Source organism: Hydra viridissima, unplaced genomic scaffold (assembly GCF_058129835.1).
Source record: "Hydra viridissima isolate aposymbiotic clone 2 unplaced genomic scaffold, HvirCarnegie_v1 scaffold_15, whole genome shotgun sequence".
Classification (NCBI taxonomy): domain Eukaryota; kingdom Metazoa; phylum Cnidaria; class Hydrozoa; order Anthoathecata; family Hydridae; genus Hydra; species Hydra viridissima.
Window position 1 is genome coordinate 4,905,743 of NW_028324314.1, and position 65,452 is coordinate 4,971,194.

A 65,452-nucleotide genomic window follows, 5' to 3' on the forward strand; every position below is an offset into this window, starting at 1 on the left:
TGCCAACTTAGTGAAATATTATATGGAGTTGGAAGAAAAGACTTGGCAATTGAGTGTGAGAGAAGTAGGTTCTAGTTAAATTATAGGGGAGAAGTTTGTAAGTTGCCAGAGCAAGTGAATTGCCTCAACCATGTCTTCTGCTAATAGTGAGGTGGCGATACTAAAATTTTGTTAGTGAACGCCATAAAATTTTTTTTTTTCACTTTTCATGCTTTGTTGCGAATAGACGCATAACTCACAGCTGTTACAAACACAATGTCAATAAAGAAAATAAATAATACCAAATGGATTTTTAAAAAAAAAAGGGATATTTTGCCAAAGTCCCAAATATTTCAAAAGTTCCCGACGATAAATGATTAAAAGTCGTACGTCGCGTATTGTAAAGAAAAAATGAATCGCTTCTTTGCTCATGCGGAGAAACATAATTGTTTTCAGAAGAACCATTCTAACTCGACTGGGTAAGATTTTCTCATTAAAAGGGATAAGCACGTCGGTAAAATAACGTTAGGGGAGCGCAGAAGCATGGTTGCACTAAGATTTATGGTCAGCGCTGCCCTCCTACCGTTTTACCTGTTTCCTCAAAAGTAGATGCCCTCGAATTTAAAGAAAATAGATGAGTAGGCAAACGAAAACGGTTGGATACAACAGGTCAAAATCATTAGATTCATGTGCGACTACATCCATCACAGTTACTTGTCATTAATATTCCTACTGTACAATAGCAACGCGTCCCAATTATCAGTAAAGGCAGCTGCAAGTGGTGTCACTACACTATTGTTTGCGTCGCATTGTTGACGATGGCTGTAACCACTCAATAATTTGGCGTACATTCCACTTAAAGTGGCCTACAACAAACAGCATAATTTGTGGATGTATGAAAATGTTGGCCATAGAATTGACATTCTTTACATGCTTTTGCTCATAAAAGCTAAATAAAGATTGTAACCGGCTTTAAAGCCAACTATACTATTGTAACACAAATACAAATTCTAAAGGCGTAGATCAAGAAAATGAAGAAGCTGTTGCTTCTGAGAAGCAGTATGGAGAGGAAGACTTGATTTGAGCCATCAACATCTAGCATGTCTGGTGTTAGCAGTTACACCAAAATATTTTCATTGATTATCCCTTTGCAAACAGTGACACTGCAAAAAAACTTTGAATTGCGAATCAAAAGTGAGAGTCTGTAAAAGCGAAGAAAGAATCCACTGCTGAAAAGCGCAGACAAAGTGGGTCATAGAAAAAAGCCGGCAGAAGAAAGCCCCACCATCAATTAATAACAGCGGAGATTTTTACGTTGTTTGCAGCGACAAAATGCTAAACAAACTTATTGTCAAAAATTTATTATGTTAATTTTTTGAGTGCAACATCTTACATGCCAAAGTTTGAAATAGCCGATTTAAAAACTCTCAGGAAATTTACTAAATTGCTTTTATTTTATATTAAATCTACCTGTGTTCTTGAATAAGTTTTTAGCTATGAGGTGTTTTTTCTAACGGCAACTTAAAATTTTAACAATGTCTTAGATTTTTGACGAATTCTTAGCGAAAAAGCTGGCCCCCTAGAAATTTATAAACTTCACCCCTATTTATTATTATTACTACTTTTTAAGATTTGAAAGAGAACAAAAAATAAACGTTAACATTTGAAAGAAAACAAAAAGTTAACTAGGGTTTCTGAATTCTCTGGTTATTTAAAAAACCGGGAACCGGGAAAAATTCACCAAAAAGCGGGATTCTGGGGAAAAAACCCGAAAGTCTTTTAAAAAGATTTATGAATTTATTTATTTTTTTTTAATATAGTATAATAATAATAATATAGTTTTAATATAGTTTTTTTAATATAGTAACTGAGAAAATATGAAACGAAAAATAGCAACAGCAGAAACCAGTGTTGAATCTTGCCGACACAATGCTTCAACACCTAATTTCAGTGGTGCTAAAGAAAACTCGACTTTTTAAGAAGAAAAAAATTATCCTCTGTTAACTTTTGTCTCAACTGACAGGTCTACAAAAGCTTTGCTAACTGCTTTTTGCAAGAAAAGGAAGGTATCAATCATGGCTAACATTGAATTCCATCTTGTAATCTCTTATAAATGTTCTTTTTCATGTTTTAGTTTTACATATTTCTGCAGGACTTCATTTTTAATAGGACTCTTTCTAAATACTTTGACAAGTGAACGCACTTTTTTATAACACGTTCAAGCTCACGCACTTGGTTTTTAAATTTAAACTGAATAATATCAAAGTCATTATTGTATATATTTTCATCGCCATTATCAGTAATATTTGTGTTTTCTTCTTCCATATTATGAACATTTATGGGAGAATAAAGTACATCACACACTGCATGCTGAAGGGCATGAGCATAGTAAAGCTGATGTTCCAATTAAGATAATCGGCCCACGAAAAACAATTAAGTTTATACATCCAGACCAAACTCAGCCAAATGGTTTTTAAGAATGTAAAGACTTTTTACAATCTTGGCATAATCAGGCTGTCAGGACAACTTTCAGCAGAAAATTTACCTAACATCCTAATCGTACCAAGATTGTATTGGCTGTTTTGCTCATGAACATTAATGTTCATGAAGATTCGTAGATTCCGTGAAAAAGTAAACTCATCCAGTGAAATACTGAAACGCTCATTTTCTTCCCAAATCAAGTCAAGTTGATGATCGTCATGTTGCAAATTGAATGAATAGATATTCCATCTTTAGCAGCAAGTTTTTAAAACTTACTTCTGAAACTTTTAAATTTCTTCTAATATGTATGATTCTTTCTTGAAGAATAATGAAATATTTTGTTCAAATTTTCATTTTTTTTTTTTTTTTTTTTAGTTTTTTTTAGAGGTGGTTCTTCGCTTTCGCACTTATTTTCAAAAATTTCATGTTTTGCTTAGGGATGACAAGATGACCCACAAGTAGACCATCCTTTGTAAGCTAAAATCTTACTGCACTTAATTCACTTTGCAATACTGTCTGTCAATCGAATGTAGTATTGCTAAACATAAAAATGATTTTGTCCAAAAGATATTTTAATTCAATCTTCGAAGTGTTTTTTTTTTTACTTACACATTCAGTTGAATACTAATTACACACTAATTATTAAAATGGTTAATTAAAAAATCAACACAAAAATTAAAAACATTGCTTAAAAACAAAACACAACAATTAAAAGGCTAATAAACTTTTTTATCATTTAATTATCGCATAAGGTCACATTTTTGGATCAATTTCCCATTGATTTTTACAAATAAAAAACCATCACCGGAATGGGGTTTTATGACCAATTTTCCGGTTTGTCCCGGTTCCATAATGCCGGTTCCGAAACCCTAGATTAAGCATTAACAATTTTTAACATTTGAAAGAGAACTAAGTTGTTAATAAATTTAATTATTTTATTTATGACCTAATCCACGCTATTCAACATTTAATTCTAGACCTAATACCACGCTATTCAACATTTGGAGTTCAAGGACCATCAGCTACTTTTTTTGCACGAGAAGACGAACTTCTTAAAATCCATAGATGCTTAAGCGAATTTGAATCAATAAAATCGAAAAAGGCATTTTTGGTAGTTACTGGCATGACAGGGATTGGAAAGACCCAGCTCGTTCGCAAGTATACAGAGAATTATCGCAAGCACTATCATAATTTTGTATGGCTAGACGCAGCTCACGGCAAATTAAATACTTCTTTGATAACTCTATGTCATAAATTGGGCATAAATACTAAAGAATCTTACGACGTTTGCCTTTCTACCGAGATTATAATTTCAAAAGTTCATAACTATTTTAAAAAAGATAAGACGTTATACATTTACGATAATGTTGATGATGAAAGTGTTAAGAACTTTGAGAAATATCTATCAAATCTACCGAATTCATTTACATTAGTGACTTCACAATGGAAATGTTGGTCTCCTGAAGCAATAATAATTCAAATTGAACCCTTTTCACCCCAAGATGCATTTTTGTTTTTGAAAAAGTATATAAACACAGAAGACGATGAGAAACTAAGGGAAATAACGGAAATCAAAAGTTATCACCCGCTCGCGCTTTATCAAGCAATACTTTACATAAACAACACACGCGTCTCCCTGCAAGAGTATTTAGACCTATATAAATCTTATCCAGTAGATGTGCTTGAGGAATTTATACACACTGAAACAGAAGCTAAATCAGCAATAGCATCAATCAACATGATTTTAATGAAATTAGAAACAAACAAAGAACTGCTTTCCTTAGAAATTTTATATTGCTTATCTTACTGTGATGGTAAACACATAACAAAAGCATTTGTTAAGCAATTTTCACTTTATTTAAAACAAAATGATCCTTTTAAGATAAATCATGCAATTACTGTATTGACAAACTTTTCGCTCTTGAACAGCTCCACCCCTGAAAATTTTCATTTGGAGAATCTTTCTATGCATGATATAACTCAATTAGCGTGTCAGTATTTTCAAAAACAAAAAGAAATATCACTGGACTATATTAAGAAACTTATTAGTTTCATGAAAGAAAAATTAAATTCCGTAAAAGATCATTATGAATATGGTCTTGATTGGTACAAACATTTCTTACATATGTTTTGGAACAACAAAAAGGAAGTTGCAAGTGAATTTGCCGATTACACTGAAGAAATATTTTGTTTGTTACAGAATAAAGGTCTTTTTGAAGAAATTCTTGCTATTTTGGAAGAAGTTACAAACTTCCAAAAAAGTGAAAACGGAAAAAATCACCCTTCCACTATCGATACAATACATCTTAAAGCAAAATGCATTTATAGTATGGGTAAATATAAAGAAGCTTTTCTAGTATACATTAAAGTAGAAAAGTTACGATTAAAAAGTTTGGGAAAAAATCACCCGTTAACTTTAGATGTAAAACATGACAAGGCTCTTTGTATGGATAGCATGGGTAAATATGAAGGGGCTTTTCAAGTGTACAGTAAAGTTGAAAAGCACTACATTGAAATGTTTGGTATTGACCATCCAACAACATTACAAACAAAACACAACAAAGCAAATTGCTTGATTAATATGGGTAAATACACCAAAGCATATCAAGTATATACTGAAGTTGAAAAACTTAAAGTTGCACTTTTAGGTTGCAACCACCGATCGACATTGGATACAAAACAAAACATGGCTCTTTGCATGGATAAGATGGGTAAATACGAAAAAGCGTTTCAAACATACTGTGAAGTTGAAAAGCTACAAAGTAATTTTTTTGGAAACAGTCATCCATCGACACTACTTACAAAACACAACAAAGCAAATTGCATGATAAACATGGGTAAATATGAAGAAGCATTTCAAGCATACTGTGAAATTGAAAAGTTAAAGGTCGTAGTTTTAGGTAAGAACCACCCATCAACATTGGATACAAAACACAATATAGCACTTTGCATGGAAAAACTTAACAAATTCAAAGAAGCCTTTCATATATTCACTGAAGTAGAAAAACTAAGGGTTAAAATTTTAGGGAACAATCACCCATCCACATTAGATACAAAATATAGAGTAGCATTTTGCATGGATAGCATGGGTAAGCACGAAGAAGCTAATGAAGCATACTCTGAAGTTAAACAATTACGAGCTGCAATGTTACAAACTAATCACTATTCGGGATTAAAAAGAATTCTATGCTGTTATAGATGTTGTATACCAGAAAAAAATGGGCTAGAAGTTAATTCTGCTTAAGCATTTTCTTTCATGGAAATTATTTTCAATGTTATCAGGGAGGTTCAAGTTAAACCGAAGTGTTAACTTTTTATTACTATCAGTTGTTGTTGTTGCTGTTTTCTTTTTTTTTTTTTTTTCTTTTGTATTTTTTAGTTTTAAACTTTTTTTCCAAATATTTCCAATATTTAACTTAAAACAAAACTACTTCCAGGCCTTTTTTTAGAATGTAAATTTAAAACACACTTTTGCACCTAAATTAACCCGCGTCCACATTAAACCTAGATGTAATTTAGTCTCGGCCAGAGTTCACACCAAGCTATATATTATCCTAGGCCATGGAATAAATTGATATGTGAGTTGCCATCGCGAATAAAAAGAAGCAACAAACATTGTTACAATATTCGAAAAGTTCAACCCAATAAATCTTCCTCCTGCTAACATTGTTTCCTTCTGCAAATGGAGCTGATTTTTGGAGTGAAAAATCAATTGTTTTTTATGTGTATAATTTTTCAAAGAAAAGACTAGTTATTCAAAAGCAATTATGACGTGTCTTCCTAAAACTAATATGATTTTTTATAAAGATCTATTTTGATCCTATGCAAAAAAGTTGTATAAGTGTTCATTTTTTGGAATCCTCATCATAACCCAGGCTAACAGTTAACATTGTAATTTTAACAGCAGACTAGTTACTGACTGAGTTATTTGTGGTCTCCTTTTGTCCATTCATAATTTCCACGATGTTCGATTGCTAGTTACATTGGATTTTGGTGTGAGAGATCGACCATTTTAAGTACAATCTTTAAAATTCTTTCCTGTGTAATATTAGTAAACATGGTCAAAAGGTAGAAGAATGAAAGTGTGGCAGAAAAAGCTCTTAAATATTAGCAAAGTATGCGCAAGCCTAGTTGAGCCAACAGTTACAAAATTTTCTTTCGGGCAGCAGCTAAAAGAAAAGCCATTGAAAGATTAATGATCACTTTAAGATCATCAATTTGGCACTGAATAAAAGAGGTTTAAAAATTTTCCATGAAATTTTCCTTGTTTAAGTTGTCTTTTCTGAGTTTTGCTGAACTTCTAATATTCAGCAATTTGGAAAAAGTCACTAATCACCTACCATACTTTGTTCCCAAACTCCTAATAGTGCTTTTATATCAACCTTAAGTGTTAGTACAATCTCTTAGCAGTTCGCATTGAACAAAGCATTTCTAACTTTGCCCAGAGTTTTTAAGAAAATGTCTAAGTAGGAATGCAGTAAGTGAATTTTTAATCGTGCCATGTTTCTGATATTCATCAAGTAAACACCATTAGAATATGCAGAAGAGTTGTGGTTACACAGAAAGTTCTCATAGATTGAACGCCCTTCGAGTTAGAGACAAATATAGATAATATCAATTTGATTATTTACCCACAGTATTATGTAGTGTATAAAGTACATTCAGTAAAGTATAAAGTAAGGTTAAAGTATATTCAGCTCAGTATATAAACGAACCTTCAGTAAAGTATATTCAGTTCAGTAAATGAACCTGTAACAGTGAAAACATGAGTAAGCAAACAAAGTTCTACAAAAATCTGGTCAGCTTTTTATCTCAAAAATTAGATGCGCTGAAAAAAAATGTTTGAAATTAGTGTTCAAAATGTTACTATCATCATAAATGTTACATTGTCATACTTTTCTAATTTGAAAAGGATTTTTTACAGTAAGTTTGTGAATAAATCGAAGAGCAACCATTTTGATTAATATTGTCAAATGTATTCACTTGATATTCGAAACTCGAGTTAGGGCCTGTTTATATGGACAAGTGCTAGCCCGTTTGCTGAGCTAGCCCGTTTGCTGAGCTAGTCCGGAAAACAACCCAGTTTTAAAATTGCGTTTATATGAGTTTTTGCCAAAAAAAAAAAAAAAAAAATGATATCGAGGTCAGCCTGGCTTTTTCTAGCAGGGCTTGCCTCTTTATCGGTAAAATAATAACTTTAAAGATGGCGGCTGGCGACAAAAAAACATTTTAACAGTATGTTTAACTGGTATTATAACACAAATAATGCTTCTTAAAAGCCTAGTTGTGTTATATAAGCTTTACAAACTTAAATTTGATAATTTTTTCAATATTTTTTTTTTACGAAAGCTATCACAACCACTTCAAAAGATGAAACAAGCAAGAGAGAGGTGCCTTAAAAGAAAAAATCGTAGTTGCTAGTTTAAATTTATAACTTTACGCGGAAGCTTTCAAATTTAAAAAATGTAAGAGTTTATACGCATGCGTACAAATTTATATAAGAAATTAACCAGCCCGTTTGCCACTGATCTCTATAATAACTGGATAGCGCATCTCTAATATCAAAATTGACGCCAAAATCGCCATATTGGAAAGCCCCAGAACGCTGAAATCTGATACTGTGTATTTAAAGCCATTAGTCGAAAAACAGAACTTAAAGCTTGCGGGATTTAAACTTTTGGGGCTTTCCAATATGGCGATTTTGGTGTCAAAAAATTAGAAGTTTTGCTCGGAGTTGCGCTATCCAGTTATTATAGAGATCACTGCCGTTTGCCGAGATTTCGGCAGAAAACAATGAGATCTCGCTATCCGGACTAGCTCGTTTAGTCATATAAACGCAAAATAAAATTAAAATATTGATGACGTCGATATCTCGGTAAACGGGCTGGCTCGGCAAACAAGCCCGCCCGCTTTCCATATAAACTGGCCCTTAGAGATAAGTTCAAGCAGTAATCGAGTAAAAACTCGAATGAGTAAGTTAGTAAAACCTCGAGTGAGCAATTGAATTTATTAGACTCAAAATAATTTTTAAGACAAAAATAAACCTTTTTTAATAAACTGCTCGGAGATTTGATTGCATGGACTTTTTCGTGTGAATTCATAAATTACTAGTAAAAATTATTATATCAACTAAATCATAATAATAATTATTAATATAATGGTGTACCAACACATATTCAATAAATAATTTTAATCCACGTTATAAATACTCGAACGGAATTTTGGCGCTTGTAAGCAACACTAAAAAAACTTGAGGCTAAAAAAGACTTGAGACTACGTACTTGACGACACAAAAGCTAATAGCTTTTCTTAAGTAAAAAACAAAGCTAAAGTTTCACACAAATACCGGTACTCGAACATTGGTTAACTCGAACTTTTATTATCTCAAACTGTGTTTCTTCGGTCCCTTGAAAACTCAAATGTGGAAAAAACCGTTTAAATAGAGCATTCGTTAAGTCGAATCATTTCCTTTGCCCCTTAAAGGTTCGATTACCGGGATTTAACTGAAATTTTTGTACGATATATTTCCGGCAACCGTCACATATTCCCTATATTTTCTCACTTCAAAGCTTCGTAAGTGCACATGTATGATGGCCGGTTACTCTAGAAATGAACTAAAACAAATAGAGGTAAGTTTTTGCAACTTATCTTTTAAAGTAATTTATGTGTATTTATGTAAGTTTGGAGAAGCATATTTTTTTAAATTATCAAGCTATATAAAATCTTTCGTAGCACTTTAATACTGACATTATAAGAAAAATAACTAAATATTTTATTTGAGTTATTTTTTGTACATTTTAAAGAATTTTTAATGCTTCTGGTGTTATCTAATTTTATATAAAAAAATTTTCAGGAATCTTTTTTTAAATTTTTTACAAATATTTTTTAGAACATTGGCGACGAAGATATTGAAGATGAAACATTATATGAGAGGTTGTGGGGTCTAACAGAAATGTTTCCTGAAACTGTACGTAACTGCACAAACAAGATCACACAGTTGTCATACAAAGGTGTAGTCAAAGCTTATAAGTTTTCACGGTCAGCAATGTGGGTTTGTGGCACTTCTTTTGTTGTTTTAGCTCTTCCTGTATTGTTCGAAATAGAACGAGTACAAACTGAAGAAGCAGCATTGATGCAACAACGCCAGGTTAGTTTTAACAATTATACATTAACTAATTCATAAATGCATATATTTGTCAAAGTTTCCCTTAAAAGTGGTCACAATTCAGATTTTTTGGCTGCCTTATTTTATGTTATGTTCTGTTTAGACTGGTTTCTAAAATATGCAGTGTTTTCAGCTTTTGCATTAATAATGAAAATTTTTTTTAGCAATAATAGCCATATTATTTTTATAATCTTTAAGAAATAAGAATTTGATAATTCATTTTTTTAAGCAAAATACTGTAGCAAAGTCGTACTGTTTTAGAATATATTTTATTTCATTTAAAGAACAGTCTAATTCATTTTTTCTTTCTGATCTCTTTTCTCTTTTACTCTATTGCCATCAAATTAATTTCAGTTTGTAATTTGAGGGTAAGAGTGTCAGATTTTTCCCAGAGATGGTTTAAAATACTTCTAAAGTTTTACTTTAAAATTTCTGGCTTACCCAGTATAACCATCCCTGAAAGTGAAAGTTGTTTTTCAGAATTTTTCTTAAGAATTGTAACAATTTTTTTAACATGCTTTTTTAGTAATGCATTATTTTTGTATTAAAATTTGACTAAATTTAACTCATTGATCAGTTAGTTTTCTTGTCGTCTTTCAATCCAAGTAAAGAATTGAGCAATGTATAAGCATTATTTCTTTTAGTGGATTAGTTCTCTGATTTTTTCTCATTCCTGTATTAACTGCATTGGTATCAATATAAATTCTCTGATTTTATGCATCGTTGATTTGGAGAGCCCTTCTTAGAAAATGTCTACATTTTCTGAAAATAGTTTTTGAAAATTATTTTTAGAGTTTTTTATGAATTTACTTTTCAACTTATAGAGCAAAACTCTACCTTTACTAGAAAATCTGTCTGTATAAGATCTGATATAAATCTGTATTGATTCATTATATTCAGGTGATCTATTGATTGATTGATTAAAAATCTTCAGAAGGAGAAAAAGTTATTGATTCAGTAAAAATCTCAGGCTCATTTTGTGTTTTCCTCAATCTTGTCTTTTAAAAGTTTTTTATATCTTTATCTGATTTTCCAAACCTTTTGGCATCCTATTAAATAAGTTAGAAAGGTTTGTTTTGAATAAATCCCAGTTTTTTTGTTCATCTAAAGTCTTCAAATTGTTTCACTAGCTCAAAAGAATGTTGTTGTTTTTTTTAATTTTATGAACCTGGATCATTAATTGGCTATTTATTGATCTCATAAGCTTATTAGCAATTATTTTTTTCTCTTTGGTTTTGTATCTCACATGTATCTCACAATATCTCGTTATATTTGTTGTGCTCCTGTTCATCAAATGTCTTTCAATTTGACAGATCCCTAGAGTAATGAAAACAGCTCATTTCGATCGAAAAACTGGCTTGTGTTTTGATTTGAATGATTTTTTTGCCCGAATTTTAACGAGTATTGTTTTTTATCTAGAAAAAGGTGGCGTGCGCTTTTAACACAACTTTGTAAAATGTAAGTAGGTTGAAACGTTTTTCTGTTTTTAGATACTCTTGGGCCCTGGAGGTGGTGCCGGTCAGCAAGGAATGCAAACCAGACGATAACAAAATTAAAACTAACTTAATGTTTTTTTAATGCAAGTTATCTAGTGTAAAAGCACTTTGATGTATACTTATGAATTCCCACAAATCTAGTCTTAAAGGAATTTTCCAGGTTTTGTGGGAAATAAAATTAAATATTTTTATTTCACAGTTGTTTGGCTTATAATCTCCAATAACTTTCATCTTCAATTAAAAGGGCGACCAACAATTTAATGTAAAGATAGTTTAGATTCGTAATATTTTACCGGCAACGTTCAGAACCGCCTTAAACCTGTCCAGAACTTTTTCCCAGAGAGGGTCAAAGGTTACAGCGAAAACTCCAATCGCTAAAATGTTAATCGCATCGTTTTAGGTTGGTATATATAATCGGGTGCAGAGTCGTGGAGTCCGAGTTGGAGCTCATTAAAATATTATATGTCCTGTCAAGTCCAAAGCACAAGTGTCAAACTCAAGCTCTCCAGTTGTTACAAAACTGCAAGTCCTAGGATGCGCTGATAGCTGTAGGATACCCAGACATAATTGGAGTTGTAGTCTGCAACAACTGGAGGGCAAGGAGTTTGACATGTTAGTTTAAGACCTTTAAAACAGTGATAAACAATAGGGTATTTGTTGCTTATCACTGAGAATCATAAATCACCTCCCTTGTGCTCTCCTCTACTATCCCTTAAATTAGTAACTTCATGATGCCCCAACCCCCGACTTAAACTGTATGATACTGTGCTACATATTCTTTGTAAAAGCTAGGTGTGCCACCACCAAGCACAAAAGAGCTACTTGATAAAACAGAAAGACTAAGTATTCAATTAACTTTGCATTACAAAAACTCTAAGTATTCAATTTTGTTTCTCTAGAGAGAGAGTATTAGATAATTAACGATTGAAGAAGCTGTTAACCAAAAAGAAGAACTCAATCTCTCGAGGGACGCTTTGTGTTTCTTAACAGGGTGAACTATTTTGCAATCAATGTCCGATTTGTTTTTGAAACATATGAAGCAGTTACCAAGACATAGGCAGTAAAGGACATCAAAGCTAATCACACAAGCGAATTTCTCCAGGCCTTGGCGGAAAAGATTCTTCAAGAATATGAACTTAAAGAAGAACAAGTTCTTTCTGTCCAACTGAAAATATTTCAAACGTGATTTTGACAAATTCATAATTTCATTAGTGACTGCATTTGAGTTTATTACATAACAAGAGTTCAGAAAAGTTGTTTGTTCAGATATTGTTTTTAATAAATATTGTTTAAGGCACTAAGTTGTTGGTTTATTTATATCTTGGTGATGAAATAGCCAATGTTAACAATTTACTACAGTAAATTTGTTGTTACAAATTGGTTACTTATGAAGGAGTCGGAGTCACCCCGTGATAAAATCAAGGAGTTGGAGTCGGAACAGCGGCTTACCGACTCCACAACCCTTGTTACAATCAATTCGTTATAAGTTTTGGTGTTGTTTTTTAAAATTTGCTTTCGCTTTTCTAATGAACTACATGAAAACAACTAAAAAATATCGTCACCAGTCTTTTTAATTAGGACTATTTTCTAAGGTAAGTTTTTTTTATTAATTTGACGTCTTATTGAACTTAGTGCGTTTTGTGGTTATGGCGAAGAAGCTTTAATTGATTTAATGTCACGAATCTGCCATTCCACTTAATTAGTAAGAAAAATAGTTTGACCTTAAATTCTGTCAATGTTATTCTGTCAATTCTAACCGTGTTACACTAAAAACTTAACGTAATAATCTCATGATTCTCTGAAATTAAATACTCTTAACCTAACACCTAGAGCAGTGTTGCGTAAGCAATTTACATTTCCTTCTATTTTGTGTAAAATTTTGTCGCAATCCCTAAGATAAACATTATCGTTTTTTTAATTGTCAAAGTAGTTAAGCTGGTTTTTTTTAAAAGGACGTACCGTGGTGTGACCAAACAAAGTCCTATGCTTTCAGAAAGTCCTAAATTAAAAATTGACAAATTTCGTATATGTAAAAGAAACATTTGCGGAAAATAACTCTGTTGTTTTAACTAGATATCTAGTTAGATAAAATAACTAAATTTTTTTCTCTAAATGTTTATTTTATGTATACGAAATTTGTCATTTCTTAAATTAGGACTTTCTTAAAGCATAGGACTTTGTTAGGTCACACCACTGTATGTAAGCAAAATTTTTCAGGAATCAATAAAAATTTTTTCAAATAATGAATTTGTTTAAAATGTTCGTTTTATATTCACCAATTGACCAAATGGTAGCTTTATTATTATTTCTAAAAATTTCAAGTGAAATGCGTGATAAATGACGTTTTTTAGGCTAAATTTTGTACATATCCCCCAAAAAATAAAATTAGCATGTTAAAAAGTAAGAAAACTCTCTTAAGATTGGTAAAAAGATGATCGTTTACACGCACCAATATCTTCTTCCTCAAAAGGAATTAATCATTATCTTATCATTAACTTATCATCAATCAATGTCAATTCGGTTCCAATTGTTTTTGCTTGAAAAATGAAATTGGCTAACATCCTTTGTGAGTTTCAAGCTGACTTACTCTCGCAGCCTTGCAGTTGGTGTGATATGGATGCAATAAATTTGATAAGCCTTTGAACTATTGGGTCAATCAAAAGCAGCTTCAAAATTTACAGATATTCTGGCAGCATTGGCTTAAAAGTAAAATTGTTTGGTAAAAAGTAAAGTTGTTTGGTGCTGCTGTTCATGAGCTAATCATCATGGTATCAGATAGCTCTCTTGTTCTAGAAATGCTTTCTCCCATGGAACTTCACCTCATGCTTGGGTTGTTAACCATTTGTTCAAAATTCTAAAATAAGTTTGGTCAGAAGCAAACAAAAGCATCCCTTCGCATTCAGCAAACTCATTACCATAGCAGTCAGTTTGAAGAAAATGACTCTCGGAAACTGCTGAAAAATGAGGATTGTTTTCAGCAGCTTGCTGAAAGTCATTCTGCCTTTCAGGTTTTTGGAATCATTCACATACTCAGGTCCCAGCAAGCACACAACGTTGAAACAACGTTGAAATAACGTTGATCGACGTTAATCAATGTTATTTCAACGTTGTTTCAACGTTGTGTGCTTGCTGGGGTACTTCAATGCTTTTGTAAAATCATTTTTTGGATGAAATTTATTCTCAAAATATTGAACGCTTCAGAACCTTTTATTATCAATATTATATACAGTTTTTTATCACAGAAAAAATTGATCGTAAAAAACTCCTCTTGGTATTTACTGCGAGCAACTCATAGAGGCATCAACCACTGGCAACAAATCAAGGGTGATTTTTTTTTATTGAAATATTCATTTAAGTTTATTTCCCATTCACTTGTTAATACAATCACAAGATATATATATATATATATATATATATATATATATATATATATATATATATATATATATATATATATATATAAATAAAATAAAATAATATTTTTTTTGCAATAACTTTTTTCTCGCCTTTGCCATCATAGCTGTTAATTAAAATAAGTCATTTTAAAACAATTTTTTAAAAGTCGATTTTTTTTCTTGAATGAAATAATTTGATTTATAAAATAATATTTTTAGTGTCTGGGCTGGATTAAGTTTCATCCCATGTAGATGGTTTTCTTGGAATAAGCCGAGTAAGCTACTTTGCATTTTTTTAATCTGCGCCGTTCAATTTGCATCATTTTTTTTTTTTTTTTCTGGCCATATTTGGATTGAAAAAACAAGTTTGGATGGTGGAAGAGCTGGAGTTTTAGTTTTACACTTAGATAACTAAAAAACTTGTTGTTTTAGAAAACTTTTATTAAAAATATGTGGAAAAGTAAAGTGATTGGTATAAATATTTGAAAAAGAAACTTGAAGAAGAAATCATAAGAATTCAATGTGAAGTAAGTCATTCTCTGAACCCAATTGAAATCGATATTTTTCTTTGATGGTAATAATTTTGAAAAGTCAGATTCACTTAAGAAGGTGCAAACTCCATCAAAAAAAACTGCCATTTTTTTTTTCAAATCAGCTTTTAAATAAAATGGGAACATCGAGAAAAACTTTCTTTTAAAAAAAACATTTTCTTTATTTTTACTTTTGTTTAATCTCAACTTTTTCCATAAAACTATATTAATATTTATATTTATATATTTATTAATAGTATTTTTTACATTAAAATTCCTTATTAGTTGAATAACTACGATGTTTTCAACCCCAAAGTTGAAAATAATTTTGCACATCAAGAATTAAGTCGACATTTTAATGGTTGTCAGATGAAAACGGAGCGGTTAAAATTAAATAAAATCTAACCATTTAAAATGGAATTTAAAGAAGTAGTGATATGTAAGAAAACAGCCACGTTCCGCTTAATACATGCATAGCAGCCGAGAGAAATTTCGGGCCCCGAGGAAGTTTTCTTAAGAGGCCCACATTATGATCAATTATATACCCAGGACCAAAAGAAGCGTGCTCTGGTCATTGAAAATTAAAAATAAAAGTTAATCAAACCTTTTAAAAGTCAAAACTACTTAAATCTTTTAAAAATTACTTTAAAAAATTATTTGTAGACACACGGGGCCCCCCCCTCTCGGCGGCCATGAATACATGGCATTAAGATAAATTTACTAGTCACTAAATAACTGCAAAATAACGATGATGGATTCATAGTTATTGTAGCATAGTTGCTCAAGACTTTCAAATCTCGTGATTAAGTCATACGTTTTGTTCATTAAACGATTTATAAGCGTGAACTTATGAAGCGCAACATTTACATTTATTAACAACAGAGAAATATTTGCAGGGTGAGAAAAAAACCAAGAATTTTTGTGTTTAATAAGCTAACCTTAATTGCAGCAATAATTATGCATCATCATTATATTGGAGCTTCAACTGCTCAAGGTTATTGAAAACTCCATTTACTCTATAACTTTGGTTTCGCTCGTAAGGTATAAATGCTAAATTATCGTTATTTTAACATTGTGTTAGATTTATAAGTCATTTCAAATACAAAAAAAAACAACCGATAATCACTTTCGTAAAGATAAACTAGTATCTTCGCAATTTGTTTATCGTTACGAATTTTTCGATAAAGATAAACACACTTATTATTTTGTTATTGTGTTTCTGAAAATAAATAATTAAAATGACATGTTTTGAATTCACTTTCCAGTTTTAAACCACTTAGGCGCTGCTTTCGGTATAGTTGCGGAAGATGTAGTTGAGACAAATGTAGCTGACGCAGATGAAATACGAGGTGTGTTTACTAGGTCAAGTTCAGGCTCCGCATTTGATTGCTCAGCATGCCTAAAAATAAAAAGAATAATGTAAACAGACACGTTTGAGATAAATTCCAAAGTTTATGAAATACCTTCTGAATGCGAACAAAGAAAACAAATAATCACTACCTTCGAATAGAAGACACCAGATCATCGGCATCTGCCAACGAACGCATGTTTTCCAAGCATACCGTCCTCAAATAAGAATCTAAAGAAAAAAGAAGCCCTAGCCTCTTCTTATTAAGCGCGGCATTTTTTTTTTTTTTTTTGTCATTAATATATTTATCATGTTAAATTACTTTTCACGAAAAAAGCTTACGATGTTCACTTGTTGTAGATATGTGAATAATAGCGGATGGAAGGAGTTTAGCCTAAAATTAACACAATGAATCTCTATTTAAACAAAGTACAGAAATTTTTTTTTTAGCAGAGCGGACAAGATTTTTCACAAAAATCTTGATAGAAATTAAAAAACTAAAAACCTGGTGAAGGGTTGCGTTCATATCATTAAGGAAAACACGAGGAGGTGTAGTGACTAAAACACATGCATAGAATCTTTTTTAAAATAGACGCAAAGAATCTTGTTTATGAAAACTATTCCAACTACATAAAAAACCAATTTCAGCAGAACTCATAAAAACAGCTTACAGATTTCAGCAGATTTCATAAAAACAGCTTTGAAATTAGAGGGACTTACACATTTCGTATTTTGAGATATCTTCAGAAACGTAGAAATCAAGAAATTCTTTTAAGCTTTTAACTACAAACAAATTTAACATTTAATTTTCTTAAAAGATTATATTGCTTTCAATCATATCTTTATTTCTTTTTGAAATGATAGTGTATAATTTTCTATATAAATATATAGGCAATAAATATATACATGGCGTCCACTAGATGTTCATTTCATATTCCAGTTTTGTTTTCTAAAGTCTGTTCAAATTAGATTTTTAAGAAAAGCAAAACATTCTAGTCTCGATAAGAAATATAAAAAATCCAAACTTTACCAATATAGGTACAGTTTAATCTATGCTCACTATTACGCTAAGAATCTTTGTTTAGCATAATTAGAAATGCAGAAACTATTCATTTATTACAAAATAATTAAATTCTGATCAAAGTCGTGCCACACGCTCTTTTTATAACATTTGCAATGTTTAGGGTATTTACAATAGAATTCTGAACAAAGCAAATGTCAGTAATATCTTAAGTTAAGATAAATCGGTAGCGTAATAGTTATTTTTCTATTTTTCCAGGGCATGTGTACACCATGTGTATAGACAATAGATAAAACTTTAAAATGCACTATGTATGTAGTGTTTTCCAGAATCATAAATCGCTCACCTGTTTCTAATGGTCGGAAAAATGCTTGAACAACTGTCTTGTCGGGAAATTGGAATCTAATCGGAACCTTAAAAAAGGATCAGAAATTTTGATTTAGATACACTGAACCCTCTGAACTCACTGAACTCACTGCATTGAATTGTACGGATTGCACTCGTTAATCTATTAAATTTTATTAAATTTTATTACTACTTTCAGAATAGAATATCAAAAAACTATCTTTAAATGTCTTGAATGTGATTGGTTATCTTTGTAAAACTCCAATACCTTCTAACAAGTCTGATTTTCTTTTCATTTATTTTATTGAGCCTCTCTCAAGCTACTTAATGATTTCATGCTTAGTACTCATTTTAACCATCATTTATAAATAAATTTGCAAAACTTAAAATTCTGACTTTTCTAATTGAAGATATCTTTTCCATTTCTTTCTTGTCACGCATGGCTTTTGTCATCAATCTACCCTCATCTTTTCCAGCCCTGTTAGACAAACCATGTAAATAATTATAAGAATATTTTAATCAAAAAATTGAGCATTACAGATGATATTTACATTAAAAAAATACAAAATTATGACATTTTCATTAAATTTATTGATGAAAATGCAGACAGACAAAACAGAAAGCAGCTAAATACTGATTAATGTGCTTACTAATTTTAAAGTTCAATTGAAAAAATAAAAATACAGATTGAAAAGCATTTAAATTGTGTTTTTCAATAACCAAAGAAAAAAAACCTTCAACCTACAGTTCTGCTTTGAGATCTTTGAGTCTGGAGCGTAAATCGTCTACAGTTAGTTTGAAAAAGTTCTCATCGCATTCTAAAAAAATTTTCTCGTTATAAAGAAAATGAAAATTCATTTTGAAAAGATAAGCAAAATAATTGTAAGTAATATCAACCTTTAAAATTTTGTAAATAAAAAAAATCTTACCAGCCTGCTCATTTCCTCTGCTTTCACATTCTGCAGTGTTAGCAAATGGCAATGTTGAAAAAACAATTGCCTCGCGATCACAAGGCATGGACATTTGTACTTCCCATCGCCTATAAAAAAAAAAGCAGTAAGAAATTTAGTTAATTTCATTTTTGATTCCAAATCAAAACACTTAGATAACTAAAAAATTTGTTATTTTAGAAAAATTTCATTTCAAAAACTGTATAAAAATATCAATAGCCAGCAATAATAATGAAAGCATTAACAATAAAGATATTCTGAAGTTTTATGGAAACAACAAGTCATTTCATTATTCTTTGTTGATCCTTTAAAATCCAATTTTCTTGAATCTGTATTATCTTAACATTTCATCTTATGTTTAAGATTATGTTAATCTTGAATTTATCAAATGTTTTTCAAATACTTTATTCTTCGAAATTATGTTTATTGCTTTTCTTTTTATCTCATGAAATTAAGAACAATAGAGATTTACTTGAAAGTAATGGTTATTAAAGTCTTATGTTCTCCTTTACCTCTCCACAATAGACACCCAGTTAAACATGGATATCCCCACTTTACTCTCACCCCTTTAGTGTCTGTCTACACATAGCCAATAGTAAGAAAAATATAAAAAGCACATTTTGAAGAATGAATTTTTGATCTTATTGTATTAAGATTATGATTAACTTTAGGCTCCACTCGGCTCCATCATTGAACACTGTAAAGTTTCTAAGGATTTTGATGAAATCTTGGAATTGAGTGCTAGTAGACTTCATCACCCAACTTTCATTGTTTTTCTCACAAGCATCAAAATCTTTGAAAATCTAATAACTGTTCTCATCAACTTGTTCATTCTGTGCTTTTAGAAGTAAACACAGCTTCTGATTTTGAGCAACCAAAATCCTCAGCAACATCAAAAGCTCAAATAGTTGGTTCAAAATATTTTTTACTCCCTAATGACATCACTACTAAGTGAGTTGTTAAATACCAGTTATAACTTTCAAAGTGCTGAGGTAAAGCTTGCCCCATTTACCATCCTTACAGCATAGGAAGTTTTAATAGCATTTACACCAACAAAGCTTTTCAGGAACCAAGTCATATAGCAGATAGCAATAAAAGTGGTGGCTTCTTCATTTTAAGCTTTTCTTGTTTAGCCATTATGTTAAGGATATTTAGGGTCATGTAAAGGGTTAGCATATAAATTACATCTTTAAAAAATCTTGCTTCATGACAACATGCTGGTTGGTGAAATCTAAAGTCAGGAAAATATCTGCTCTTAGAAAGAATGCAGTAAGTTCACAAACTATTCCACAGTCATTCCTTGGAAAGTTCTTGAGTTTGGAGGCTCTCAAGCAAAAATCCAAGGATTCTTTGGCAATATCATGGAGAATTGAACCAACCTGAAGCCTTTGAGATATCCAATCAAATTTGGTGATATGTTCTCCCTTATTTATCTCCTTACAGATAATACATCATTTTTCCTTCATTTTGACATAGACCTTTCTCTTCTCTGTTCAATCAATTCTTTTTCCAGTTTTAAAAGTTTCTCAAAACAGTTGCTTTTTAAAAGGTATTTTCATAAAATGTTTGTATTGATTGTGAAGTTTTAACAAACTTCCTTGACTTAAAGCAACATTAGAGCAATCTATGGCTATGGTTGTTATGCTTTAGTTTGCACCTAATGTTGTCCAAAGAAGCATTAAATTTGTTGCTGCTCCTACTTATAATGAAGGGATAGTACCATAATACATCACCATTTATAGGAAGTTGTCTATTAAGTAACTCTTTCAGTGGATACTTTAACAAATGAAAGAAATGTCTGCACTTTTAATTTTAGGTTGAATTTTTTTCTGCTTACTGTCATTTTTTTTCTTTGTTCTCCCTATTTACTCTGAAATGATTTAAAATATATATTTTTAACTGTTGTAGTTTCTAAATAATAAATTGAAATTAAGTACTTAGACCAAATGCTTTACTACAGGTGGTAAACAAACTAAATTAGAAAATAATATTATAATCATAGATTCACAATTCAACATGTGAAGACATATAATTGAATACTGAAGTGCAGTGTACATAACAGTGTACAGTAGCAACGAAGATAGAAAAGAAAGAACTGGTTCTACAATTCTGGTCCTGCAAGTAAATGAGTTTACTCTATAGTTTAACACTCAAAAAATTAAAATTGACATCAATCATTTCTAATCAAACATTAATATGCCTACCTATTGCTATCTGGTTTGGTGTGAAAAATTGTTAAATTTAGGACCTACCCTACAGGTGTGCTACTAAAGGTGTGATATTGTGAATACTTTGTAATTAATAATTTTCAAAAATAGTTTTTTGCTTTGATGTCAAGTTTATCTTAAACAAATCTGCTCACTGTGCAAAGTTCCTGCTGTTGTAACTAATTGTTAGTTCAAGCTACTACTTATAGAACTATATTTGCTGAAAGCAATAAAACATATACTGTATTACATTTTGGTTTGTTGGAATCAACATGGCAGAATCAATTAAATCTTCAAATTGAAGTATAGACAAGTTTTGGCTAATTGCAACCAAAAACTTATCTATATTTCAAAAATTGTCACTCAACATCAAACTGTTGGGGTACTAAAGCTAACTTCAAGATCAGGTCAAAGGCCAGCTGATGCAGTGCTAACACTTGCTTAAATCAGTTGCTTAAATCTTAGAAGACTCTTTAATCATCAGCATGTGCTTTGACATAATGATATCCAGACCTTTGAGATTTACATGGGTTGTAATCTTTTGGGTAACCTGCCATCATGATAATCATTATAAGTTTGAAATACTTTTATCTAATTTTTTAGTATCCATTTTAAAAATTTGGTATTGTTGTGATATTAGCAGTATGAATATTATACCCACTGTAATGATATATCCACTGTAATGATATGACTTGGGGAACCTTTAAATGTTATCCAAATGAGCTGAAATTTTTTTTAAAAAGTTTTTTTCAAATAATTTCTTTGTATAAAATGATAAAGATGGTTCAAAAGATTTCTACAAAAATAAAATCGTAAAAATTGAAAACAAAGTAACATTGTTTAAATTAACTTTTTTTTTTTTTTGAAGGTTGCCACAAAAAGTTCCTAATGGAAGTGCAGCAATCATTTCATTATAAAAAATTTCCAAACAAGTACAAAATTCCTGTCATTCAGCCTGTCTCCCAAGTGTATGTTACACATCACTTCATGGGATGAATATAATTAAACAAGTATGTTCTTGTCACCTCCACATTTAGGTTTCTCTTCAAATTTATGATTTTAAAAATTTTTGATTTACCCTTTTTCCATCAGTAATAATTTATAACAGTTTTGCATTGTGATATTTGTTAATTGTTTCAATAATTGGTTTGTATTTTTTAATAAGAAATTTAAAATCTAAAGAACTGATTGGAATTATTTTTACTAGAAACTCTGGTCCACCAAATAAACATTTTACCATTATAGCCAACATGGTTCTGGTAAAGACACCAGTGCCCAAACAATGTACCTTTATGATAAGTTAATCTAGATTTGATATAAACTTTATTAACCAGCATGCATCATTACAGCAATCCATAAACAAAGTTTGACGTTCTAACAAAATTGCTTTCAGCTTGAATATTAAATGCGTCCAATCTTGATTTTCTATAATGTATGGGTTATTTTGCTTTACTGCATTAATGAGCTTTTGGTTGTGATGATTTCTTTAGCTACCCATTATCGAATTTCTTGGAAAATAAAAATTTAGTAATTTCTTGGAAAAGTAATAAAACTTTAATAATTTCAAGTTTTTAATTACAGGAAAGATGCAAAACAAAATTTCCAGAGAATTATGACTATCATCTTTTTCATTTCAAGGAAAGACTTTTAAAGACCAACTTCAATAAAAAATCATTGAGATTTTTATCAATTTTTTGTTTATTATGGATAATGTTATTTAATAAGAATATGAACAATAGTGCTATTTGTCATATTTATTTAGTTAACACATCCTACCCAATGGTTTTGAAAACAGTTAGCAATTCACTGGTTCACATTTTGCACAATTACAACTTATCCTCTAATACCATACTTGATTCACCATCAAGTACAATAGTGGATAATCTTTCCTAAATACTCACATCTGGTTTGAATCAATTGCTATACAATCACACATTAAATACTCACATCTGGTTTGGATCAATTGTTGTATATTCTTCAGTTGTAGGTTCAGGAAACTGCAAAAAAGATATCAAGATGAAATCATGACAAAAAGAAAAATATTTTCTTGATTCAGTTAAAATTTTTTGGGTTTTTAATGCTACTTAAAATTTACTAAGCTCAAGAAATAATCTTACTTTAAAATTTGAGAATTCAGAAAAACTTGTTATTGTTTCTTCAGCATTGCAATCCTCCTCCTTTTTATCCTCTATACTTTCAGGAAAAATATGGCTTGATTTTGGTTCAACAGCATCTGGAAATATTTGAAAGGGAGGTGGACCAGATAAAACCAAATTTGGAGATTCCAGATTAGAATTATGCTCATCACTAACTACTGTAGACAAAGATGCCGAAACAGATGAATCAGATCGTTTCACTTTCTTTGGATTGGGTTCTTATAAAAAAAAAAAAAACTTTTCAGAATCTATAAAAAAAAAAAAAAAAAAAAAAAATAGAAAAAAATTAAAAAATAATTTTACTAAGATTAACAACATTTTACCTACAATTTGATGATTAATTTGATGATCAATTTGAGATGCAACTTCAGAAACTGTATCATCACGAAAAAGTAATCTAAAAAATAGCAAATGTTTCAAGAAACAAAAAAAACAATTAACTTATGGAACATTAAAAAAAAAATTTCTTTGGAAAAAGGAGAAATAATGTGATCTCATGGACCAACAGATACAATTTATTGTACAAGACAAAAAAAAAATTAAAACCTACCTGATAATCGCTCTTCCACTAACAATTCCCATTGATTTTAATGTGGTTCTGGCTAAATGATTCAACCCTTTGTACTAAGACAATACAGATAAAAAAAAAAAATTTTGAACATAATCATAAATCAAAATAAGATTTACTGATTATATCTTTTAATTAAATTTTAAAGATTGTTTTTTTGCTTCAGTTGCTTATTATGCTCATAACATTTTCTTGAATATACACTTAACTGATATCAAATGCATAATTACTGATTTAATTGTTATGACAACTGTGATGAACCAAACTTAATGCAAAAAAAGTATTCAGCCAATTGTAAATTTATGAATATTTTATTTTCATTAACGTCGCATTCTTAATAACCATAAAAAATTATTCAGCTAATTGTAAATTTATGAATATTTTATTTTTATTAACATCACATTTTTAACAATTATAAAAAATTCACAAGAAATAAAAAATGGTTATAGAAGCAGTAAACATTTAACATTTTGTTGGATTTTCTTTCATTTCTCAAATAACCTGCAATTGTGAATTGAAAAACTTTTGAACTTAATCTAGATATTTATTCAATCATTTTCAAGAGCCAACTTGGCACCAATTTCAATGGCCAACTTAAAATCACTTTCATTAGCCAACTTGATGACACTTTAAAATAACATTTTAACTGTGAATTACAATTCATTTTTCATTAATATAAAATCAAATGGGCCAAATAAAAAATAATAGGAAAATAGAATTTAGTGATAGCCAACAGTATACTTTTTTGGGATCAATTGGATGCATTTCTGATGTTATAATATGTTATGATGTTATGATGATGTTATGATGATGTCATAATGATGTCACAACATCATTATAGCATCAGCTATGAATGAAGAACAAACAAAATTAAAAGCTTTTAACTTTAATTATCATCCTTTTCAAGCAAATTTATTTGTGAGAATAAAAAGTTAAAAAGCAAAATGAAATATTCAAAAAACAGAAATATTTTTTAGTAGTTAAGTAAACAAAAGAGAAAGCAATTTATACATTTTTTTATCACTAAAATAATTTTTATCAAATGTTTGTATTTGAGAACTAAGTAATAAAGTATACACATGGTATAATAAATTGACTTAAAAAACTATCAAAATATTTGTAGATTTATAAAAGTTTTTTTTTTTGAGAATAAAAACATTCCTCACATTGCATGTAGATTTACAAAAATCGTTTTTTTTTTTGTTTTTTTTTGAGGATAACAACATACCTCACATTGCATATAGATGCACACTGCTTCTGGTTTAACCAATTCTAATCCACTAAAGTGAGAAAAGAATTTGTAAGCATTGTTAGCTGGACATATTTATGTTTATAATAAAAAATTGAATATCATTTTTAGTTTTTAGACAAAAAGAAACATCAAAAAATGAAAACTAAAAACAATTTGGCATCTTAGTTATGATCAAAATATTTGTACTTTTTATGAGGAAATAATGACTTAAATGCCACATCTATTAATAATGATTTGAAGAAGATTTACATTTTTTATGTAACAAAATTCTAATTTAATAACATATAGTGCATGTGTTTTTCTGAATTTCAAGGTTTTACTTGACTCAACCAAACTTTCATAATTTAACTGTTAAATGTGTGTTAAAGTAAGTATAGCTCACACACCTCTGAGCTTTTGTAATTAACAAAAAGCATTTGATTTATGATTTTCTTTCTTAAAAAATAACAGCTTCAACTATCAAAGCTCACTAAATATGGTTCTTAGAATCGGTTAGTGTTAATTAGCTTTATATAAACTACTCATTTTCTACAATTCCTTGCATGATCACACATGAATCCATCATGATACCACAAATATGTGCTTTTTATCTTTGTTCTAAATAAAATCTAAAAGTAGTATTAGTAAATTTTTCAACTATCTAATATTGCTTCTAAACACCTAGCTTGTTCAGTATGCTTGAGAACATCCATTAATGTTTGACTAACAGTGAAATTATGATGGTATCTGGTCCCATCTTCCATCTGCAATGCAATAACAATTTCTTCAAGAGATCCTAAAAAGAAATAGTATATATTCTTACAGTTATAGCAGCAGCACAGTACATAACATGCTACAGATGTTTAAGGGAGACATTGAAAAAACAACCTTGTCTTGGATTTAAACATTTCACCATTTCAATCTTTGCATTGTTTGCAAAGTTTAGAAAGCGCACCATCGATGATACAGGAATAACTTTATTTTGATGTCTATGATAAAAAAATGAATTCAAATTAAACCATAGATATTTTCTATTAACAAAAAACATTTTCTATTGTTAGAAATAGTTTCTGTTAAAAAACATTTTCTTCTTATGAAAATATTGAATTTGCAAAAACGTAGAGTAAAAATATTAACAAATAAGACTTACTTTAACTCATATTCTTCCTCTTTGTATTCTTTTTCTTTTTCGCAAACAGTTTGTAGAATCTATAAATTTTTAGTATAAATACAGCAAGGTTTTTTTAAATTTTGCTATATTTTTTTTATTATTTAAACTTTTGATTGTCAATATTCATAGTTCAGTAAATTTTAACAACTTTAAAGAAAGTTTTAAAAAAACTCCATCAATATATCAAAGAATATCTAATGATTATAAAATTGATAAAAGGCTCCTTAGAAAATAGTTACCTGCAATGCAGTCATTTGAGGTTGTGTCTTAACTTTAACTCTTCTCCCATTTGGACACAATACTTCAACAGATTTATTGCTCATTTTGTGTTCTTATTTAAACTATTCAGCTGAAAACAAAACAAATCTTATGAAGCAATATTAAGTTATGTATTAAGTTAAAACTAGGGATTCTGAAATACAAGTAACAAATATTTACGAATAAAAGTCATAGCATCCTTAAAAAATGTTTTTAAAACTAATTAAGAAAAAAAAGTATGATTCCAGGGTATTAAAACATACATAGTAAATAAAGAATATTTTAAGATTATGATTTTAAGCTTGATAAATTTTTCAAATTTTCATGAAAATCAATTTTTTTTTAACTCCCATGAAAACAAATTTGTTAAATATTCATAAGCTTTGTAAATACTCATGAGTTTTATAAATATTTGGGGGAAAAAAATAAGAAAACACAATTCAAAAAATTCTGTTAAGTCCAATAAGTAATTTCTGAAACAGTTAATTCACAAACTGTGATATTAAACTCGGGGTAGTAAACCCAGAGTAGTAAACCGAGATTTGAAAAGGTAGCTTTAATTGTGGTTAATCAAAACTTAAAAAAAGTTTAAATCTTTTTTTGCCATATGTAACAAAAAATTTGCAGCTGAGATGGAGAAGATTTTGTAGTGGAAGATTATAATATAAAAAACAACTCACTTGAGCATGCTTTACTTTTTTTTTTTTGTATACTTAAAAGTATACAAAAACGTTTATACAAATCTATTAAGTAAAAAAATGATGATAAAATTATTTCAACACTAAGATTAAAAACAATTAAAAAGATTATTCTTATTTTTATAATATCATTTTCAAAAACCACTTGAAGGCTCATAGACATTTTTTGCACTAAATAATATCAGACTTTTTTTCTCTCTCTTTTTTTAATATTAAAACTAAAGAATATTGAAAATGTCACAACCCTCAAATTCTACATTCATTTTACATTCATTTTTCAAATTCTACATTTATTCTACATTCTACATTTTCATCAATAAACATACCAGATAAAATAAATTTCAAACTTTCTTAATTTAACTTTCTCCCTGGACCTGTGAAATTGGCTGTTTTTGATGGTTTTTAAGATTTTTTTTTCTAATCACAAATTAGGTAACTAAACTAAATGTTAATAAGAAAAAGATTTTAAAAATTATATATGATAAGTATTTCTTATCAACAAACTCCAAAATTTTGCATTACTTAATAATCTATGTTAGCACATATGGATTGGAAATTCATTGGATATATTAGGATGATAGCTTATCACTTGTGGAGTTAATTTTGTGGAGTTAACGTAGTGAACTCAATAATTTGTTTGTATAACTTAATAATCTATGTTAGCTCATATGAATTGGAAACTGGATGAAAGTCTATCACTTTGTGGAGTTAAACCAACTTAGTGAACTCAATAGTTTGTTTGCTCTATAAATATTTTGTTTTGCTGTCCTTATGAATTCAAATTTAAAATCTTCATACTTTTTTTGGAATTTGGCACAGATGTTCATACCAACCTTTCAATTTTTTTTCTGTAACTCTCTTTTTTGAAGTTAAGGATCCTTAATGTAACTTGCTGAATAGTTTTTTGATATTCAGAGGCTACTCAATAGGGGTAAAACTTAGCAGTTCAGATGTGTTGTTTTGCAATTATATGCATATGCTAAATGTACACAAATCAGTAAATATATCAAAGGAAACAAATTTAAATGTATTAGACTAAATATCAAATTACAATTTCATATCTTATTATGAACACAATACATTCCATGTTGGGGCTATTCGTGTTCAATTAAATACCATCAAAGAAAACTACAGCAATTTATAACATAATTATTATAAATTACTGTTATTGTCTTTGATAGAATGTTAAATATTCAAAATAAATATTTTAAAATTAATTTTTTGAGCTTGTGATTTTACCAACCATCAAGGTATCAAAAGTGTCATACACTTCAAGGCGACTTTTGCAATAAACAGGTATGCTCTTCCTAAAAAACCTTGACACCTTGGAAAAGTTTTTGCATTTCAGGCTTGGATAAAAGCAATAATTTTTTTTTGTTTGTTTTTTCAAAATGAAGCAACTTTACACCATGTCAAGGATTCATGTCCAGACAAGATGACTACAACAAGTTCAAATGACTATAAGACACCCCTTGATGATGATGAAACCAGGTCATGGGTTTTTTTTTTCAATTTATTACATGCAGTCATCCATCTAAACATCTCCACTAAAAGCCATGGTTTTCACAACTGACTATTCTTCATCAGATACCTTTCCTAGAAAATAATGAAAGTGGAGCAACTTCTGAGCTACCACATGTTATTGTGCAATTTTTCGAACTTTTTTGAGAGTTAACTAAATATTGAAAAATCCTAAACTATTACGTAAACCAATCAGAAGTGTTATGCCCAGGAAAACAATGCTATTTTTTCTGTTATTAGTATTAATTGGAAGCATTCATAAAAAGATGTGTTTGCTGAATATAAAACTTCAAAAATGGTGATGCATTAGCAATAATTTTATATAACAAAAGTATTTTTACTACTTTTAAAAGTTATGCAGGAGAAATTGCAATGCAAGAGTAAATTGCTCTGTTGTTGTTTTTAATGAGTAGTTATTGGCAACCTGAGAAATGTTTATAGCTGCTATTTTCAAATGATTTATTGCATAGATTTTATATTATTTTATATATAATGAACTTGCACACTTTGCTTTTGAAAGTTAGCAGTAACAATTTTACTGCTAACTGTTAAAAAGTTTTAAACCAAAATTTGAAACTTTTTTAAAACAACCAGCCAAGGTGTAAGCTGAAACAAAATCTAGAATAACCTCAAGAGCCTGCTGAAACTGTAAGATCAACATTGCAGCAACAAATCAGTGTTTTTACAATTTCCACCAATGATAATAAAAATTGAAACATCAACAAGTCCTGGTTGTAAAAAAAACATTCAGTTCCACTGGTCAAATATACCGAAAAGGTTCAAATTAAAGAGCATTATGTGATAAGTGTACAATATATTTCAACAGAGGTCAAGAAGATGAAGAAACAGCTGTTTCTAGATGTAGTAAACATAAAGAAAAAAGCCTACATTGTCTATACTGAGTGGTTTGCAAAAGCCACTTGAGAGAGAACTTGAACTTGAGAGAGAACTATAACCAAGGTAAAAAAAAAATAAGAGCAAAGTTGTTGACAAATCTTAAGATAAAAAAAAGGACACATACTCAGTTCATAAGAAGTACAATCTGAATAGCAGTACTACTGGTGAATGAAAAACAGAGGTATTAGAAAAATACTATAAACATCTACAAAAATTCAAAACTAAAGTACAAGATCATAGATGGAAAAGACTGTGAATCAGAAGACAGATACAAAAAATTTTTTAATTGTAAAAGAGATGTCTGGTAATATTACACATATTTAAGTAAAATAATATTATGCCATATGAAAAAAAACATATATATCACATCATGATATTTCACAAGTAGTGGATGTTTGAAAACTGCAATTGCTATAACTCTTAAACTACACTGTGAAACTCAATCAAATAATAAATAAAACACTTAGTATACATAGCTGGTTTTAGACAAAATATCCAATTAATATGTTAATAGGGTATGCTTTGTATCATCTTTAAAAAATCATTCAAATGCTGTTGGTAAACAAAATGTTCTTAATTTTATTGGTAATAATTTGATTGGTACTAAATAATTGAGCTATAACTGAGTAAATTTTAGTCAATCCAATTGATAAAAACAATAAAGGACCAGTAAAAAAATAAATATTTAAATTTTATTTAAACTTTGCCTACTGCTTTGAGGAACTACTTCTTGGTAAAAAAAACTGGCCAGCTCAAACTTCTGAAATTAATTCAATCAAATTTTTTTGGGAACTGGGATAGGTGAGATTAATTACAAGGAAAAATATGTGAAAATGTCTTGAGCAACTTTCTAAAACATTACAAAAAATTTGTAAAGTAGTTATTAAATCACAAGGTGAACATCAAAAAAAAAAATGTCCAAATTAACACTGGCAACTAACAACTTGTAATGAGTGTGTTTTGAGATCAATTTTTATTAAATAATTCATAAAATTTGCTGACAAAAACCTGCTACTATTGAATATACAGAATTAAGCAAAAAAAAAAAAGTTGTTTTGAAGTGATTTTGATGGCAATTTTATCACTGGAAAGTTTTTTCATTAATCAAATTTTTTATAAAATTTTTCTAAAAAGAAAACATTTTTATTACTTTTTTTTGATAAAAACTTTTTGAATCTAATTTATAAAATACCAATCGATCCTCATCCTAGATCATTTCAAATCAAATTGTTTCAGATAATAGGAGATCATACTTTTTAAGTTTTCAAGTTTTTTTCAAGGAACTAAAAAAAATAAAAGATCACTTGTTTCATAATTATTATAATTAATGTGTAAGTCCTGGTAAAGTTTAATTTGAATAAGTAAAAGTTCCCATTTATATACTAATATATATATATATATATATATATATATATATATATATATATATATATATATATATATATATATATATATATATATATATATATTATATTAAATGACGACATCTTGTATGAGAGTTGAATAAATTTAATATATGAACTTCAATAAATACGAATTCTCTCAATACTAATTTTTTGTTTTATCTAAGAAATTTTCGCTAGATTATTGATACTAGCATCTTCAGCTTTAATTACAAATATTATTAAATTAAATTACAAACAAACATTAACGGTAATGTCACTTTTTAATGGCTTCTTTAAACTTCGCTTTAGTTTGGCTTCTTTAATATTTCGTAGGTATAAAAAGTATGGCGTCCAGAATTGCGTTTTTACATATTGACCGTCATCTAAATTCATACCTCCATTTTTAGGCCCGCATTTGTTGAACTGAATTTCGATTGCCTCTCGAACTTTTCTTTCAAATTTTTTGGGTTCTACTTTTAGCGTCTTTACTTGATCCCATTTTATATTACCTGAACATTTAATTTTATGATGGCCAATTGCATATTGTTCTAATTTTTCTTCAAAAACATTTTTTTGGTGTTGTTTTGTTCTTGTTGCTATTTTCATTTTTGTTTCACCGATGTATTTTTGTTTACACTCGCATTCTATTAGGTATACTCCGGGATGGCTATTTGATGGTAGTTTTGTTTTGTTGCGCGAAGTTAGTAAAGATTTAAGATTTGCACTGGATTTAAAGACTGCCCTGTAACCTGCTTTCCTAAAGATTTTTCGAAGTTTTGGTGATAATACTGGGATCCACGGTAGTGATATAGTTGGCATAGTTGCTTTGTTGTTAGATAAAACTATTTCATTATTTGAGTGTCGTTTTTTTATAACAATATTTGCAAGGTCTTGTAATTTCTTCTTTTCGTATCCATTTTCAGCAAACACATTTATTAGGAAATCGATTTCTTTATTTAAAAATTTTTCAGAGCAAATTGATAAAGCTCTATGAATAAATCCTTTAAATATTCCTTCCAAGATTTTTGGATCGTGGTTTGAATTGGGCTTAACCTGAATATTTGTTATTGCTTTTTTTCGATGTATGTTAAAATCATATTTACCTTTTTGATTATTCGTTATTTGGATGTCTAAAAAATTTAATCTTTTATTTTCATCTTCCAATTCAATTGTGTATTTGATGGCATGATGTTGACTGTTTAATATTTGTTGAAAACGGATGGCATTATCTTTATTTGTAAATCTTGCGTGGCTATCATCTACGTACCTGAAAAACGATTTTATTTCTAACGGTGGATTAGAATGAAGCGCAATATTGATTGCTTTATTTTCAAAAAATCCCAGTACCGCCACGTATGTATGGTGTAATTAAAGCGCACAAACCGGAAAAATCATACCCTATGCGATTAGTAGTTTCAACCATCGGGACACCAAGTTATGGAATATCACAATATCTAGTAAATATATTTTTATCAATCTTAGATAAAAACATAACAAAGTTAAAAAATTCGTCAACTTTTGTAAAAACAGCTAAACTTTGGAATATATCAAATGATGAAATACAAGTATCTTATGACGTTGTCAATTTATATCCATCAATTCCTCTGGGAGAGGCTACAAAAATTCTTCTTGATATGTTAGAGCACTTCTCAAATTTAAATAAACTAACAAAACTAAGCGTTTCAGAAATAAAATCACTAATAGAACTGTGTTTATATAAATGTTATTTTTTATGGAATGAAGAAATTCATGAACTTGTAGATTCAGGTCCAATAGGACTTTCACTCATGGTAGTACTTGCGGAAGGTTTCCTGCATTTTTTTGAAAATAAAGCAATCAATATTGCGCTTCATTCTAATCCACCGTTAGAAATAAAATCGTTTTTCAGGTACGTAGATGATAGCCACGCAAGATTTACAAATAAAGATAATGCCATCCGTTTTCAACAAATATTAAACAGTCAACATCATGCCATCAAATACACAATTGAATTGGAAGATGAAAATAAAAGATTAAATTTTTTAGACATCCAAATAACGAATAATCAAAAAGGTAAATATGATTTTAACATACATCGAAAAAAAGCAATAACAAATATTCAGGTTAAGCCCAATTCAAACCACGATCCAAAAATCTTGGAAGGAATATTTAAAGGATTTATTCATAGAGCTTTATCAATTTGCTCTGAAAAATTTTTAAATAAAGAAATCGATTTCCTAATAAATGTGTTTGCTGAAAATGGATACGAAAAGAAGAAATTACAAGACCTTGCAAATATTGTTATAAAAAAACGACACTCAAATAATGAAATAGTTTTATCTAACAACAAAGCAACTATGCCAACTATATCACTACCGTGGATCCCAGTATTATCACCAAAACTTCGAAAAATCTTTAGGAAAGCAGGTTACAGGGCAGTCTTTAAATCCAGTGCAAATCTTAAATCTTTACTAACTTCGCGCAACAAAACAAAACTACCATCAAATAGCCATCCCGGAGTATACCTAATAGAATGCGAGTGTAAACAAAAATACATCGGTGAAACAAAAATGAAAATAGCAACAAGAACAAAACAACACCAAAAAAATGTTTTTGAAGAAAAATTAGAACAATATGCAATTGGCCATCATAAAATTAAATGTTCAGGTAATATAAAATGGGATCAAGTAAAGACGCTAAAAGTAGAACCCAAAAAATTTGAAAGAAAAGTTCGAGAGGCAATCGAAATTCAGTTCAACAAATGCGGGCCTAAAAATGGAGGTATGAATTTAGATGACGGTCAATATGTAAAAACGCAATTCTGGACGCCATACTTTTTATACCTACGAAATATTAAAGAAGCCAAACTAAAGCGAAGTTTAAAGAAGCCATTAAAAAGTGACATTACCGTTAATGTTTGTTTGTAATTTAATTTAATAATATTTGTAATTAAAGCTGAAGATGCTAGTATCAATAATCTAGCGAAAATTTCTTAGATAAAACAAAAAATTAGTATTGAGAGAATTCGTATTTATTGAAGTTCATATATTAAATATATATATATATATATATATATATATATATATATATATATATATATATATATATATATATATATATATATATATATATATATATATATATTAGGGCTGTTCATGTGAACACAGGAAAAAAAATTTTTTCTCGGATTTGAATGCATAGTTGTTTATTTTGTGCCATTTGACATAGTAATTGACTGTGCAAAAAATCTTTCCAATCAGATAATGTTTATGGGGTGCTCAATGACCATAAAGTTTTACGAAAAACGTCAAAAACGTGTAAAAAGTTCCAAAGTTCCAAAAATTTCTAGAACCTGGTTAGTTAGATTTTTTCCACTGAAATATTGTCTGATTGCGTGCTATATAGATTAATTAAAGTGCAGCAGATTAACTGTCATCAGGGCACCAGACTAAAAAATGTCTGCTAGTGTTTAAAACAACTGTGTTTATATCATTTTGTTAAAATTTGTATTCATAATTTTAATACTATTATTTAACTCAATTTAGAATTTGTTCAAACAGAATAAAAAGGTTTACAAGTATAAGTATTATTTTTATTTGGAATTTCAGTTTGACAACAAATGTATTAATATTTTGATAGTACCTAACCTTAGTAACCTATTACAGAAAACTAGCATGGTAGTCTGGTAGTGTATTGTTTGTTATTAAGTGCAGATAATAATAATTTCTAATTTGAAAATATTTATTTAATTTCTTTAGTAATAATTATTATAATATATTGCTGCAGCTGCATAAACCAACAACTGAATGATAAGTTTGTATAATATGGTATTGAGTTTTGATTTTCTCATAATATTTCAGTTATCATTGAAATGGCAGCATCATCTCGTGTTGCTATCTCTACACGACTTCAAACCAAAATCTTTTTAATTGGACAACCAGAGCCAAATCTTCCAGATAAAGTTCTTCCCTTAACATCTGATGTTTTAAAAACATTTTTTTATCATCTTTATTCAACCAAAAAGTCAGTGCCTGAAAGTCTTAAAACAACTGTTGATGAACTGATTTTTATTTGGAATAAAGCCCGTATTCCGACAGCATTTCATCCGAATGTAGTCTTAAAGTTGAAAACTTTAGTCCAGGAATTTAAATTAATAAAAAAAAAAAAATCCAGATAATGTCAGATTCTCAGAAATCGAGAGAGAAATCATTTACAGACACCATTGGCCTACTTTTTGACATTGCCCACAAAGATGCTGAAACCATGATCAGAATTGAAGAAGATAAAGAATTTTTATTGGATCAGAGATGTCAGAGAAAAATGGTGATGTTTGGAGAGGACAAAGAACTTTCAAAATTAGAAGAAAGAAATGAAGCAAGGAAACAAGTAGAGAGAGAACGAAAGCTAAAAGAAGAGCAAAGACAATCTGGTGCGAGTGCAATAGTTCCTGTTATTGAACCTTTAACATGACGAAAGTTATAGTGATGACAACGATAACGATGCTGTTGATAATGACAAAATGGTTGATAGAGATTTTGAGATAGAAATCCCTGTTTATTACAGACAACAAGTCAGTAAAGCAAGTTCTTCAGGGTCAGCTGAATCAAGTTTAGCAAGTACTCCAAAACGACAATGTATCTTAGATACAATTCTTGACTCGCCTGATGTTTCATCAACATTAGACAGAATTAATCTATCTGACACAAAATTTACTATACTAGCAGCAGCAATTGCAAGGGCTGGTGGACAGAACCTTGATGATGGATCATTGTCACGTTCTACAGTCCGTAGAAAACGAACCTATCATCGATCAAATATTGAAGCCACTGTTCGAACTGAATTCTGCGATTTGGACAAACCACCATTAATCGTCCACTGGGATGGCAAACTGATGATAGATTGTACAAATTCTGCAGCCCCTAAAGCAAATGTTGACCGGCTATCTGTAGGTGTGACAGGTCACAATGTTGACAAAATACTTGGAATAGCAAAACTGTCAGCTGGAACTGGAGAAGCCCAAGCAAAAGCAGTTATTCATCTGCTTAATTTCTGGGACATAATTGGTGATGTTATTGGAATGAGTTTTGATACTACAGCCTCTAACACTGGCTCCAAAAATGGTGCATGTGTAGTTCTAGAGAAACATATAGGCAGAAATTTGTTATATTTCGCTTGCAGACACCATGTTCATGAGATCATTGTAGCAGGAGTGTTTGGATCACTATTTGGACCATCATCTGGTCCCAACATACCTCTTTTCCAGAGATTTCAGCAATATTGGCCCAAAGTTAATCAAGGAAATTTTAAACCTCTGGATGACATTCGAATGAAAATACCCCTGGTGCAAGAACTACAAAATGAAGTGATTGCATTCCTCAAAGAAAACCTGCATGTTAAAATGCCAAGGGATGACTACAAAGAAATCATGGATCTCTGTCTGTTAATACTTGGAAAACTGCCTGATCAAGAAGAGAAAAATTATCATTTCAAGATCCCTGGTGCTTATCACATGGCTCGCTGGATGGCCAAGGTTATTTATTGTTTTAAGATTTATTTATTTCGTGAAGAGTTCAAGTTGACCACAAAAGAGGAAAAAAATCTCTGTGAATTTTGCTTATTTGCTAGTCTGGTTTATGTAAAATCTTGGATATCATGCACAAATGCCAGCGATGCTCCAGTTAATGACTTGTTTCTGTTTCAGCAACTTAAACAGTTTGCAGTTGTGAATAAAACGATTTCCGAAGCAGCAGTCAAGAACTTTCAAAACCATTTGTGGTACCTTTCACCAGAATTGGTCCCACTAGCTTTGTTTTCAAACAAACTTCAAACGGAAGAGAAGCGAAAAATGATTTCCAACATGAAATTTCACGGTGAGAACTGGTCTGAAAGGTTGATCAAATTAAAGAACATTGAAAGTCTAGAGAAGAAATCTCTGGACATGCTGGTGACATCAGTTTCAGCAAGTGCGTTGCGGTCAATGAAGGTTGATATTGATTTTCTGTTCAACAACGATCCCGCTACCTGGAATGATTCCCCAGAATACCAAGAAGGAAAAAATTTAGTATATTCATTGAAAGTAGTAAATGATGCTGCCGAACGATCTGTGGCTTTAATGTCGATGTTTAATGAATCGATTACAAGGAATGAATCTGAAATGCAGAGGTTAATTCAGGTGGTTGAGGATCACAGAAAGCGAGTGCCAGATGCCAGAAAGTGTACTCTGAAGAGTTATAGTCCTCGCTAGCATTAACATTGCACGAACTATAACATTACGATAATTAAATGTTAATTGCTCATATGTTTTTTTGTTTATAATTCGTATTTTAATCAATGACAAAGAGTCAAAAATCCTAGTGTTTTATTTTGGAAAAATTCTGATATAACAAAAACCGCAGAACTTTAGTCGTATTGCAGTATTTTATTTCATTAATTTCTCTGCTAATAAACCAGTCTAAAGTGGATGTGGATTGTAATTTGTATTCAGAATTTAATATTTAGAGATAATTAAAACTGATCAAATCTGAAAAATCTAATTAACCGGGTTTTAGAAATTTTTGGAACTTTGTTACTTTTTCCATGTTTTTCACATTTTTCGTAAAACTTTATGGTCATTGAGCACCCCCTAAACATTATCTGATTGGAAAGATTTTTTGCACAGTCAATTACTATGTCAAATGGCACAAAATAAACAACTATGCAATCAAATCTGAAAAAAAAATTTTTTTTGGACAGCCCTAATATATATATATATATATATATATATATATATATATATATATATATATATATATATATATATATATATATATATATATATATATATATATATATTATTGACCTATTGATGATATTATGTTTCAGTGGTTTTTGTAAAAGAACACAAATAAAAAGTATTTAAATCTCCAAACTAATTTAAAAACAAATTTTTAAAAATTTTTAAAAATTTTCTTTTAACAAAAAAGAACAACTTGTTTTGCTTTTACATTTATGCAGTTTATGCAATAAACAATTCTGATAATAAAAATCAAAAAGTTCTGTAAATTAGCAAATAAACCAGAATAGTGATAATATCTGAAACTATCATTTTTAAAAGACTATAAACAATATTCTGCTTTCGTGAGTATTTTAAGAATCTTACACCACCTCACAATAAAATCTATGAAAATCTTCCCGCCAATTAAAAGTCCTCTAGCATTACTTTTGACTGCTTTTAATTGAGCATCGATCAACAACTTCTAAAAGAAAAGTAAAAAGATTTTTTTAATCCAATTTTTTTGTAATATTTCTTTAACTTAATTATATAAACATAAAAAAATTAAAAATCATGTACCAACACTTGAAAATAAATCTTTACTAAATATAATCACCACAAAAGTATAGATCTTATGCTTTTAAAAACATTAGACACTTAAAGAAATTAAACAAATCTATTTTACACAAAATTTTTTTTTTACACATTTTATTTCTAAAATATTGATATAATTAAGAAAATAGTTAAAATAATTTTTCTGTGTTTCATAAGAAATTATTAAAAAATAGATTTACTTTTGATTATCTGATGGTAAGCTCGAGCAGCAGGACTGTGAGGAAATTGAGTTAAAAAAGATTTTCCTTCATCGCAACTTTGACCTATATTAAAAAGTTATGCAAAATAAAGTAATAGAAAACTTGTTTTCACCAAAACCATGTAAATATATTTCAATGACAAAATTTCAATGTTGTTTGCATAGTCTTATAGCAGTCTTAATATATTAATTTCAATTTTTGATTTGATTTTTTCAAATGACTGATGTAAAAGTAAATCATTATTAAAATCCAAAAAACCAAATCCTGATGCTAAGTTAAATTTCAAAAAGGCAACAATGTGCAAACTTAAATTGCACAAAACTCTTTTCTTCCCTTTCATTGGCAAATTCAGGTGCCTCTATTGAACTTTACAATGAAAATTGATAATGACAGATAATGACAATGATAACTGTATAATAATAATAGTAATAATAATAATAATAATAGTAATAATAACAATAATAATAATAATAATAATAATAATAATAACAATAATAATAATAACAATAATAATAATAATAATAATGATGATGATGATGATGATGATGATGATGATGATGATGATGATGATGATGATGATGATGATGATGATGATGATGATGATGATGATGATAACTGGACAACAACAACCATTACTAGACATAAACATGAATAAACAACTATTATAATTCAAAATAGAGATGAAAGTACTAGAACAATCATCAGAATGTAAATGGTCTTTTTTAAACTACTTTGATATAATTAGAGCTGGCTTTTAAAAAGTTTTTTTTTAGTAAACTCTTAAGTTTCAAATCTCAGAAATCACAAAAATGAATATTAATTAAACAAACCTATTCTTGGGTCAAGTGGCAGACGGCCAAGAAATTCAAGATCTAATTCATTTGCTAGAGCTTCTCCACCACCTGTTGTTGGCGGAAAAATTTGTGACTCAGTCTAAGGTAAACAAACCAAATTAAATGAAACCAAAATAATATAAAATTCATAAAATATTTAAAATATAATCTTTGTTCAATAACAATTATAATTTACCTGACATTTTGGACAAACAAAGCCACTCATATTTTCTACAACCCCAAGAATTGGTAATTTAACTTTATTGCAAAAATTAATTTCCTTTCTCACATCAAGTATTGCAACATCCTACAAAGTTTGTTAGCTTTTTCAGTATTAATGGTTTGATTTAAGTTAAATTCAATTAACAATAATTACATAACTAGTACAAATAAAAAAATATATAAATAAATATATATATACACACATACCTGTGGAGTAGTAATGATAACAGCTCCATCTATGTTTGCTTGACTAAGATATTGAACCAGTGATAAATGCTCATCTGATGTTCCAGGGGGTGTATCAATAATTAAATAGTCAACATCACCCCAATCAACATCTTTTAGAAACTGCTTAATAATACCTAAAAAATAAAGAAAATAAAAAAATAACTTTCTAACAAAACTGTGTAGAGCACAGTTGTTATTATAAATCCACCATTTTAAAGGAAGCTATGAAATAGAAGAGAGGAGCTTCTTCTTATACTTGATGTCACTTAAGAAACAATGGACAGTGGACAGTGCAAACTTTTACCATTTTTTCTTGGTCCTCTCCATATTACAGCTTCATCAACAGATTGAAGTAGAAAACCAATCGACATGACTGACAAATTATCTTCAACAAACTAAATGAAGCTATTATCTCAAAAACTATTTCATCTTCAATTAACAAAGTAACAAAAGTCATTTTGTTATTACCAAAAAAAAACACACACAAAAAATTTTTGGCAGATGTTTACATTTTTTCTCTGATTTTAAACAGTTTTGTGTGTTCATTATCAATTAAATCAATACCAAAGACATTATTCTGTACAATAAAAAGCTCCTTTTAGAAAAAAAGCTCCTTAGTTATTCCAGCGTTCAAACTTATTTATTTTAGCATTTAAACTTCTATCTATAACAGCATTCAAACTAACTTAAATAAAGATAAAGTAAACTATTTATGATATTCTTTAAACATGGCTTTAAAAAACCTTATAAAGCTAAATACTATAAAAAAATATATAAACAGGCAACTTTCTGTATAAAATTTATGCCTCTTAGAAATATCTTGTAATAAAAACATAGTTGATATACCGTTTATAGCCTACTTTATAATCTACTTGTATGTATGTATGCATGTGCCTATGAATGTATGTGTGTGTGTGTGTGTTTATACACACACACACACACACACACACACACACACACACACACACACACACACACACACACACACACACACACACACATACATACATATACTGGGTGCTTCAGTCAAATTTATACCAGCTAGTATGCTAACCATAAGATATTGACAAGGAGTAACAAACATTAGTTGAAAATACAAGAAAAACATAATACATGGATAAATTATAGCAAGCATTCAATCAAACCACCCTTCTCTTTAATGAATAGATTCAGTCTTTTTGTCTCCAAACATTGCTTTTGCACATGGCAGGACTGTATCACAAAGAGCTGCTACCCAGTTGTAATATTGATTGATTTTTTACATCTGAATCCACAAATTCAAATCACAGACTCCTCAATTAGATGTGGCTGCAAAAACCATTTCTGATGCTGGCTTCTGAGAGTGAGAAATGTAAAGATGGTCTGTGTTGATATTCTTAGTTACAGCGGTTTTAGGAGTTAAATTTCTCCTAAACAAGCTGGATTTCAAAAATTTTTCTCCTTAATCAGCTTGAGTGCCTTTTTTTCTAGTTTCTGATGCACAAGAAGTTCCCTTTTTTTTTCTTTCAATAGATCCATTCTTGAGGATTCTGTGGTAAGTGTTAAACACAGCTTTGCATTGGTTTGTTGTAAGCCCCAGCTTCTATATGATAGCTAAAGGTTGATCAATTGGTAACAATCCAACAATCATAATATAATGGTCTCTCATTTATTGCTGCAGTCTGAGGAAGAGAGAATAAAGAAAATAAGACTGAAATTAATCTCTTTAGCCTTGGCAGACATTTAAATCATTAAATGAATACGATTGGTACATATGCAGCACCTGTAAATAGCATATTATGCTGGTGTAAATTTAACTGAATAACCCTGTACATATACATACATATATATTGTTTAGATGTTCATTGGTTTGTGTTTTTTAACAGAAAATATTTTTATTAGAGTTAAATTGAATGCTGCTATGATATCAAATTAAAAGTAGCAACAAAGCATAGTATTTAAGTTTATAAACTGGATTTCAACATTTTGAAAAGTAACAATCACATTTTAAGAACTTACTACTGGTGACCAACCAGATCCACTCTGATGAACCTAATTTTACAAAAAGATTATAAAAATTTATTTACAATTAATCAAGTATTATATACATTTATCTAATACATAACTTAAGATTTAAAACTCATTAAAAAAATTTAACAACAAAAAGAATTAAATCTGAATTTTAGAAGAACTATAAAAGAGGAAGTGACAAGCACAAAGTTATTCTATATTACAACCCCATAACTATTACCAAACAAATCTATAAGCAGATGAAATCAGTTTAACAAAAGAAAAAATTAAACCTGCTCATCATGAACTCCAAATATTCCTGGAATGGATGGTCCACAAATATCCACATCTAATACTGCAACCTAACAACAAAAAAGTTTATTTATGGAATGAGAAAAATTTTCTTGAGTAACCTAATGATATTTTGAGAAAGGAATGCATATACATAGATTGCTTAAATTTCTGCCACAGTTACAATTGATATAAAAGATTTTTGTATTTTGAATAAAATTGCATTTGTTTCCTGTGTTTTTAAACAGGGTTTCAATTGAAAGCCAGATAGTCACAATGAATCAAATGAAAAAAATAGATGACTTATTTCAAACTGTTTATAATTCATATATTTTTTATTTTATTAAAAAAGCCAAGTCATTTACTATTAGTATTAACAATAATATAGATATTTATTGTTGATATTAATAGTAAACACTTTTACTACTTTAATAAAAAAAAAATTTTATTGTTACTGCAATAACAAAAACTGCTGGCTGCACAAACCTCACGCTCTTATAGATGGTATAATCTATAAACAGTTTTTTTACCACAAATAGTTACACAAAGAAGTCACATTTTCAAAATGAGTCAGTAAACTTTTCAAATATCTCTTAAATACATTAAATATTATAGAGATTTTTGAATAACTGCTATAATTTTCAACAGTAACTGAAACCAGGCTGTTGCCAATAAACAAACTCTGCCTTAAGATTTCATTTAGTTGTACCAAATAATAAACAGAAAATCTTTCCAACATATTCTAACCCCTTATGTTGTGAGACCATTTATGTTGCTGCAGTAAATCAGAGTATCCCACCAAAAAATTTCTCAACATAGTTTATAGATTAAAGTCCCAGAAAAAAGTAAATAAAGCATCATAATTTATCATGAGTGTCCTAAACCAAAGTATCCTAAACTTAATCAGGTAAACAAATTTAAGTCATTAGTATAATTAGCATAAACTATCAGGTAAACAAAGTTAAGTCATTAGCATGAATAGCATAAGAAATTATGCTTTTTGTAACAACTGAATACCACTAATTGGAATGCGTCAAAATGATGCTTACAATAATTAAATACCATTAAACAGTTACAAAACTTTTTTTTTAAATACCTGCCTTTTAAATACCATCACTTCTTTAAACATCTGCTTAAGCAATTAAATGTAAAGATGAAAAGTCAAGAATAATACTAAACCTAAACATACTTGCTTTTCTTCATCTAGTGCCAAACCTCTTGCTAAAGTAGATGAAAAAGTGCTTTTACCAACACCACCTTTTCCAGAGAGTACAACAATTATATGTTTTACTGATGCTAGTCGCCATTTCACCTCCTGTATACCTATAAAAGGCAGTAGTTTTTTAGAATACTTTATTAGTAAACTTTATCTTTATAAGATGAAATAATGAAAGAATCATCATAAACTATCAATGCCATAAATTAACTAAGAGAACAAAAACTAAATAACTTAAGCTTTATCTTGTTAAATCAAAAAAAACAAATTATTTTATTACTAGTCAAATTAAAATAAAGGGAAAAATCAAAGTAACAGAAAAGTAAAAATTTTCTCTTACAACTTTTAACTCTTTCATTACAAATGGAACAAGGAATAATTACTCTAATATTAAGTTAAAGTTTGTTAGTAAGACACTGAACTTGTTTATACGTAGATCATTTTCAAAAAGTTTTGCAAAATAAATGTTCTGTTTTTAAACTGCCTCATTTTTATGTCAGTGTATACTAGGGTACGTCACTTAAAAAAAAAGTGAGCAAAGAAACTTCTAGCATCAATATTATAGTGCCAATATGTATAATAAATAAAAATTTGAAAAAAAATTTGAAAAAAATTTTTTTTCCTACCGGGGAACTGGTTCTTTTGTCACCGTAAAATCGTAAATTATCCTTATATCAGAACGCAAAGTTTTCGAATTAAAAAAAATTATATCTCAGTGAACATCTGTGAACTTTTCATTTTATTTGTGTATAACACATGAAAAAAACTAGGGAAATGATTGGCATCGAAAAACCAAGTTTAAACTAGGGCCGACAAGCTGGGAGCCCGGGGAGTTACCAGGTCTTTTTTTTATTTTTTAGAAATTTCAAGTAATATTAAGTAATAAAAAAATTAGAAAGAAAAAAAAATTCTCTACCTACCAGGGAATTTGTTTATTTTTAAGATGTTAGATATGAAAAAGAAAAAAATAAAGTTAAAAAACATTAATATTAACCATTTGTTTGGCATAGTGACATATTCATATTAAAACATATTTACTGTATATATAATCAAATTCAAGTGTCTGTTAAAAAAATGTTTCTTAGATCTTTTTTAGAGTGCAGCTTAGGCATTAAAAGTCTATGAGCCAACCTAGCCCTGACAAATCCATCTCTTCTCTCAAATCCACAAACGGATGCAGATGCATCTGTCACCTCTTTTATCGCTCTTTCGCAAGATTGTGTGTGTAGGGGAAAGTAGGGTGCTTCAAAAGGTATCTCTAAGAAAGTGTCAAGATCTTTTGTAGGTATTTGACATGTAAATACAGGTTCTGATTTATCTTCTTTGTCCCAGTTGATCAGTTGTTGTATGGATATAGCTCCCAGATTGAGTTGGACCTTCTTCCTCATCCTGAATCGAGTGTCTCCATACTCCGAACTTTTCCGTATCTCTTTGATGGTTTTAGTGGCAAACCTCCTAGATTCTTTATCTGAGCTTGCTATAAGGGAAAGAATCAAAGATTCAGAATGAGCAAATTAAGCTCCATTTGTTATGTAGGGAGTAACAATTTCTTTTATCTCATCCTCCTGTTTTCTTAGCAGCCTTAACAGTGTAACTATGTGTTCCGGGGCCTCAACAATACTGTGTTTCACTTTGATTTTATACCACATGTGAAAATACACATGAACTACCCATTTTAAAATTAAGTGAAATCTTCTTAGCACATCATCAGTAAAGCCATGGTTACTCATATGGAGAAAAATAATCGTTTCGCCAATAGTAAGCCATCTGCTATGAGAAAAATTGCCACACTTAGCCATTTTAAGATTTGGTTCCATCTTGCCTGTAGTCAAACATGTAATCAGTTTATAGTAGAGAGCTGAATCTGTTGACATTGAACTTAGAATTTTTTCAGGGATCTGGATTAATGGTTCCAACTGCGCAATAGGTTTAAATGTATCAAATCTTTCCATACTGTTTACTTTTAAAAGAGCTTTTCGAATTGGTCCAGTGAAACCAACATTTGAATTGGTGCGTCCATCCAGAGTGACAATAATGTGCCTCAAAGGAAGCTCATTGCAATGTAGCATACAAATAGACCAGAAACACTTTCTACTTAACAATTGTTCAAGATTTGTCAACAAACCTCCATCTTTCCCTGAACCAGTTACAGCGTTTGTTGAATCTCCTCCTATTACTTCTAGAGATTTATGTACTCCCCGAGGAACCATCCAGTTAAATAGTCCAATAGCTGCTTGTTTAGCAGGCTTATTAGGAGGTATTGCCTTCATGGGTGTAAAATGTGTAATATAGTGACCGTCAGGCTCAGAAGTAACAGTAATGTGTTCTTCTTTTACAACCCTTTGATGAAATCGTTTTGTTACAGGGTTGTGCTTTAAAACTCTGGTAAAATCTTTTCTGCTATCAGCAAATATACCTTTGATAGATTGTAATTGAAACTTCATTTCTTCAGATGTCTTTGCTTTAGTCATTACTGCTTTCCTAGCCCTAATAACTTTCTTAGGATCTACAGCCAAATAGGACATTTCAGGTGTTAAAAAGTTATCAAGAATAAGGTCTTGAAGAAAAGCTGAAACTACTGCTGATGTTGCGCTGGTGAAATATCAAATCTCAAAGAAGCTTCAGCAGTATTACTAATGGACATAAAATTTAGTTTCCATTTATCTGTTGAAGCAGGTTCATCTTCCATTTCTATTCTATTTGAATTATCATCACGTATGAAAGAATCAACATAATCTTTACTTTTTGAAGTTTCTTCCTCTTCTTTTTTTCTGATTTGTTTTTCTAGACTTGACTTTCTTTTCAGCTTCCTCTTTTCTAAAGAAACCTGTCTAGCTTTTTCCTTAGTATCTTTACAAGTCATTTAATATTTTGATAGTGACCCCGTTTTTTCTCTTTCAGCTTTTAACCAAATAAGTTCACTTTTTGGAATCTTATTTTCCCTCAGACAAGTACACTGAATATGTGCAAATCTAGACAACTATTTAATTTTGAGCACTTTTCATTACATAAAGTGATTTCACATTTACAAGATTTAATGTCAAGCAATTGATCTAATTTAATTTCCCATGTAGCAACAGTTTTTTGGGCTGCTTTTCCTGTAGAAATTTGACTAAACTTATTCTAGGCTAATTCTATTTTTTGTACCAAAGATATCTTGTTTATTACCACAGGAAACTTGAAAAGAGCATTCGATCTTGTCCACTGTTGAAGAACCAAGTCTGCTAATTGTACACTAAGTTCTCTTACAGACACAAGCCTCCTTAAAAATAAAACAAAGTGAATACAAGTAAATACAAACAATATTTCTGCAATCTTTAAATTTAACTTTTCATTACATACTTTTCAATATCTTTTTCAATGAGCATACTTTCTTGTATTAAAAGACCCTTTCTCAGGATATCTCTAAAAGTAGGCACTTCTGAAGGATTAAGATCATTACTTCCACCAAGGACGTATTAATAGATGGACGTTCAACGCATTGTTATAGATCAAAGGTGCCGCCAATTAGCCAAAAACTATGCATGTTACCGTCAATTTTCTAAATTCATGATACAGATACTCCGACTTCTACCCGTCAAATTTCCGTCAAAAAACCTCCCTCAGTAAACCCATTATAATTATGCATTTACTGAAGCTTATGGTTATAAAAGACAAAAAGATTAATCAAGAATAGTTCACAAATCTGAAAAAAGTTGATTTGAGCTATGAACTTTGCTTAATAAAAATTTAGCTGTGTTTAAACTTTGACGTCTAAAACTAGGCTTTTGCAAAAAGGCTATGTTTGGTTTACTAGAATGGATAGAGTAAAGTGAAACAAATTTTCCTTATTAAATTGAAGCTGCTATGATATAGTTTAAAGGTCGAAAAAGATATTTTTAGTGTTCTTTTCACCCCACTCTCAGAATATGCTTCTCACTTTAAGGTTCAAATCAGAGAGTATTTCTTATTTTTGTCGGAAATGTCGAACTTATTTGCCTTGCTTTTTTTTTTCTCTTGAATTTGTGATTTTTTTTTTCGTGAACAACCTAGTTAAAAAATTTCTTAATTTCGATACCTAAACTGCATTTTGTCTAAATGATATAAATAGTATATATTATAACTAAAAGCATCTTAAATTTCATAAAATACTATTCGTTTCAGGAGTTGGAAAGATGTATTTTTAATGAGCATTTTTGTTTAAGCATTTTTAAACTGCCATGTAGAGCTACTTTAAGTTATAATAATCTTATTTTTTTAATTATTACTGTTGTTACTAATAGTAACAACAGAAATAATAAAAATGATAAGACCATACTTTTAGTTGCATATTCTTGAGCCTTCTACAAGTGATGCATAGCCTTATTTTTAACCTTTTCTAGATATTATATCAAAAGAAGTAATTTTGTATTCATATTTATTATCTCATTACAGGATAAATAATGAGTCTTCATGAGGAATATTTAAAACATTTATGTAGAAAGTGTGGCTGCATAATAAAGCAGGATAGTCACTATCAAATAAAACCTGTTGTTATCTATAAACAAGCAATTCTTAGCTTTTACAAGCTGGATACCTTAGACTATCAAAAAGTTCATCCTGAATATTTATGCAAATCATGTTATATGGTCTTATACAGGTTAGATTTAAAATCAAAAAAAGGCTTTGAAGTTGAGAGGAATGATAAATTCTTTACTTTTTCTGAACACACAAAAACCTGTTATGTACGTAACTCACAAGAGTTGGAAGAAAAAAAAAGCACATGTGATAAGTATTCATCAACAGTTAAAAGCATTTGCATCAAAACATGGTTTTGACTGTTACAATGAAAATAACAAAAATTATTTTGTAATAGTTAAAATCAATAGTTATCGCCAATCAAATGGCATGTATTGACTAATTGTTTTAAATCGTGAAGTGCCATTATCCATTAATATTAACAAATCTCTTCCAGATCAACTAAATCTTCAATCTGCTAATATTATATTCTCCAACATTTCATGCATGAACATCTGTAAATGTAATAATGACTTCCACTATCATTTTTTCTAATCAGAAATAAATTTTCTGATTTTAAAAACTTCCGAAGCACATCAAACGAGGATGTTGGAATAATTGAAACGAAAGAAGGCAATACATTTGAAAACTTATTAGACATAAAGGTTGTTCATTAATATGTTTAGAAGTCTGTTGTGGTTTTAGTACCATCTACCATACTAACTTGGATGTAATGGAACCCAGGTTAAAGAGAAATGTCAATCATCTATTACCTTTAACTAGCCATTTTTTAACTGTGTACATTTTCTTACACCAGTATATGTAAAAAATGTAATAAAGACAACTTGCATTCTTCTATATGGAAGTTCAATAGTACATTACAACAATTTACAGTTTTGAATAATTTCTAAAATCAAAATTAAGAGTTATTACAATATTTTCATAATCTGGGAGTATTTGCAAATATAAATTAGCACCCGTTTAGGCGTTAAGCTCCACAACATGTGAGTATAAGCACACCTTTAGTGGCAATGTAACATTTCTTTTCATGCTTTTTAAAATTCGATTCTCTAAGATACTTATTGTAACATTTCAGACAGGTAAATTTAGTTATTAAGCGTTCTTCTGTTTTTTTCAGCATTTTGGTTTCTTCTGCAATCAGCTTCTCTGTAGGAATTGCTGGTGGTGTGAGCTCCAATTCAAAATCCTCTGATAACAATTCCGCTAACTCTTCAAGATCTATCTCAATAAAATCATCCACAACTAATTCAATTTGGTTATCAATACTTTCAAGCAAAAAAGAATAATCTTGATTAATAGCAAAGTTTTCTGTCATACTCATTTTATGTATCGATGCTCAGTAAAATACTTTTAAAAATATTTTTATTGGATAGTCGAGACCATCTTTTCCCGACGTCGAAAAAAATAAAAATACTCCCCGGTTTTGCAATTATTACCTATTGTTTCGCTTTTGTTATCTAAACAATAGCGTAACACGCATATCTTTTTTAAAAAACAATGCGTTGAACGTCCATCTATTAATACGTCCTTGCTTCCACCCAAATACAGTGAAAATTTTGACTCTTTTTTATCCAAATTGAATCTAGTAATTTTAGGAGCACTCATTCTTCCTATTAATATTAAATAAATACTAGCAATTAACAAAACTGGAAATCAACCAAACCGGAAGTAAAGTACTTTTGTACTATTGTACCGCATTTTCTTGTATGAGGTACATAAATGCACTAATGGAAGTAATTTATTTCCAGTTTTATTGATTGCTAGTATGAATAAACAAAAACATATGGTTAAAAAAAAATATTTCAGAATGTGATGTATTGTATTTTTTCCAGAGCACATACAGAATAGTACATTAGTACAGAAGTGTGTATTATGTACATTGTGCGCAAACTACACTTTTGTTTTAATGTAATAAACGTAGAAAATAATGTGCACTTCTGTACAATGCAATAAATGTAGAGATAACTGGTGAATACAAGTAAATACAAACAATATTTCTGTACAATGTAATAAATGTAGAAATAAATATTTAAAAATAACCTACAACTTTTCCGAACTTTGCATTTCTAAATATACAGGGCAGACGACACAGTTCTCAAAGTTGGGGGAGTTGTGGGGAGCACAATCATCAACTACTAAAAAAGGTCCTCCATATCTAAAAACTTCAAAACCTTTGTTAAAAAAAAATTTTTTATAGAAAAAGTGAGGGGGCTTTATAGAAAAAGTGAGGGGAGGGGGCAGTGACCCCTTGATCCTCTGGCGTCATCAGCCCTGGTATAATCTCAATTTTTCAACGCCAATCATGTTACCTTTTTTTAATTATTTGTTAGACACAAAGAACATCAAAATCGAACTAAACTCACTGAGATATGACTTTTTTGAATTTGTGATTTTTTACAATCTGACATCTTCCTAAAAGAATGAGTTCCCCGGTAGGTAAAAAAAAATTTTTTCAAATTTTTTTTTTCAAATTTTTATTTATTATACATATTGGCACTATAATATTGATGCTAGAAGTTTCTTTGCTCACTTTTTTTTTAAGTGACGTACCCTAGTGTATACCCTTAAAATTACACCAAACTCTGGGTTAATTATGCTCCATTGTTTTGTCATTTTTTAAGACTGACTGGTTGCAGTTAGTAATAAACAAATGTATTAACACTTGGAGGAAGCAAATTCATCAAAGGTTTATTAATTTCATCACAACCTACTCCTTTTGGCAATATTAAACAAACTTATTGATCAAGTTTAGAGACAAAGTATATGTTTTTAAAAAACTGTAATTAGTGATGAACAAAGACAAGAATTTTGATGATGAACTGCTATTGATGATGAACAAAGACAAAAACTAAAAATATGGTAATACCTGGGTCAGGAGCCTTTGGCTGGCCAGATGAACAAACTTTTTGATTAGGACAACCTTGACAGGCTGATGCTTTTCCAGCTGAAGTGCTATCTGTGCCTGGACAACCTACAAAAAAATTAATCTAGATAGCTTTACAAGAAGGTAATGGCTTTTAGCAGTGACTTGGTGTGTTTTAGCAGTGCATAAAATTGAGTACTTCATGTTGTTCTGCATTTTTAAATAAAACTTTTAACAATATATATAAAACAAAATATATAAATTAAGGATTTTTAACAATATATATAAAACAGAATATTTAAATTAAGGGTGTGAAACCTTGACAGCATCTACTTTTAAAAAATCATACTTTCAGGAGCATTTTCTGGTATATCTGACATGACTGGCCAATATTTAGTTTCTGCTTGCTTTTTATTTATCTAAAGTATAAAAACTATTTTTTTTTTTTTTTTTTTTTTTTTTTTTTTTTTTTTTAGTAAGGACTGCTTTTATTGTTTTTACAACAGGAAAAGTAGTGTTAAGGTAATAATCTTTGTTATCTCAGCATACTACTTTTCCTGTTGGGCAGTCTATAAAGATGAGTAGGATATAGCTGATTTATTTACATAGATGACTTTATTTACAAAGGCTATAATGTAGCAACCTTTGTTTTGAATGTAACTTATTTGCAACTCATAAAATTAATATTATTAACAACAATTAATGTTAAAAAATATCCTTCTACTTGAATTATACTACCCCTTCAAATACAGTAATTGCAAGTAATTTTTGTACACTCAAAAAAACAACTTTTAAAATAAAGAGGAATTATGTAAAAAGGCATCTTGCTAAATATTTTTAAAATGAACTATAACTTAAGAAATTCCTCGCTATGTAAAACTTAAGATAAATATCCAACCCAATCTGCTTTTTGTAATACATGTTTAGAATTTTAATTTGTTGGCATATAGAAAGCAGCATTATTTTATTTTTTTTTTTTTTTTAGATGTACATGTGCAGTATAATTTGAAGTTACTTGATCATGTTTATCAAATCCAAATTGAGCTGTTTCGGACCTTACATTTGGAGCAGTAATTTTAGTTGTGTGGTAATTGAATGCCGCCTATTTGAGAGCGGAAAGGACGAAAATTTGACGGGTAAGGTGGGGACTTCAAGTTTAAGATTCCCCATTTCTTTATAATTGTATACAGTGATTTAAAAAAAGAAAGAAAGAGAAAAAGTTACATAGAAACATATTTCATTTTTTCTTCATTTCCATGTTTTAAGAGAAATGATCAAATAAGGCTCTTAAAAGATATTTACATTTTAACTTTGTAAAATTTTAATAAAATTGATAAACTGACACCTTCAAATTAGATTTATAAAAACTCTTAACTAAATAGTTAAAAATTCATTGTTTTTATAGGTATATTATACAGATGTAGAATTGGTAAACAGCGGAAATCTTCTCGCCTCTATTTTACTTTGATTGCAATTTGTGGCCGCCTCCTAAAAATTTTTGGTGGCTGAGTTTTTTTGCCTCCGCCTCCAGTAGTTTCCACCTTCCAATTGACAGCCCCCATCAGAAGATATTTTGGAGCCACGATAATTTGGAGGTCGCTTCCAGTGACTTATCGCGGCGGAAGTTTTGCTTTCCGTTGCCAATTTTTAATTTAAGTAGGTACAAATATTGAAAAAATGACATAAAAATTGCGCTTTTTATAACTATTTGCTAAATTTTGACTTTTTTAAAAAATTATGATTTTATGAGAGAATTATGCAACTTAGAAAACGGAAGGATACTCAAGAAAAAGTAAAAGTGTTTAAATATTTTTCAGTGACCTTTAAACTCAACACCTGCTGCAATTGTTTTTATTGCAATTATTTTTCAATATTATGTTGGTAAGGATTGGAATAAATTTTTTTCTATAAATCAAAGGCCTGTCAAAAAAAAACGCGGTAGAAAAGCGCTAATATGGAAAGGCCACCCTGTTATCGCTTTTCTATCGCAGTTTACCTCTAATTTTTCCCCTATTTTGCTGGCAATTACTATTTTAGTCCCTAAAAAGAAACACACAAAATATGGTATTTTTTTAAAATCAGGTTTAATTTTTAAATTTCCGTTTTAATATTTATTCAAATTTTTATTTTAAAAAATTTCTTTTTACGATAATTCGAAATTTTCTGCACTTTGACCTTAAATCAATTTGCACATACAATTTTGTTGCATAAAATAATATCCTTAAAGAATGCTTAGAAAGATTATCTAAGTTTATGGATGTCATAACATAGTAATAAATTTATGGATGTCATAACATAGTAATAAATTATTGTCCTATGTAAAAAAAATAAATTTATTTTAATTTTATAAACTTAGAGCGATTTTATAAAATAAGCGTCCATTTTGATAAATTAAAGATTTTAGCTCAGTACTCTAAACAGTTTTTGGGTCGAAATATTATTACCACAAAACAATGTTCCAACAAAACCTTCCTTTAGGGGGCTCTGATTGGAACCAATATCACAATTTTTCACACAAAGTGTAAGAAAAAAGATAACTTTAATTTTGAAGAATAAGAAATTATTTGAGATCGATTATGACTAAAAGAGTTTTAATTATGCGATAACTTTTTTATCATAATGGTAACCAACATTCAAAAGTGTTGCCATGAAATGAATGAACTTGCACTTTTGACGTTAACAATCTGACCTTTAGAGAAAATCTCTTTTGCAGGGGAAGTTAAAAGTTATTTGTAGAACAGAGTATACGACAATAATCTGTTTAACATCTTTTATTATAAATATTTATATTACTCTTTATATTGTTTTACATCAGTTGAAGTTTATCATATCATGATCATGATCATGATCATCATCATCATGATCATCATCATCATGATCATCATCATCATGATCATCATCATCATGATTATCATGATCATCATCATCATCATCATTATCATCATCATCATTATCATCATCATTATCATCATTGTTATTATTATTATCGCTATTACTATTATTATTATTATTATTATTATTATTATTATTATTATTATTGTTATTATTATTATTATTATTATTATTATTATTATTATTATTATTATTATTATTATTATTATTATTATTATTATTATTATTATTATTATTATTATTATTATTATTATTATTATTATTATTGTTATCATTATATAACTTATTTATCTTTCATCAAATCTTAAAAAAAGGGACTAATATTTATGGAAACAGCGTTTTTAGTATCTAAATATAATTACAGAATATTGTGGCGCAAAAGGCGTATAATAAGGTGCGTATTGCATTTTTTATGTGTAGTTTAACTCGTTAAAGTTCTACATTCTCGTTATAAAATCTTAAAACACACCCCTTCCACATCACCTCCAAGTTTTTCCAGTATTTATTTTTACACTTTTTTCAATACAAATTGGATCTATTAAAAAAATTTTAATCAGAAATATTTATGGCGTTTCTTTTTTCTCATTTCGCTGTTTCAGGCTTTGCCTAAACAATTCAGTGAATATACAGTGTCCCAAAAGTCACTATCTGGTTTGTTTATAGCTTCTAAACTAATCACCTTTTCTGCATTTTATTTTCAGATAATTGAAGATAACTCCAAAAACTTAAAATAGATAATTATACTCCACAACAACACGCTGGAATTGGGTTGAGGTATGCACGAAGTAATAATCTAATTATTGCAACTCAACATGAATTTCGACGAAAATTTTCGGAACAAATTTAAAATTTTCCACTAACAGTTTGATGATTGGTGGCTCGATTACGTCCGATAACTTACGAATAGAAAGACCACGGGGACAGCATTCATTAGAAAATATAAAGCGTGTAGCCGAAAGTGTGCAACAAGGTCCAGAAAAATCAACAAGATGATTAGCATAGACGATTAGGTATTTCACGATCATCACTGTACAAATCTTGTGGTCAAACCTACACTCATTTCCTTAAAAGAAAGAGTTAACTCAAAAACTGATGTTAAATAGCAAACAAAAACTTCTGGAACTTTTATAATTAAATTCCAGATTTTGTTTCAAAACTGTTATTGTCAGAAGAAACTCATTTTAAGCTAAATGGAACCGTAAATCAAGAAAATTTTAGGTTCTGGGGCATGGAACAGTCAAATGATTGGATAATTTTTGGTACCCGAAATAAATCGATTTGAACTGCATAGTATATAGTTTCAAAAGAACGGTGTTACGGTCCATAATGCTGAAGAAACAACTGATGTATTATGAAAGATTTTTCCTGACCGCATCATCTTAAAATAAGGTGATTTTAATTGGAAAAACACTCGCGGTGCAATTTTTCTCTGACTTACATCCGTTTCGAAATATTCCTATTCTGACATTCTCTCGTTTAATCATTTTGTATTTTTTAATGGCTATAATTTTTTCGCTCTTACATGTTACCGTACTTCGTAAGATTCATTATTACGTTTTGTTAATAAACAGTTTGAAAGTGGATTTTTCAAGATCGCTAGATTTGTAGATCTTTAGATTTCAATAGTTGTAGTTTGACCTTGTATAATTCTGTTTACCTTGTAAAACTGTAGTGTGACACTAGACTTATAAAAACAATTAAAATGTTGAAAATTATTACAAATAACTTTTAATATTTTAAAGAACGAGAGAAAGTTATTTTTTGAAAAAAATAAAATAAAATAAACAAAACTTGTGCCGATGAATAAATTATAATATGGTTTTCTTACCTATTTGTATTTTAATTTTGTAAGTCAAAACAGTATAAATCTAAAAGTAAAATTTGGAGCTTTCTCTTCTTTTTTTTTTTTTTTTTTTTTCCTTTTTCTTCTTTTCCTATTCTATAAATGAATTTTAAATTACTGTAGCAATTGCTAGTCCTGCACCAGGGGGTTTTTGAACTCAAATTAAACTCTCTGCTGCATGCTCTGTGACAAGAACAGGCAAACGTTCATCGTCTACTTTTTCATTGAAAACTCGGAAGTAATCAACTATTACAATCAACTGTTATTTTCTTTTTCCTCAAAATATTTTCTTGGTCTGTTTTCGTTTTTTTTAAGTAAAAAGATTTTAAAATAAGAACAACGGCAAAGAATATAAAAAGTAAGTTATAAGTGCATCAACAAGTAAATCGGCTTTTTCATAAACTCATATACATTCCGTTTTCAATGACTTTTCCTTCCGTTTCTCCAGATAAAATCTTGTAAAATTTTATACTTGGCTCATCTATATTCAAACATAGCAATTTATTCGTCGAATATCAATAACAGGGGGAAATAAAAATTGGTTGCTTCAGACAAAAATATAAGTAGGTTGCACAGTTCATTGACTCTCTCTAGATAATGTGGAGTGCAAAGCATAAATCTCTTTTTTGTCTTTTTTTTTATAATAAAAACTCTCTTTTCAATTATGGTACATTAATTGGAACACAGTTTTTGTACCAAGTTAAACATAAGAAAAGCGTATTTTCAGAAAAATTTAATCAATAGTAAGTTGCATGAAAACTAAAGCATTCAGAAAAAAATAACTTCAAGATTGAAATCAACTAAAAAAATATAAAACCCCATAGCGACAACTCTTGCAACTGGAACAAAAAGAAAATTGTTCTCTTATTCTACAGTGGTGTTGTTTTCTAAAAAGGGTTCTTGTTTATTGAGGTATATATTTATCCGCAAAAATGGCAACTCGTCAAAATATCATATTTGCTTTCAGATTTTTTTTTTTTACAAAGATAACAACTTGGAACCCGTCTCTCTCGCAATTGTTTTTGCAACATCGTCATTAAAAAGAAGGAAAAAGACCTCACTGTCAAAGTAAGAATTTCTCTATTGTAATTCCGGAATGATATGAATCCCGATATGAATATTTAAAAGGTTTTATCTGATTATGTCGCGAAGAATTTAAATTTTCTAATATATATGTATATAAAAATATGTAATTGAACTTGACTACCAAAGTAGATATATTTACGTGCTCAAGTACCAATTACCTATCAACATACCTTAATAGTTACCAGTAACACACAAATCTCTATTTACATTCAGAAAATACCAACAGAAGTAAAAAAAAGTCATTGCATGATAGAATGATGACGAGGTCATGGTATATATTTCTATATATTATCCTAGTTTATATAGCTACTTGATAGATTAAGAGGATTTAGTTATGAGTATGTTAACGCAATAAATTTTACTTAATTAAATGAGGTTGTCATTTAATCTTTAATTTGTACTGTCTGTATGATTAGAAAAAAAACAATACAGCAGAGGGAGGTAATTGTTTATCGTGCCTAAAATGTAAAACAACAAATTTCCAGGTATATAACTATTTAAGAAAACAGATCTTGGGTGAGCAATAGATTTTTAAGTGTGTGAAAATGAGTACTATTATTTGACTGCACTCTAATTCATTTTTATTTACTGCTTAATTTTTTTAGCGATGGTTCATTGCTGTGTTCCTGGTTGTAAGAATACACATCATCATAAGAATAGAGGATCAAAGGATGAATGGGGTTGTCAAACATCTGATTCTCGCAGTTTTTCTCTTCATGACTTACCTAATGAAGATAGAATGGACATTCGGGAACTTTGGATAATGGCAATTAATCGCACAAGTTTACCAAAAGATGTGGCTGTTTGTTCTGACCATTTTACAGAAGACTGTTTTGATGAAAAATGGGAGGAATACAAACGTAAATATGGTCCTACAAAAGTCAAACGTAAGTTAAAAGCTGATGCTATACCAACAATATTTCCCGGAAGGATTTTTGTAAATGAAAAAGTCCAACTTATCAAAAATAACTGGAAAAATAAAGTATTGCAAAAAAGGTTGGAGATGGAAAAAATGCGTCTTGATCGGGAATTTAAAGATCGTTTTAAGTATACTCAAACAGACTGTGAGTGTAAATGCAGATGCAAGTTGAAGCGAAAACACTTTTCACAGCAGGTCAACTTTCAATTCAAGTTTATGGAAGATGTTGGTGTTCAATTTCCTGTTGATGTGCATGAGACTGTTAAAGAAGATCATTCATACACACATGGAAAAGGAAAGATTGTAAACAAAGAAACTGGAAAGGTCACAACTGCCACTTTCACTATTGGCGGAGTAACCTTATTGAAAACAAAAACTCCTTTAAAAAATAATGATAAAAACTTCATGATTTCTGAAACAGCTGAAATAAATGATTCTGTTAATGCACTAAATGAAAATAGTGATGATGCCTTAGAATTATCATTTACCCACTCAATAGAATCAAGAAAACATAAGATGGCATTAGATTTGGATAACGATATTGGTAATAGAAAATCAAAGTTGTATATTGAAAGTAGGAGTGTAGGCACAGGAGACTGAGAGAATTTATTCAATTCAAAATAATATGCAATTCAGAAGATGTAAACTCCAAGTTCAAGATTTTAAGAATTTATCAAATTGATTTTTAGAACTTATCAAATATCAAATTTTCTTATTTTCTTTTAACTGTTCTCAGGACTATAAGTTGTCTCAAATGGTTGGTTGTTTGTTTTTTTTTTTTAATGCAAATATGAAGTGTTTTTATTTTTTAATTTTTGAATGAGTTGCTGTCATCTACTTTTTGGATTAATACCAATAAATTAAGTCCAAATAAGTGAATTTGTTCATTGTTTTCATTAAATAATAATAAAATTATGGTATAAAAGCTTTTAGGGTATTCATAGAAATTAATTTTGATAACTAATAATACCAAGTACTGAGGGGGAAAAGAAAACTGTTTTAATTTAAAGTTCTTGTGAACTTTCCAATATTTTTTTGCAACTTTAGAAATATTTTTGTAAAATTTTTGTTTATTTCTAATTGTTTGAGTTAAATTTTCTTTTTAAATATTCTTGTTTGATTAATGAGCACAATTGGTCAAATTTAGTATAACCATGACAAAACATTCAATTAGAAAACTCAATGAGTATTTACTATCTAGTAATTTTAGTAATCTAAGTTGCAACGGATTTTATTCTCCTATTTTACGTTATAAATTGTTGCAAGTTGACAAAGTAGCAAAAAAAGTAATCAAAACCATCAACAGCTTTAAAATTTTGGATAGGTATTTTGTGTAATGTGGCACACTAGTGATTAATCCAAAATAATGAATTGTTTTCGCGTTACCTAAACATCGACTGATGTAATACGAGATGTCTTTAAATTTTTGGACTTCAATTGCCTTAGAAGAGTATTCGTCGATCGCCTCTGTTCTGGAACACTTATCCATGCTTTATTTTGAGCGGTAAATTTGGTTTATAAAGCTACTAAAATGGAAAAGGCTTTTCATCAACAATCAAAATAACCTATTTGTACCCCCTCCCCTCTAAAATTAACACCGTCACATGTTTCTGATTAGTTACCAACTGTAAGTTTTACTTTAATTTAATGACATGTTCAATTTTCTCTTTCATAAGAGTAGTTTGTTTTTTTTTCTGTCAAAAATGGATAAGCTTGATGTTGTGACCCAAGAAAATCTTTTTGGGGACTGATAGGCTTATACCCATATGACACTTGGGTATAAGTCCCAAAATCTGGTTACGCCATCTGAGGAAGAAAATGCTTTTTCCAATAAAGTCAACTTACTACGAGAAATTTTAATATCTTTTCTTGTTTTTTCATTTTAAACTGAATATGAGATTTTTAGGTCAAGGAAAATACTTTACGAGCAATTATATTTTGGAAATTACAATTTGGATTTTTAAATATCGGTCTCGATATCATTTCTAAAGAATGTACTTTTTATTCTCCTCCTTCAAAATGGCTTCTTACAGAATCTTGCTGCGAAAGATTCTGGTATGAAACAGCAACTGCTAAATGTCGTTTCAGAAAATATTCAAAAGAAAAAGTGGCGGACTAAACGGTTGCGGGGGCTCCGAGATTTTAAAGGACTCCACAAAAGGCCTACTGTATTATTAAACTATTTTTTTTAACAATTTCTTATAGCAATTGTTTTCAATTTTAGAAACGTAATTTTTTGAGAAACAGACACACAGAAAGCCAAAAATTTTTTAAAAGCTTACTAAAAAACTTCAATAGGTTTTTTTTACAGTTTTTTGGAGTTTTTAAATGTACGATAACAAATCTCTAACATCCTTATACTCGCCTTGAAGCAAGAAAACTTAGCTTGTTATGATAATGTTATTGGATACTTTCTATGCTGAGAAAATTGATCAATTCAAGTTGTCCTATAAACAACTTCAGAGCTCAAGCATAACTCCGGCAGCGCATGCAGTTTTTTTCATATTCAACAATTTATTCAACGCCAAAATAGCTCTCTTAGAACCCATTGAGATAAAAAAACAAATAATAATAAAATAACCATAAAGTGAATGGTGACAGTTAGCAAAGGTGTGTTACAGAAATTAACAGTAAAAGCTTTAAATAGCCTCAAAATTTATTGCTGCATGTGTAAAGATAAGAATTTTTTTAGAAGTTGCCATGGATGCCAATAATTGTAAATTAAAAGGAAGTTATGTTCAATTTTTTATTTATGTTAATTTTTTGCAAACAAAAGTACAAAACTATCAGGGCACTGAAGGTCTGCGTCTCGGAATCGTTTTCTCGAAATGAACCGGGAAAAGCGTAACGAGACGAGAAATTTCCCGGAAAAAAATAACGAGACAAAGGAAACGATTATCCCGGAATAAAGTTATAAATCGGGACATAAATTTTTTCTAGGAATTTAAAAACTGTGTCCCGGATAATTACCAAACGTTACGAGACAGAGCAATTATATTAACTAGATATTAAGGGTCTGCGTCTCGGAATCGTTTTCTCGAAATGAACCGGGAAAAGCATAACGGGACTTAGCAATACTAAACTATTTTAAGATTTTTTCCAGGCGAAAAATCTCCTCAAGTTCTCAACCACTCCATTAAGAAAAGACGACTTTCCATCCCAGATTGTCTAATAAAGCGCAAGTCAAGCCAGGCAAGACTGAGTCAGTGTTTGAAGTACAAATCCAGAGATCCAAAGCAACTTCGAGGTGACTTGGAAATTATGAAACTTCTGGCAAGGATGAATCTTCCATTCAGCTTTGTTGAGCAAGCCCTTTCAAGGAGTTTATGCACTACTTAGATCCAAAGCTGAAAATTAAGGCTGCCACAACTTATTCTAGGTACAAGCTGCCTTTGTTGTATGACAATGTCAAGACGGCTGTGGATAAAGTTTTGGAAACTGATCTACTGGAAAGTCCGGGAATGGCTCTGAGCACGGACATTTGGGCTTCAAGGAACTTTGATCCATACCAATCATTGTCTGTTCGTTATATTGACAAGGAGTGGACTCTGAACAAGTTTGTCGTTTCTGTCAGTCCGTTCAGGGAGAGGCACACAGCAGACAACATTGCCAAAAAAATCGACAAGTAAGTTAAATTACAAAATGTACTTTTTTACATGAGTTAAGTTAATTATGTTCAACAGTTAAAGTGATATGCCTGATCTCGCCGTTATGCACGTTTTTAATCAGTGCAAAGAAAAGTTAGTTATTTTAGTGTTTGTATAAGACATAAATTACCATACTGTGACAATACTAGACATTTCAGTTTGCTGTAATTTTTTGTTACTTTTTTAGGGTTGTTGCCGATATACCTGCATCAGGAGCTGTTTCAGTTGTCGTAACTCATGACAATGCTGCCAATGTCCAAGCTGCAATTCCAAAGTGCACCTTTATTGATGAGTCTTTGCTTTGTGTGGACCATACCTTGACTTTGGCCATCAAGGACACTATTGATGCCACCACACTACTATAAAAAGCGGGTTCTGGCGCATTGATACCCCTTAAGTATGGGAGTATTTTTCAAGATGGCGTCTTTTCTTATCAGTGTTTTCCAAGAAGATGAATATAAAATACTGTTGTTATTTCTATATTTGATTATTTTCCAAGATTTTTACTTACCTTTTTATTCAATTTCTTAACATATGCAATGATTTAAAAAATATTTTCTTATTTAAAAAAAATGTTTTTAGCGAGAACAAAGCATGCAGGTGAAGTGAAAGCGTTGTTTGATCTTTTGTTCAATAACATGAGGATGGTGTGTTTGCGAATAAGTAAAGAAGGGATAAGTGTGAGAACAAAAACAACGATAAATTTAATGTTTGAGGTGGATATTTTTGCAGATCGTTTTGAGGAGTACGTGTTTGATTTTGAGGAATCGTTGCATGTGGGTGTTGAGAGTTATGTGAGTAAGGTGTTTAAAACGGTGAAATGTGGTAGCGAGTTGACTTTGTCGATTTTGAGTGCGGGAAGTTTAGAAATCGCCGTGAGATCTTTGGACCAGTTTGCGTATAATATTAAGGTGGCGACGGAAAGCGTTCAAAACGTGAATTTCAGTGAGCGCTATTCTTTTTGTTCAAAGAGAAGAGTTTCGGCTTCGAGGTTTAGTGAAATGTGTAAGATGATAAAGCCGACATCGGAATTTAGAGTGTGTTTAGAGAAAGGGGTGTTGATATTTTCAATGGAGACAATCGGTGTTTTTAGTGAGAGTTTTAAGTTTGGTGAAGAGAGTGATGATAAGAAATTTGATTTGGTGCGTAAGTCTGATCAGCTGTATCGGGTTTCAAAAATCGTTTCTTTTTCGAGCGTGTTGGATGTGTATGTGGGAGAGACGTTAATGATTTTGTCTGAAGGAGAAATAGGAATGATAAAGGTGTATTTTCTATGATTTTTTATTCTTGTTGGATAAAAAATTTTGGTTGTGATTACAAAATGGAGCCTAAAATGGGTATGCTATTGAAGGGTGAATTAGGACCGAGAAGTAAACCAAGACCAGAGAATTGTTCTTCTTCTCCAGAGCCAATACGATCGTATGCTTTTTTATTTTTTATGTAAAGCCCATCGCCTTGAGTATTTCCAGCCCAATGGTTTAGGTATATACCGGATCCTAATCTGGATATTTTTAGCCCTTTTCCGTCTTTTCTTAAGTAAACTATTCCGCGCCCAGCGATTTTGTCGACCATGGCAGAACCGGCAGAGGCTCCAACACCAGAGAGTAGTCCAGTGACAAGAGCAGGGACGACGTTTGTGGCGATGGTACTTCCGATCATTCCTAGTAAAGGTAAAAGGGCACCGATGAATCCTCCTTCTACTTTTGCGTTGTGCATGAGTTGTTTTTTGCTGAGTTTGAGGGTGGTACCTTTTCCGTGGTCGTATGCTTTTGCAATTTTGTTCAATTGGGTTTTAGTGACAGCAAGAACATGTTCACCGTTCAAATCTTGATGAGTGAGTTTTATGCTGACTTCGGTTTCGTTTTGAATGACTTTTTTAATTTTGTCAGCTTGTCCTTTTGAAATGTTGATTTTGATCTTTTGGTACATTTTTAATAGAGTAGGAAATTTTTTTTTCACCGACTGAAAGCGCTTCCGGAGAAAAGATCGTGTAGAGTGGATGAGATTTTTTCTCTGGTATCTGACAATGATGTCTTCTCCTCTAAAATCGATCAAGTAATCATCTTGATCAACGATTTGTGTTTCCATTCTTGAAATTTTGCTGACAACGATGGGAAGGTAAATCAAGTGAAAAGGTTTTTCAACAATTTTGGTTCCAGGTTCAACTTGTGGGTAAAAGGAGTAAATGTCGTTTGTTGTTTTTCCGTCTAAATAAGACGAGCCGATAATGTCGTTGGTGACTCGGATCACTGCAGTTTCTTCAATTCTCACGATGTTTTCAGACTCGTAAGTGTCGATGACGCTTGTGACTTTTTTAGGATCAACAGGGTCTTCTTTTTTTTCGACGTAGGTGTATTCGTTTTTATCGAATCCGAGGAGCGATCCTATGCTGTTATTGACGTTGAAATCAACCCAGTATCTTGTCGTTGCTGTAGGCTTTCCAAATTTTAATACGGCTTTTAACGAAGACTCGTTTGCTGTAATGGTGACTCCGTCTACTCTGTACAAGCTTCCTGTTTGTTTTTGCATTTCATTTTGAAGGTATTCGTTGAGCTGGTTGATTTCGTAGGATCCTTCTTGAATGTAGATGGTGTAGCTGTTCGATCCAGCGTTTGGGCTGTATCTGAAAACGTTATTTTTAGAGGTGATGTTGGGGTAGCTTCGATAGGTTTCGAGTCCTACAAGAGCCATTTCGTACTGTTTGTTTAAATCCAGCTCGATGGGTCTTTCAAAGTATGTTTTGATGGAGCTGTTTGATACGGTGGGAAGATCTTTTTTAGATTTGGCAAGCAAATAAAATCCAGACATGTTTTTTAGACGTTTGGAAAATAAAAATCGTCCAACCCGCTTCTGTATTTTCCATGGTCTTTTTTGGAGGATAAGTCGATAACAGCAAATCCGTGGGGTTGAGACCAGCAGTACTTGCAAAACTTTTTAAATTCTTCTTTTTTCATGTCACTGGAAACGTGATCTTGATAAATGTGGTTGATATTTTTATCGTCCTGAGGAAAGAGGCAAATAAAATTGGCAATTTCTCTGATGGTTTGTCTTGGGAGTAAGAAATAGTTTTGAGAGAGGTAAAAGCAGTCAACGTTGGAGTGTCTTCCTCGGATGTAATATTTTTCGCATTTGTTTTGTTTCGTGAGTTGCAAGTCGTCAAAGATCATCAAATTGTTTTTGGTCGAGTCTAAGGATTCAGGTTCAGGCACGTCTTCTTCACTTTCGAAAAATTGACATTCCATGTCTGTTTCTCCGTCCCATTCTTTTTATATTTCATCAATGACGGCTTCAGGACTGGAGTTTAGCTTTTCAATTTGGCTTTGAATGTTGAATAATTGTAGAATGAGTTCTTTTGGTAGTTTCTTCTCAAAGGCTTTTTTGAGTATTTTGTATTCGGGTTGGAAAAGGGATTTGCCAAAGACTTGCAAGTGGTTATAATCCAGCCATCCAGGTCTAAGCAGTAAATTGAGCAGCAAGGTTGTTTTTCCGCAACCGGACTTTCCGACGATGATTCCTCGAATGCTTCTTGGCAAAAGCTTGTTGTTGTATCTTTTGGTTTTTCCGATATTCCATGACAAATCAATGACTTCCATTTTTTACAGTTAAAAAAATATTTTTCTTGTATTTAAAAATGTACTGCGTTAAATGCAAAAGGAAAACTGAAACCATTCACTTGAAAAATGAGATGACAAAAAACAATAGGCTTATGTTGAAAGGAACTTGTGACTCTTGCGGAACGACCAAATGCAAGTTTGTTTCTTCGCATGCGCTCAATGGATCATCTTCTACAAAAGGAGGTGATTTGGTGGAATCAATCAATAAGCTGTCGAGCAAAGTGAAGCTTCCATGGGCAAAATTTCCAGGAGAAATGCATATTCCTGGGATGAACTTTGCAGGGCCTGGCACAAACCTGGATAAGAGGTTGACTTCTATGGACATGTATCAAGATTGGAGCAAGCCGGTAGACAGAGTTGACAATGCAGCGTATCACCATGATTTGGCGTATAAATATTTTAACGACCGACAAAACAGGAATGTGGCAGATCAAATGATGCTTGAAGAAATGAACTCCATTCCAAACCCCACTCAAAGAGAGATTAATGAGAGAAAGCTTATTACGCCGGTGATTAAAGCCAAAGCTAAATTTGGATTGGGTGTAGGATCTGAAAGATCTAAAAAAAAAAAAATGCCTCTGAAATGGACGGATCAGCTTGCAGAGGAGCTTCATAAACCGGTTATTCGTCATTTTAAAAGAAGAAGGGTGATTGTGAACGACATTGATGAGATATGGGCTTCCGATTTGGTAGACATGCAATCGTTTTCAAAATTCAACAACGGTGTAAAATATTTGCTCATGGTGATTGATGTGTTTTCAAAGTATGGATGGATTGTTCCGTTAAAAAGCAAAACAGGCTTTGAAGTAGCTGAAGCGTTGAAAAAGATTTTCGAAGAAAGAAAATGCGTCAAATTGTGGGTGGATAAAGGAAAAGAATTTTACAACAAGCATGTGAAAGCGTTGGGTGTGCAATTGTATTCCACTGAAAACGAGGAAAAAAGTTGTGTCGTTGAGCGATGGAAC

The 65,452-nt window shown here is 30.2% G+C and overlaps 6 protein-coding genes and 1 pseudogene across 17 annotated transcripts in view; 4 read left to right on the plus strand and 3 right to left on the minus strand.

The window, feature by feature from the left end:
• LOC149878317 (uncharacterized) overlaps positions 1 to 5,887 on the plus strand; it is an 11,470-nt gene extending 5,583 nt beyond the window's left edge. For 8 of the 9 annotated variants that reach the window (XM_090072982.1, XM_090072984.1, XM_090072985.1 and 5 more), the window contains 2 exons: positions 1 to 64; positions 3,438 to 5,800. The exon at positions 1 to 64 is cut by the window's left edge and continues 191 nt beyond it. In XM_090072982.1, the coding sequence (XP_089929108.1) occupies positions 1 to 64; positions 3,438 to 5,704 (2,331 nt within the window). In that variant the 3' untranslated portion in view covers positions 5,705 to 5,800. Of the gene's footprint in view, positions 65 to 1,880; positions 2,046 to 3,437 lie in introns of those variants that run through there. The other variant, XM_090072987.1, reaches the window with a different exon arrangement.
• A 3,117-nt stretch (positions 5,888 to 9,004) lies between these two features.
• Positions 9,005 to 12,418, plus strand: LOC145193236 (mitochondrial import receptor subunit TOM22 homolog). The gene is made up of 3 exons (XM_090073382.1): positions 9,005 to 9,089; positions 9,350 to 9,607; positions 11,116 to 12,418. The coding sequence occupies exons 1-3, from the start codon at positions 9,048 to 9,050 to the stop codon at positions 11,170 to 11,172; spliced, it is 357 nt and encodes a 118-aa protein (XP_089929508.1). The 5' UTR covers positions 9,005 to 9,047; the 3' UTR covers positions 11,173 to 12,418.
• A 3,828-nt stretch (positions 12,419 to 16,246) lies between these two features.
• On the minus strand, positions 16,247 to 28,508 carry LOC149878318 (tether containing UBX domain for GLUT4-like). Its single transcript, XM_090072850.1, has 18 exons — positions 26,283 to 28,508; positions 26,023 to 26,081; positions 25,761 to 25,861; positions 25,554 to 25,668; positions 24,870 to 24,921; positions 23,624 to 23,697; positions 23,397 to 23,470; positions 23,035 to 23,291; positions 22,865 to 22,914; positions 18,690 to 18,799; positions 18,506 to 18,578; positions 18,157 to 18,238; positions 17,762 to 17,828; positions 17,115 to 17,177; positions 16,900 to 16,952; positions 16,737 to 16,788; positions 16,547 to 16,625; positions 16,247 to 16,445 (listed from the first exon to the last, which is right to left on the minus strand). The coding sequence occupies exons 1-18, from the start codon at positions 26,364 to 26,366 to the stop codon at positions 16,301 to 16,303; spliced, it is 1,590 nt and encodes a 529-aa protein (XP_089928976.1). The 5' UTR covers positions 26,367 to 28,508; the 3' UTR covers positions 16,247 to 16,300.
• A 6,744-nt stretch (positions 28,509 to 35,252) lies between these two features.
• Positions 35,253 to 37,510, plus strand: LOC149878319 (uncharacterized). The gene has a single exon (XM_090073404.1). It carries the CDS (start codon positions 35,301 to 35,303, stop codon positions 37,023 to 37,025), a length of 1,725 nt encoding a protein of 574 aa, XP_089929530.1. The 5' UTR covers positions 35,253 to 35,300; the 3' UTR covers positions 37,026 to 37,510.
• Positions 37,511 to 37,704: 194 nt separating this feature from the next.
• LOC149878320 (cytosolic Fe-S cluster assembly factor nubp1-A-like) lies at positions 37,705 to 50,946 on the minus strand. Of its 2 annotated transcripts, none has more exons than XM_090073323.1 (11): positions 50,805 to 50,946; positions 50,490 to 50,594; positions 43,100 to 43,233; positions 41,913 to 41,981; positions 41,629 to 41,661; positions 39,935 to 40,025; positions 39,610 to 39,764; positions 39,377 to 39,487; positions 39,178 to 39,280; positions 38,327 to 38,410; positions 37,705 to 38,016 (listed from the first exon to the last, which is right to left on the minus strand). In XM_090073323.1, exons 6-11 carry the CDS (start codon positions 39,999 to 40,001, stop codon positions 37,976 to 37,978), a joined length of 561 nt encoding a protein of 186 aa, XP_089929449.1. In that variant the 5' UTR covers positions 40,002 to 40,025; positions 41,629 to 41,661; positions 41,913 to 41,981; positions 43,100 to 43,233; positions 50,490 to 50,594; positions 50,805 to 50,946; the 3' UTR covers positions 37,705 to 37,975. The 2 variants fall into 2 exon arrangements, with proteins under 2 accessions (XP_089929449.1, XP_089929448.1); XM_090073322.1 differs by having other exon boundaries at positions 50,836 to 50,921.
• Positions 44,684 to 45,770, minus strand: LOC149878321 (uncharacterized; annotated as a pseudogene).
• Positions 50,947 to 56,166: 5,220 nt separating the features above from the next.
• On the plus strand, positions 56,167 to 58,100 carry LOC145193339 (uncharacterized). 3 transcript variants are annotated; one of them, XM_080070799.2, is made up of 3 exons: positions 56,187 to 56,289; positions 56,521 to 56,578; positions 56,913 to 58,100. In XM_080070799.2, the coding sequence occupies exon 3, from the start codon at positions 56,915 to 56,917 to the stop codon at positions 57,824 to 57,826; it is 912 nt and encodes a 303-aa protein (XP_079926925.2). In that variant the 5' UTR covers positions 56,187 to 56,289; positions 56,521 to 56,578; positions 56,913 to 56,914; the 3' UTR covers positions 57,827 to 58,100. The 3 variants fall into 3 exon arrangements, with proteins under 3 accessions (XP_079926926.2, XP_079926925.2, XP_079926928.2); XM_080070800.2 differs by lacking the exon at positions 56,521 to 56,578 and having other exon boundaries at positions 56,167 to 56,289; XM_080070802.2 differs by lacking the exons at positions 56,187 to 56,289; positions 56,521 to 56,578 and adding an exon at positions 56,586 to 56,792.
• Positions 58,101 to 65,452: the final 7,352 nt, after the last annotated feature.

Bases quoted from the DNA above. Each gene is read 5' to 3' on its own strand.
- LOC149878318 (XM_090072850.1), bottom strand. From the start codon at position 26,366: ATGAGCAATAAATCTGTTGAAGTATTGTGTCCAAATGGGAGAAGAGTT. The intron at 22,915-23,034 runs GTAAGATTATTT...TCTTTTTTGCAG, and splicing joins CTGAATTCTCAAATTTTAAA to TTTCCTGAACCTACAACTGA. The intron at 18,579-18,689 runs GTAAGATTTTTT...AAATTTTTTTAG, and splicing joins CAGAGGAAATGAGCAGGCTG to AATGCGATGAGAACTTTTTC.
- LOC149878319 (XM_090073404.1), top strand. From the start codon at position 35,301: ATGGTTGATAGAGATTTTGAGATAGAAATCCCTGTTTATTACAGACAA.
- LOC145193339 (XM_080070800.2), top strand. From the start codon at position 56,915: ATGGTTCATTGCTGTGTTCCTGGTTGTAAGAATACACATCATCATAAG.
- LOC149878320 (XM_090073322.1), bottom strand. From the start codon at position 50,866: ATGTCAGATATACCAGAAAATGCTCCTGAAA. The intron at 43,234-50,489 runs GTATTACCATAT...TGCCTTTTATAG, and splicing joins GCCAAAGGCTCCTGACCCAG to GTATACAGGAGGTGAAATGG. The intron at 39,281-39,376 runs GTAAATTATAAT...TGTTTACCTTAG, and splicing joins TTGTTTGTCCAAAATGTCAG to ACTGAGTCACAAATTTTTCC.
- LOC145193236 (XM_090073382.1), top strand. From the start codon at position 9,048: ATGATGGCCGGTTACTCTAGAAATGAACTAAAACAAATAGAG. The intron at 9,090-9,349 runs GTAAGTTTTTGC...AATATTTTTTAG, and splicing joins ATGAACTAAAACAAATAGAG to AACATTGGCGACGAAGATAT. The intron at 9,608-11,115 runs GTTAGTTTTAAC...TTCTGTTTTTAG, and splicing joins CATTGATGCAACAACGCCAG to ATACTCTTGGGCCCTGGAGG.